Source organism: Berghia stephanieae, chromosome 2 (assembly GCF_034508935.2).
Source record: "Berghia stephanieae isolate SIO BIC M18660-M18661 chromosome 2, UCSD_Bste_1.3, whole genome shotgun sequence".
In the NCBI taxonomy this organism is placed as follows: domain Eukaryota; kingdom Metazoa; phylum Mollusca; class Gastropoda; order Nudibranchia; family Aeolidiidae; genus Berghia; species Berghia stephanieae.
The window spans coordinates 79,760,941-79,833,029 of record NC_088361.1 but is presented as its reverse complement, the minus strand read 5'-3'; the positions used below and the strand labels follow the sequence as shown (position 1 = coordinate 79,833,029).

At 35.2% G+C, this 72,089-nt stretch overlaps 3 protein-coding genes across 4 annotated transcripts in view; 2 read left to right on the top strand and 1 right to left on the bottom strand.

Moving 5' to 3' along the window:
* The first annotated feature begins 12,608 nt into the window (after positions 1-12,608).
* Positions 12,609-13,085, top strand: LOC144964020 (uncharacterized). The gene has a single exon (XM_078897966.1). The coding sequence runs from the start codon at positions 12,609-12,611 to the stop codon at positions 13,083-13,085; it is 477 nt and encodes a 158-aa protein (XP_078754092.1).
* Positions 13,086-35,569: 22,484 nt separating this feature from the next.
* On the top strand, positions 35,570-43,171 carry LOC144964019 (uncharacterized). The gene is made up of 4 exons (XM_078897964.1): positions 35,570-35,647; positions 40,713-40,786; positions 41,844-41,897; positions 42,979-43,171. Exons 1-4 carry the CDS (start codon positions 35,633-35,635, stop codon positions 43,169-43,171), a joined length of 336 nt encoding a protein of 111 aa, XP_078754090.1. The 5' UTR covers positions 35,570-35,632.
* Positions 43,172-66,015: 22,844 nt separating this feature from the next.
* The window catches only part of LOC144965608 (organic cation transporter protein-like), a 22,154-nt gene continuing 16,080 nt past the window's right edge, over positions 66,016-72,089 (bottom strand). The window contains exons 9-10 of one of the 2 annotated variants that reach the window (XM_078901151.1): positions 69,361-69,433; positions 66,016-68,269 (exon numbers count right to left, since the gene is read on the bottom strand). In XM_078901151.1, the coding sequence (XP_078757277.1) occupies positions 67,985-68,269; positions 69,361-69,433 (358 nt within the window). In that variant the 3' untranslated portion in view covers positions 66,016-67,984. The remainder of the gene's footprint in view (positions 68,270-69,360; positions 69,434-72,089) is intronic. The other variant, XM_078901150.1, reaches the window with a different exon arrangement.

Genomic DNA, 72,089 nt, shown 5'->3' with positions numbered 1-72,089 from the left:
ATGTTAAACTTTTTTTCTCCTTTCTTTCACACTTTTCCATACCAGCCAAATTTACCCCAAACTGTTTGAGGAAAAGGTTCACCAATATGATTTTGATATCCATTCACCTCATTTTGTATGTTTATAATGATGATTGCCTAATTATAACATAGAGATATCACCTTTATCAAATTTCTAAACATTTTTTTTTTAGTGTTGTATAAATTTTATGACCACTCGTCCCCCCCTCCTCCCCCATCCTCCTCCTCCCCATCCGCCTCCTCCTCCTCCTCCTCCTCCTCCCTCTCTTCTTCTTCTTCTTCATCTTCTTCTTCTTCTTCTTCTCCTCTTCTTCTTCTTCATCTTCTTGTTCATTTTTATTCTTCTTTTACATTTTCCCCTCCTCTTCCCATCCTTATCCTCCTCCCCCTCCCTCATCTTATTCTTTTTCTTCTTATTTTTCTTCCTTGTCTTATTCTTTTTGTTCTTGTTGTTGTTGTTGTTGTTCTTCTTCTTCTTCTTCTTCTTTGTTTTTCTTCTTCTTCTTCTTCTTCTTCTTCTTCTTCTTCTTCTTCTTCTTCTTCTTTTACATTCTTCCCCATCTCTTCCTCTTCCCATCCTTCTCCACCTCCCCCTCCCTCATCTTATTCTTTTCTTGTTGTTGTTGTTGTTCTTCTCTTCTTCTTCTTCTTTTCTTCTTCTTCTTCTTCTCTTCTTCTCTTCTTCTTCTTCTTCTTCTTCTTCCTTCTTCTTTCTTTCTTCTTCTTTTCTTCTTCTTCTTCTTCTTCATCTTCTTTCTTCTTCTTTTTTCTTCTTCTTTTCTTCCTCTCTTCTTTTTCCCCCCCCCCCCCCCCCCCCCCCCCCCCCCCCCCCCCCCCCCCCCCCCCCCCCCCCCCCCCCCCCCCCCCCCCCCCCCCCCCCCCCCCCCCCCCCCCCCCCCCCCCCCCCCCCCCCCCCCCCCCCCCCCCCCCCCCCCCCCCCCCCCCCCCCCCCCCCCCCCCCCCCCCCCCCCCCCCCCCCCCCCCCCCCCCCCCCCCCCTTTTTTTTTTTTTTTTTTTTTTTTTTTTTTTTTTTTTTTTTTTTTTTTTTTTTTTTTTTTTTTTTTTTTTTTTTTTTTTTTTTTTTTTTTTTTTTTTTTTTTTTTTTTTTTTTTTTTTTTTTTTTTTTTTTTTTTTTTTTTTTTTTTTTTTTTTTTTTTTTTTTTTTTTTTTTTTTTTTTTTTTTTTTTTTTTTTTTTTTTTTTTTTTTTTTTTTTTTTTTTTTTTTTTTTTTTTTTTTTTTTTTTTTTTTTTTTTTTTTTTTTTTTTTTTTTTTTTTTTTTTTTTTTTTTTTTTTTTTTTTTTTTTTTTTTTTTTTTTTTTTTTTTTTTTTTTTTTTTTTTTTTTTTTTTTTTTTTTTTTTTTTTTTTTTTTTTTTTTTTTTTTTTCTTCTTCTTCTTCTTCTCTCTTCTCCTCTTCTTCTTTCTCTCTCTCTTCTTTTTTTTCTTCTCTTTACTCTTCTTTCTTCTCTCTTCTTCTCTTCTCTTTTTCTTTTCTTCTTCTTCTTTTTTTCTTTTTTTTTTTCTTTTGTTCTCTTCTCTTCTTCTTCTTTTCTTCTTTCCTTCTTTTCTTCTCTCTTTCTTCTTCTCTTCTCTTCTTCTTCTTCTTCTTCTCTTTCTTTTCTTCTTCTCTCTTTCTCTTCTTCTTCTTTTCTTCTCCTCTTCTTCCTCCTCTTCTTCACCTTCTTCTTCTTCTCTTTTCTCTCCTCTCTTCCTCTCTCCTTCTTCTTCCTCTTCTTCTTCTTCTTCTCTTCTTTTCTTCTTCTTCTCTTCTTCTTCTTCTTCTTTTTTTTCTTTTTTCTCTTTCTTTTTCTTTTTTTTTTTTTCTTTCTTTCTTTCTCTTCTCTTCTTCTCTTCCTTCTCATCTTTTCTTTTTCTTCTTCTTTTTCTTTTTTTTTTTTCTTTTCTTTTTTTCTTCTTCTTTCTTTCTCTTCCCCTTTCCTTTCTTCTTCTTTTCTTTTCTTCTTCTCTTTTTTCTTTCTTCTTCTTCTTCTCTTCTTTCTTCTTCTTTCTTCTTTTTTCTTTTTTTTTTTTTTCTTCTTTCTTCTTCTTCTTCTTTTTCTTCTTCTTCTTCTTCTTTTCTTCTTCTTCTTTTCTTTCTTTCTTCTTCTTCTCTTCTTCTTCTTCTTTTCTCTCTTCTTCTTCTTCTTTCTCTTTTTCTTCTTTCTTCCTCTTCTTCTTCCTTCTTCTTCTTTCTTCTTCTTCTTCTTCTTCTTCTCTTCTTCCTTCCTTTTCTTCTTCTTCTTTTCTTCTTCTCTTCTTCTTTTTCTTTCTTTTCTTTTTCTTTTTTCTCTCTCTTCTTCTTCTCTTCTCTCCTCTCCTTTCATTACTCTCTTTTTTCTTTTCTTCTTTTTTTCTTCTTTTTCTTCTTCTTCTTTCTTTTTCTTCTTTCTTCTTCTTTCTTCTTCTTCTTTCTCTTCTTCTTCTTTTCCTCTTCTTTCTTCTTCTTCTCTTCTTCTTCTTCTCTTCTTCTTTTCTTTCTTCTTTTTTCTTTTTTTTTTCTTTTTTACATTCTTCCCCATTTTCTCTTCCCACTTCTCCCCTCCCCCTCCTCTTCTTTCTTCTTTCTTCTTTTCTTTTTTTCTTTCTTCTTTTTTTTCTTCTTCTTCTTCTTCTCTTCTTCTTCTTCTTCTTCTCTTCTTCTTCTTCTTCTTCTTCTCTTTTTTCCTTCTTCTTTCTTTCTTCTTCTTCTCTTCTTCTCTCTTTTCTTCTTCTTTCTTCTTTTTTTTCTTCTTCTTCTTTTTCTCTTCTCTCTTCTTCTTCCTCTCTCTTTCTTCTTTTTCTTTCTTCTTCTTCGTCTTCTTTCTTCTCCTTTCTTCTTTCTTCTTCTCTCTCTCTTTTTCCTTTTCTTCTTCTTTCTCCTCCCTCTTCTTCTTCTTTCTTCTTCTTCTTTCTTCTTTTTTTCTTCTTCTTTCTTCTTTCCCTCTCTTCTCTTCTTCCTCCCCCTTCATCTTTTCTTTTCTTCTTCTTTTTCTTGTTTTGTTTTTGTTTTTGTTCTTCTTCTCTTCTTCTTCTTCTTCTTCTTCTTCTTCTTCTCTTCTTCTTTTCCTTCTCTTCTTCTTTTCTTCTTCTTCTTCTTCTTCTTCTTCTTCTTTTCTCTTCTTCTTTCTTCTCTTCTTCTTCTTCTTCTTCTTCTTCTTCTCTCTTCTCTTCTTCTTCTCTTCTTCTTTTTCTTTTTTTTTTTTCTTCTTTCTCTCTTTTTCTTCTCTTCTTCTTCTTCTTCTCTTCTCTTCTTCTTCTCTTCTTCTTCTTCTTCTCTTTTCTTCTTTCTTTCTCTTCTTCTCTTCTTCTTCTTCTTTTCTTCTCTTTTCTTTCTTCTTCTTTTTCTTCTTTTCTTCTCTTCTTCTTTCTTCTTCTTCTTTTTTTTTTTCTTTCTTTCTTCTTTTTTTTTTTTTCTTTTTCTTTCTTTTTTTTTTCTTTTCTTTCTTTTTTTCTTTCTTTTCTTTCTTTTCTTCCTTCTTTCTTCTTTCCTTCTTCTTTTTTTTCTTCTTTCTTCTTTTTCTTCTTTCTCTTTTCTCTTCTTCTTTTTTCTTCTTTTTCTTTTTTCTTTTTTTTTTTCTTTTTTTTTCTTTTCTCTTTTTTTTCTTTTCTTTTCTTTTTTTCTCTTTTTTTTTTTTCTTCTCTTCTTTCTTTTTCTTTCTCTCTTCTTTTCTTCTTCTTTTTTTTTCTTCTTCTTTTTCTTTCTTTTTTTCTTCTTTTTCTTTTTTTTCTTTTTTCTTTTTTTTCTTCTTCTCTTTTCTCTTCTTTTTTTTTTCTTCTTTCTTTCTTTTTTCCTTTTTCTTCTCTTTCTTTTTCTTCCTTCTTCTTCTCTTTTTCTTTCTTCTTCTTTTTCTTTCTTTTTCTTTCTTTCTTCTTTTTTTTCTTCTTTCTTTTTCTCTTCTTCTTTTTTTCTTCTTTCTTTTCTCTTTTCTTTTCTTTTTCTTTTCTTCTTTCTTCTCTTTCTTTCTCTTTTCTTCTTCTTTTCTCTCTTTCTTCCTTTTCTTCTTCTTTTCTTTTCTTTTCTTTCTCTTTCTTTCTTTTCTTTCTTCTTCTTCTTCCTTTTCTTTCTTTTTCTTTTCTTTTTTTTTTCTTCTTTCTCTCTCTTTTTACTTCTTCTCTCTTCTTCTTTCTCTCTCTTCTTTTTTTTTTTTTTCTTTTTTCTTTCTTTTCTTTTCTTTTCTTTTCTTTTTTTTCTTTTTTTTTTTTCTTCTTTTCTTTTCCTTTCTTCTTTCTCTTCTTCTTTCTTCTTCTTCTTTTTTCTTCTTTTTTTCTTTCTTCTTTTCTTCTTTTTTTCTTTTTCTTTTTTTTCTCTTCTTTTTTCTTTTCTTCTTCTTTTCTCTTCTTTTTTCTTCTTTCTTCTTCTTTCTTCTTTTTTCTTTTCTTCTTCTTTTTCCTTCTTTCTTTTTTTTTCTTTCTTCTTTTCTCTTTCTTTTTCTTTTTTCTCTTTTTTTTCTTCTTCTTTTCTTTCTTTTTTCTTTTTTTCTTCTTTTTCTTTTTTTCTTTCTTTCTTCTTCTTTTTCTTTCTTTTTCTTCTTTTTTTTTTTTCTTCTTTCTTTTCTTCTTTCTTTTCTTCTTATTTTTATTCTCTTTTCTTCTTCCCATTCTTCCTCTTCCCACCTTCTCCCCCCCCCTCCCTTTTCTTTCTTTTCTTCTTCTTCTTTCTTTTTTTTGTTTTTTTCTTCTTCTTCTCTTCTTCTTCTTCTTTCTTCTTCTTCTTCTCTTCTTCTTTCTCTTCTCTTCTTCTTCTTCTTCTTCTTTTCTTCTTTTTCTTTTTCTTTTTCTTCTTCCTTCTTCTTCCCTTCTCCTTCCTCTCTTCTTTCTTTTCTTTTCTTCTTTCTTCTTTTTTTTTCTTCTTCTTTTCTTCTTCTTCTTCTTTCTTTCTTCTTCTTCTTCTTCTTCTTCTTCTTCTTCTTCTTCTTCTTCTTCTTCTTCTTCTTCTTCTTCTTCTTGTCTTCTTCTTCTTCTTCTTGTCTTCTTCTTTTTCTTCTTCTTCTTCTTCTTCTTCTTCTTCTTCTTCTTCTTCTTCTTCTTCTTCTTCTTCTTCTTCTTCTTCTTCTTCTTCTTCTTCTTCTTCTTCTTCTTCTTCTTCTTCTTCTTCTTCTTCTTCTTCTTCTTCTTCTTCTTCTTCTTCTTCCTTCTTCTTAATAGCAGTGTTTACGTAGTAGTAATATACATTGCCAGTTGGATTTGGATTTATTAATTGCCAAGACAGAAATATATAAGCCATGCAAAGTAGTGGCCAAAAAGTTTAGACATTAACATTTTGAATATTGCAAATATTGCTCTAGTCATATATTGTATTTTTGTACTGCAGTTAGATGTGTCATTATGTTAGGCATCTTTTTAAGAAATCACCACTATCAATATTTCCAACATTTCTTTTTCTGTCTTTTGTTAGATTTTTTGGCACCATCTAAATGGTTATTACACATAGAACTTATAGAATAACTGCCTCACTCTTACATAAAATTTTAATTCGTGATATGTAAATATGTGTTTATAGACATCTAATTGTGTTTGTGACAAATATGTTATCTCATTGATTTTTTTAGAGCTTAACTCCCGCAAACAAAAGAAAGATCTTTCTTTCGCCATAATTGTGTATCACTTGTGAATAAATCCAATTATCAGATTATTACATAAATCGGTTTAAATCAAATTCAACATCACTTCCTGAAGTAAAAGAACTCAATTTTAATTTATTCCCTACTTTGAAACGTGACTCGCCTTTGGAATCCAAATTAATTCCCGTTTCTGCAGGTTTTCCTGTATTTTGGTGAGAATAGTTTGCTTGTTATGTGTGGATCATATTACAATGTACTTTTTGCCAATTTGAATATGACTTAGCTACCCACTTATGGCTTGATAAACATAGGTATGGCTTTTTAAATAATAGCAAAATGAGGATTCTTATCCTGATCTTTATTGAATCTGTTGCAAGCGCCGTAAAACCATTATAATCAAAAAACAATTATTGAATCTGAAGCTCTAGCTAAATGCAGCTACTTGACTCTGAGTTGTCTGACTTTTCAACATTATATCTGTATTTATATTCTTTTTTTTTGTGGTCATGTTATGACACAAATCGGTGTCTTGTCAACTCAAAACATTAATAGATATAAAAATTTTGATGCCGTAAATAATAAATGAACAAAAAACAATTATTACCAAACATGTTGTATGAATTAAAAGTTGAATATTTTCTTGGCTGAAGTGGAGAAAGTATAAATACATTTTTATTCAACTAAAATTGAATACGTATTTCTCATCTAACCTCTGAAGACAAAATTAAAAAGAGAGGAAATCAAACTAAGTACTGGTTTCCAATATTTTGATATGTCAATCTTATTACAAATCACTCTCTATTGAGATTTTATGGATTCAAAGGGATCCTATATTTGATCTTAATACATTTCTCCATACCAGCGTTGACATTTTAAAAGTCATCTTGAGGAACCTTTGCCAACTTTTTAATTTGCCTTCGTTTATTGTTGCCATTTTTTCATACTATTGATGTACATGAGTATGGATGCTGTATTAAAATTGAGAACTCAACATTGTGTTCTTAGATTTGAATTTAAAGATTCACGTGTTCAATTTTTCATTCTTGAATTCTTTAGGATGGGGAAAGGGGGGGGGGGAGAATTGTGCTTCTCCAGCTGACTGTTGTGTTCCACATCCGTTCTCATCTTTCCTATTTCTTGATTTTTCCCCGGATGGGGTCTTCTGACCTCCCATGGTGGAAAGAGCGGTCACTCACTGTGTCTTTTATCTCTTATCTCTTTCCCTTTCCACGTTGCTCTCTCATGGTGAACAGGTCACTTGCTGTGTCTTCTATCCCCTATACATATTTTTTTATGAGTTGCTTTCTGTCTTTGCCTTTGTCTTGGAATGGGTTTACTTGGTTCTGTCTGTCCTGATCCTCTCCGGAATCCTTGGCTGAGAGGGAAATAGTCAAAAGTATGCAAGGATTTTCATTGTAAATCCTCTCTCTTTTATGGACTGATCGTTACATTTTTGTGTTGAAAATATCTTTTAAACATTTGAATGAGACTTTTAGGTACATTGATGGTATGCTTTTGGAATTTCTTGGATACTTTAATTTTTTCACTATCCCATTTCTTTCCTTTTTTTTTTTATTACTGGCGCTGATATAACCTAAATGTTTTGCAAGCGCCATGAAACCCTTTTTCTGGATTGAGATTGCTTGGTGTTTTTTCCCTGGTTATGTCCGAAATCTTTAGCTGGAAGGGAGACTGTCAAATGTATAGTACCCTTTTAAAGAGATATTTTATTCCATTGTTAATCATCTCACTGTTATTGTTGTGTGGTCCTATCATTATTAGTTTTGGATGGTTGGCTTGGTGGTCTTCGGATTGGAAGGCACAGGGCTCGATTCCTACTCTGAGCGGCGTATAGTTGAATCCTTTCTACTCACATTCTCTCACCGTACTCAGGTGTACAATGAGTACACGGCTCTTAACAACATAGTGGTTATTAATACATATGCGGCTATGTGGTCTTGTGATCTGACACTAGCCTTCGGATTGAACATAGAAGTGTGGAGCCCGGGATGGCCGAGGCCATTCGGGCACCGGGTTGGACTCCATTTGTCACATATCGGGACTTGCCGGTCAAGTGGCTCGCTAGAAATAGTATGAACTTGGCTAAGAAGCTCATAACATTGCCATCCGGAAGTATAACGGACCAACACACAAAACTGTGTGTATCCATGAACGTTTATAGTCAGATTAATACAGTTTAGTGAGCATTTCCCCTAAACGCGGATGGCAAAAAACAATAACAAAGACCTGAGTGACGTCATCTTCGAACTATCTATAGGCTCGACATCCGGGATGGTCTCGTGACGGTCAACCGGAATTTGCTCCTTTGCCCCCGATATGTCTCAAGCTCCCCCACCCACACAGTATTCAGATGTAAAATGATTGTTGTCTCTGTCCGATAAAATTGTAAAATAGCCTAACATGCGCCATGTCTCGTCCTGAATGTTGCTGTTGTCTAGGGACGCCATGTAAAGCGCTTTGATCACGATTAGTGGATATTACGCTACACAAAAGCTCAATTTTTATGTAGCGCTCAAGGTAACACAATGTTTTAAGTTTTAAAGCTTAGCATTCGATTAGAAACCTCTCAAGCATTATAATTTTTAATATATTTGTGTTCCTTTAAATATACTGATATTAGAATTAAAAATTTTAAGGCCAAAATAAAGATACGGTTTTTTGTCAGTAAGCGGATATAATATTCGTTGTGGGGGTCTGGCATTCCTTCAATCTGGTTTTTAGTCAGTTTGTTCGTTTCCTTTTGTTTGTGTTTAATTTAGTTTGGTGTTCGTTTTGCTTTGCTTTGCTTTGTTTTGTTGCATGATTTTTACTGATAACAGCTTGAGCCAGAAAAAAATATTTTATATGTTCTGCCATACAATATGGATTAGAGTCTGATACTGACTAAAAACAATCAGTTTTTTTTGCCACGAAGGAAAACAAAATCATGAATTGTATTCAATTAGTCAACGACGAATGAGATGATTTGTTTACCAGTGCACTACGAGACGACTAACTAGGCGGTGCACTAATCTATAGATAGTATGCGCTTGGCTCGGGAGTTCACAACATTGCCATCCGGAAGTATAACGGACCAACACACAAACTATGTGTAACTATGATCGTTTATAGTCAGGTGAATACAGTTCAGTGAGAATTACTCATAAACGCGGATGGCAACAAACAATAACAAAGACCTGAGTGACGTCATCATCGAACTATCTATAGATGACGTCAAGAACAAGTCCCAGTGACAGGCTATAGAAGTAACGCATTTGACGTAAGTTAGCTCTTTGTTATTTTGTTATAGCCAGCCATTTTTATGATCAGTTCTCAATCAATTCTGTCAATCAGACTTATCTAACGTTAAAGGTGATACAGTTGTATGTGTTAGTTCTTTATAGCCGACTGGCGGATGTTGTGAGTATTTTGGCTAAACGCAGATCATGAATAAGTTAAACGAAGGCTACGATAAGAACCTGAAGCGGATTCTTCCTGTCATTCTATTGGGTCTCTACTATTCAAAAATCATGAATTTCTATTATTTTGACAGAAGGGCCTGGGTGAATGTATGCTGACAGGTCTATATTTAATTTGACTTAACTCTCTCCTTACCAGCTGTCTTTCAGAGTTTTCCCTGAAACATCACACGACCCAATGCAATAATAGATTCTTCTTCACTCAAACAGAAAAAAACAACAAGTACATTCTATGCATAATATTGTAGAACTCAAAAAGCTCTACAACCCAGTGGCAACTTGTTATAGCTATGGCGAAAACCTGTCTTTAAATTCTGTGATAGGAAAAGAAATTAGAATGGTAAAATTGTTGATTTTTATCGTAACGAATGTGATGATTTTTAATGGTTGGTAAGGAGAGGGTTGAAAAGGGATCTGCATTAAGTCTACATAATCTATCATCGTTTAGATAATTCTTCTGTATTTGAATTGTGATTTCATTCTCTTTGGTATTTGTGAAATTACTTCTACATTCCTGAATGCCTATATACTATATTATATAAAATCATATTATGCAAGATGCATTGTTCCCATTATATTCATATTTACATATACAAGTCTCTGTGCATTCTGTCTTCTTCTTCAAGTACCAAGTCTGTTCCAGACATCGGTGATCATGGTACGCCATTCATCTCTCTGATCAGATAACCTCAAAAAACTAATATTACTCTTCTCTTGTCAACCAAATATTCAAATATGTTTTTCTTGGTCTACCTTTACTCGTTTTACCTTCTATCTTACCTGTGGGAGCAAGCTGTTCAATAAATTATGTCGATTTAGGTGCCCTAAAAAATTTCATTTGCATTTTTCTTATTGTACGAATTAGTAACCTCTTAGTTTCAGCTTGCTCTTATACATCTTCATTAGATTTCTTCTCTGTCCATGAGTTTCTTAACATCCGTTAGTAAAGTACATTTCATATTGAACCACAATGGACTTGGTGGATTACAAAAATCTCAACTATGCTAAAATGTATAAATAGGAATCCCCATTAGGGACCCATCGTCTTGAAACGGTACTTTGTCGGGCTAAACATAATGATTAATTAAAATTCAGTTTAAAGCTAAACTTTGTTATTGTTTTAAACCTCTCGTATCAGTATAATACAATTGTATTACAATACAGTTGTATAAATAGTATTTTAGATGACCGCCTGTTCCGCAAATATCGCGGGTTCTCCACTAGCACTACTAAAAATAGATTTCATTAGTAAAGGATAAGCTAACAATTACCATCAATCATCGAACTAAAGTGGCTAGATTAATTTTATCTAATATACCAAATATAGAAAAATACCAAATTATCCGAATACTTGCCAAAAGTGATAAACAAAAATAAATATAACAGCTTCAGAAAAGTACAAAATACCAACTACGGAAGGTTTCAGGCTCAAAACCTTCCTTCAGTCAAGAAAAAAAACAATAAAAATATAAATGCATTACTTTATAACTAGACAGACGGAAGAGAAATACTTGGCACATCCTTCCTTCAACTCTTTCCTTACCGGCCATTTTCCGGATTTTCCCCAAAACTTCACACCCAACTTATACAAAAATTGATTTATTTCACTCAAACACAAAATCTGTTAGTTCTTGCTATACATCATTTTTACTAAACGCGCTCTTCAACACAGTGTTAATATATAATAGCAAACATTTTTGTTCAAATATTATGATGTACAAAAGAAATTAGAATGACAAAAACGTTGACTGCATCGTAAAGAATGTGACGATTTTTCTATGGGTGGTATGAAGGGGGTTAAGTAATAGGATCTTGGAATTATTGTTGTGTTTAAGAATGGTGATCGTTGTGACACCTTAATTTATAGATATATAAGGTCATAGTTATATATATATATATATATATATATATATATATATATATATATATATATATTCATTAACGTGATATGTGTGACTATAATATATTATCGGATGCGAGAAAAGAATACCTGGTAAAGTTAAGAAGCATGTAACTGCCAGGCCACAATTGATGCAAGACTGATATCTCACAACAATCAAACCAGTTTATTGAACTTTATGTACACAAGCTTTCATGAACATATATTTTAAAATCTGAATTTGACGATTATTTTAATAGACGCACCTCAAGCTTTCCATATCGAAGATTTTGACGTAGGTAAATCTCAAATTTTTATTTGATCCGTCGATCCATCATTTTTTTATGACTGTGCCTAGCCTTTTTCCCCCATGGTCAAATTAATTGATTATTGTCTTGAATTGTGATTTTATCCCATTCATATTTAATTGACTCTTTTAATTCTGCTTCTATGTAAACTGTTGTGCGGCTATGTGGTCTTGTGGTATGACACTCGCTTTCGGATCGGAAGGTCCTGGGTTCGAGCTTCGCTCGGCGCATAGTTGAGTCACTGGAAAAGACTATTTACTCACATTCTCTCACTCACCGTACTCAGGTGTAAAACGAGTACCTGGCCGTCAACAGCGATGTCTCTGTGGGAAAGAATGTAATATCGCCTAACAGGCGTCATGTCTCGTTCTACATGTTACGTCTTGCTGTTGGTTAGGGACCATTTGTAAAGCGCTTTGAGCACATTTATAGGATATTGCGTCATATAAAACGGCTCTAGTTAAAGCTCTAGTTATAAACCATATTGGACACCAATGACCAAATGCCGTTATCCATTGGGTTCAAGTCACGGCTCATGGAGCCCATTTATCTTAAGACATAAAATGTCGAATGTTATATTTGACCGTACTGAAAATTATGTCGCATTGTTAAAATAAATAGAAACGTATTCCACACTTTGTCCCGATCGACCATTTGCTTTTCAACACTAGTAACTAAATAGCAAAGTGAAATTGAATGTAAGCTTCAATTTAATATACCAAAACATATAAAATGGACGTACCTAACGCCACTACCACATTATCTCATTCGTCTGTAGTGTTTTAATCATCCTGTTTTGTTGCTAAAGGGGAAAACCGAAACGTCCATTTTATCTGTTTTCGTATATTCAATTGAAGCTTACATTCCATTTCACATTGTTATTCATTTCTTCGAGCTTCTAGCAGTAACATTTACATTAGACTAGTAACTGCACTACTAGAACAAGACAAAGTTTGGAAACTTTCGATATCATGATTTTTATACGACTTTGGTATAACCGGCATGGTTTTCCAACCAATAGAGCATTTAAAAAAATAATAAACTTGGCAATAATATTTTACATTAAGATTTAGTTCTTATTGCTTGTAAAGTTTCGTATATTTCTGATTTCTACTTCGTATTAAAATAGCGTCATACTTGTAGTGTAATACTGCATAGAAACACTACAATAGATTTAGTGTGGGCACTTCCGTTTTGTTACTTGCACGTTACTTGATGATTAAAGAACCTTACCTTGTCTATTCAATCAGCCTTGTCTAATCCTTTTATATCATTTATATATTCTATCATCAAAACACTACATGGTGTCAGAAGTGGGATAAACATTCAAAAAAGAAAGTTGGTATGCTTATTTACGAATATTTTTCAAAATTTTATTGAATAATGGCGTCAAAAATACCAATCCCGATACCACTAGAAACAGGTTCTAACCTCTCCCTAAACTGGAAAAGATTTCAAAGAGCCTGGAAAAACTATGAAATAGCTACAAAATTAAAGGAGAAAAGCAACGATGTGAGATTGGCCACATTATTAGCTATTATAGGGAGTGAAGCCCATGAAATTTATGATGGAATGTTTCCAACAGAAAACGAAGATCGGTCAGTGGAAGAGGTGATTTCTGCATTTCATACATTTTGTATAGGAAAAACAAATGAGACTTACGAGCGATTTATGTTCAATATGAGAGTACAAAAGGAACATGAAACTATTGACACTTACTATGCAGAACTTCGAAAACTTGCAAAAACATGCAACTATGAATCATTAGAGGATAACCTAATCAGGGATAGAATTGTTATTGGAATAAAAAGTGAAGAATTCAGAAGAAAGCTACTAGAACATTCTGATTTAACACTGTAACAAGCAATCGATACAGTTCGTTCTATGGAAATTGCAATGAAACAAATGAAAATCTGCGCTAGTAGTGGTAATGAAATGGCAGTGGACAGAGTGAGGTATGATAAGGGGTCGTATGATAAACAAAGTCATCAAAAGAAAAATCAATTATGTTCAAGGTGTGGGAGAAGCCATGAACAATATGAATGCCCAGCCCAACATGAAACTTGCTACAAATGTAGTAAAATTGGGCATTTTGGTAAAATGTGCAAAACTAAAAGTAAGTTTAAACAAAACAACAATTATTCAAACAAATGGGTGCGCCATTTCCAACAAGAGCAAGAAGACTGAGAAAGAATCTCCAAATTTCTTGGGCGCTGTCCATACAGAAGATCTGGTGGATGATCCTTGGAGAGCCGAAGTTCAACTAGATGACACTGTCGTTAATTTCAAACTAGACACTGGGGCAGATGTTACTGTTTTACCAAAAAGCTTAGTGCCTAGAAAAATTGAAGTTTACAAAACGAATAAAAGACTATTTGGCCCAGGGAAAGAAGAAGTTGTCGTTCATGGGAAGTTTGAAACAAAAATGAAAAGAGGGAATTTTCCCACAATACAAGACGTGTATATGATTGAAAATTTGGCTGAGCCACTACTAGGTAGGCCAGCAATCGAACAACTAAAACTCATTAACAGAGTAAATAACATTGATTGTACATCAGATTTTGGAACAGAAATTAAAAGATAATACCCAGAGCTGTTCAATGGTTTAGGTAAAATAAAAGATAGACAATACAAAATACAATTAGGTGATAACATCACACCATTTTCTGTCTCAACGCCAAGGAGAATACCGTTGTCATACTATAATGCGGTACAGCAAGAACTGAAACGACTGGAAGACATGGACATAGTCAGACCAATTTCAAAACCAACTGATTGGTGCGCTCCGGTGGTAGTGTTACCTAAGAAAAACTCCGATAAGATTAGACTCTGTGTTGATTTGACAAAATTAAATCAAGCGGTGAAGAGAGAAAATTTTCCTATGCCGTGTACTGGTCAACTTCTTAGTCAATTCTCTAGACAACAAATATGGTCAAAACTCGACTGCAAAGCGGGATTTCACGAGCTATCCATGGAAGAGGAATCACAAGCGCTGACTACGTTTATTACTCCTTTCGGTAGATATTGCTACAAACGATTGTGCTTTGGAATTAGCTCAGGCCCAGAAATTTTTCAGCGGGAAATGTGTCAACTTTTGAAAGACATTCCGGGAGTTGTGTTGTGCAATTGACGACATACTTATTGGTGGGGCTACACCCCAAGAGCATGATAGTAGACTCCACAAAGTGCTAAAAAGACTTAAAGAAGCCGGAATTACACTGAACGAAAAATGCAAATTTAAACAAAATGAAATAAAATTTCTGGGGCATGTCATATCAAATAATGGCGTTGAAATAGATCCTGACAAAAAGAAAGCCATAAAAGAATTCCCACCACCGAAAAATATCACAGAATTGCGAAGATTTTTAGGAATGGTTAACCCATGTCGGTAAGTTCCTGGAAGGTGTTGCAGAGAAAACAGAACCACTAAGAGAATTGCTAAAAAACAAGAAAGAATGGGTATGGGACCATAATCAAAACGAAGCATTTCAAAATTTGAAAGATAACCTCATTGAGTCACCCGTGCTAGCACACTATAACTCAAATAACGATACTAAAATAACCACAGATGCATCAAAATATGGACTTGGTGCTGTTTTGTATCAGAGAGAACATGATGATGATTGGAAACCAGTGTTCTATGCATCAGGAGATGCCCTATCGAGAGCTCCAATCAAGTTAAAGGGTGAAAACGAAGACATCAAAAATGACTTCTAAATGAAGAAGAATTGGACCTCTTTGTGAATTTTGTTATTAATAATTTACCTGCATCAAAGAGTAGACAAGAGGAAATCAGGGATGCTCAGGACAATGACATGATTTTGAAAAAGGTAAAAGAATATTGCGTTATTGGATGGCCTTCAGCCAATAATCAAAACAGTGATTTTTAAAAATATTTTTCAGTTAGAAGCCAATTACCTGTATGCAAGGACATTCTTTTATATCAACGCAGAATGGTAATCCCCCAGAAAATGCGAAAAGAAATCATGTGTAAACTCCATGAAAGCCATCTTGGAATAGTAAAATGTTGGTCATTGGCAAAGGAGAGGAATTTCCATAGACATTGAGAATGTAGTAAGAAAATGTGCTATATGTGAAAAATATAAGATTGTGCCACCAGAACCGTTGAAACCAACCGAAACACCATTATACCCTTGGCAGAAAATTGCGACCGATCTCTTTGAGTGGAAAGGCTTGACATATTTACTCCTCGTTGATTATTATTCAAGGTGGATTGAAATTGCACATCTAAAATCAACAACTTCAAATACAGTAATAGAACATATGAAATCTACCTTCGCAAAATATGGAATATCGGAGACAGTCATATCAGACAATGGACCACAATTTGCTTCTAGTGAATTTAAAACGTTTGGAACAATGTATGGATTCCAACACACAACAAGCAGCCCGAAACACAGCCAAGCAAACGGAGAAGCAAAAAGAGCTGTCCGAACTTGTAAGAACTTACTAAGGAAAGCTGAAGATCCTTACGTTGCTCTTTTGAACTATAGAGCTACCCCCCTCGAACAGGGATTGAGTCCTGCAGAATTACTAATGGGAAGGAAACTGAGAACAAAAATACCAGCAATGAGAAACAACTACAAATCTACAGGTCGTCGAAACTTCATAATCAACGATAAGCGCATCAAAGAACGACAAAAACAAAATTATGACCGAATACACCGAGCCCGTCCTCTCGACGTGATTCAACAAAGCCATCCAGTGTGGATATACCCTCAACTTCAACGTGGTGTTACGACCAATGGACCAGACCATCGCTCATATATGGTTAAAACATCCCATGGATAGCAACTTCGAAATCGTCGGGACTTGCGTCACAGAGCAGATCAATCAGAGGGAACACAAATTCCTCCTAAATCAAATGCCTTACTCCCTACACAAACGACTATGCACACTGTCGACAGGCAACCAACTAACACCAACCCCTCAAACGAGGAATGTAGAGCAGATAATCTAGAAACCAGAGCCGATAATCCCGAAACCATCGCTCTACCATCGCCAGGTTCTCCCCCTGCATATGTCACAAAACATGGGAGAAACATTGTTCGCCCTGCTCGTTTTCGTGAGTGTTAAGTTTAAAACATGGCCAATAGGATTGACTAGCAATCCGATCCGGATAGCGGATGATACGGAAATGTCTGATTTGCAGATTATACTAGTTAGGAGGAAATTCATAACGTCTGAAGTTACACAAGCGAAGTGAGCTGATAATCATTGACATTGAAATTGCACTCGAATCAACCTGATGATTTACAGAAATTAAAAACGTTTTCATTTAGACTATTAGACATACTATTTACAGTGGAAACAAAATTGTGTTGTGGTTAGGTAGGACATTATTTTATATTAATTTTAGTTTAATGACGGTTTGTCTGTTAAAGTTAAAACAAGAAGAAAGGGAGATGTAGTGTAATACTATATAGAAACACTACAATAGATTTAGTTTGGGCACTTCCGTTTTGTTACTTTCACGTTACTCGATGATTAAAGAACCTTATCTCGTCTATACAATCGGCCTTGTCTAATCCTTTTATATCATTTATATATTCTATCATCGAAACACTACAATAATATTTTCCAGTTTATTTTTTTTTTGCACTATATATTTTATATATATATATATATATATATTATATATATATATATAATATATATATATATATATATATATATATATTGGTGTGGGTGTGTGTGTGTGTGTGTGTGTATAGTTAGATGCTCATTTAGACCTCGGTACGATGAGAGAATGTGAATCTAGAGTCTTTTCCAAGGACTCAAAGATACGCCAGTCAGAGTTAGAATCGAACCCTGGTCCATCCAATCCGGATGCGAGTGTCATAACCCATGACTACAACATAGCCCCACTAAGAAAAATACGCACCAGTTATTCCCGCCAGATCACTCGTGCTAACACACAAAACTATGCGCAATCTTAAACGTTTATATTCCAATTGAGAGAATGTCATGAGAAATTTTCACCTAACAGGGGCAGCGTAGCTTTGCTTCGTACCCGAAAGGTACCGAGTTCGATCACCCACCGCTGTGTGGCCTTGAGAAAGTCACCTTGCCCAAGCTCACTTTGAGGTGCTGCACTGCGGCTGACGCCTGGTTTATTCCAATCTTCCCTTGGAATAGACGCTAAAGAAAAATTTCCCCATGGGGATGAATAAAGAGAATTATATTATACGTTACCCTGTTTTTCCACATTGTCTTTGCTCATTAGTTTAGTTTGCTTCTGCATGACAATTCCCTGTTGTTGAACAGTTTCTTTCAAATCAGACGTTTCCTTCATCAGATTGGCCAAGATGGTTGATGTGTCTTCATCTGTCAATATATAATTTTTAAAAACCAACAAGCTGAGAATTTGTATACTGCTACTTCCACTAGACGTGCTCAAACGACTTTACAAGTAGTTCCCAGCCAACAGCAATACTCAAAATGTAGGACGACACGTGACGCTTGAAAGGTAATAATATTACAATTGAAGAGTGGTTTTCCAAAACTCTCTTATAGTAGGGGGAATTAGGCTAAAACCGTGCAAATTCGGGTTGAAAGCATGAAAATTTGCATACAGGTTGCTACGACCCATAGAAAAACCATCTGATATAAAACCACTCTGGCAATCAATCATAACGTATCGGTTTAAGGCCTTAGATTTTACCTATTACAGCTATATTAAACAAGGGAAATAACTGCGTAAAAATAATTATTTTCTTCATATTCATTGTATTAGGGAAAATTAGGCTAAAACCGTGCACATTGGGGTTAAAATCCTGAAAATTGGCATATAGGTAGCTATAACCCGTATAAATAACACCTGATATAGAACCACTCTGGCAATTTATCATAACAGTGCGGTTTTAGCACTTTTATTGTTTCCTAGTCCTATATGGCATTGCTTATCCAAGGAAATAACCATGACAAAACAATGTGCGTTCTAAAACTTTAAATACACCGGTAACCATTTACGGTAGCTAACTGATGGTTATTTCGTGTTGTAATTAGTAGATAGAAGCGGAAGAGGGGGGAGAGGGAGTGAGCAGGAGAGACGGAGAGAGAGAGAGAGAGAGAGAGAGAGAGAGAGAGAGAGAGAGAGAGAGAGAGAGAGAGAGAGAGAGAGAATTTTACTCATTACTGTACTAACCTAACTAGTAGATAAAATAGGGAGAGGGGGAGAGGGGGAGAGGAGAGGAGAGGAAGAGAGAGAGAGAATTTACTGAATTTTACTTTTGATTACTGTACTGACCTAACATCCCCCCCCCCATCCACACACACACACACACACACACACACACACACACCGCATCTACACAAGTCCGTGCAAGGCAAACCGGACCTTAAACACTTGCATCGGATGCCGATACATTCTCTCTTACATGAACATTTGATGAGTTTTTGGGACACTTTTGACAATTATAAAATAAGCTCCACAGTGGTTCATGTCGATCGTCATATATTTTGCAGGGTTCTCTTCTATAAAAGATATAATGTTAGCAAAAGCTCGACTTCTTTCAAGAACTGTGACAACATGATTATCATCAGTAGTGACATCTTTTCAAGCTTGTTTTTTTAAGTATCGTGAATGACAAATATTATGGCATAGGGCGGTAGTGTGCCTCCTGAGCGACTAAATCTCCTCCGGCAATAAATTACAACATATCAGAATCTTTTATAGATAACGCTATTTCACGAAAATTTCTTCCGTATCTTTTGTCATTACAGAATGGAGTACTCCCGATTCCATGTTTTTACAAAAAGCACGTTTGTTTATTATAGCCAATCTGTAATTTGAACGTTGTCTCATTATTCTCGTGGGTTGCGAAATATATTCATTCGGTGACTCCTCCAAGTTAAATGACGAAGATTGGAATTCTTGTAGGGCAATTCTTTTAGATTTCTTTAATTCTAATCGCCTCATTTTGTTAGCATTAAATTTTACACAACAATACTTATGCCACTTCGCATCATTTTGTTTTAAGCTTTCGATAATCTTATTTCTTTCTGATGAATTTTAAAAAATAGATACATCCAACTTGTTTTCATCACAAACCAAAAAATTTAATTGTGTTAAATCTTCAAAAAGAGTTTCATAGCCTTGCCCTTTGCCATACCTCCTCGACTTAGAGGGACATTATAAACGGTCTGTGTTATCTTGTTGGCATATCAAATACTCGTCCCAGTCTCTGGGGGCAGTTCTTTTTGCTATTGTATGTGTATCTGAAATCATGCAAACGCATTCCTTTATTAGGCATATGCAATATTCTTTCATAACTCTCTCTCTCTCTCTCTCTCTCTCTCTCTCTCTCTCTCTCTCTCTCTCTCTCTCTCTCTCTCTCTCTCTCTCTCTCTCTCTCTCTCTCTCTCTCTCTCTCTCTCTTTCGTTCTTTCTGTTAAAGACCCATCGTCAGCAGGAAAAATGTGTGCAGTGCCTTACATAAGGACACAGCAGTACAAATAGAACATTCTCCCATTGTCCTTTTACGCAAAGTAAATAACGTGCCACAATACAGCATCATAGTGGTTGGTGATGATGATAATGGTGATAATTATAGCAATGTAAGTGGTATGGGCACTCTTTACTGTCATCAAGTTTGACCGAAATAGGTTTTAACTCACGTAAAATGATTATAGCAGTATTTTTGGAAAGAAAAGAAAACAGGAGGAGGAGAGAATGAGCACTGTCCTTTGTCAACACCGGTTATTAGCATTTATTGAGCTGTGTTCTGCTAGTCTGTTTTGTCTACCCCTCTGTCCGTCTTCCCGTCTTCCCGTCCGTTTTAGAGCAATTGATTATACTTATTAAATCAGATGCAGAAAAATCTCATATTATAGAATATTGCTCGCTAGCCGTCCTTTAAAACAAGTGAAATTGAATAATATTTACGATTAAATATTTTGTATGGTTTGTGAATCGAAAGTAAAGGGAAAGGAAAACATCCGCTTCGACGCTAAAAATAGTCACCAATGGGAATCCAAAGGATGACGTAAAACAACCTTTGGTCGGCTTGCCTCGAATGTTTACACAATAAAAATGAAAGAAATTTTTGTCGTCCATTTCAAAATTTTCTAATCTAAAAAACCTTGTATCTCAACTAATACTGATCTCTCAGCGTGGTTCTATATCATAAATTAGAGTGTTTTTCATAGTCTACAACATATGTAATTTTCATGCTTTCATCCCGGTTTGCACAATTCAAGGGTTTTGTGGACATAATTCCACTACTATTACTCCGTTTTTCCCATTTTGAGATGTTGAGGATTATTTACCCTAAAATTTCCCATTCGGTCTATTATCTTGTCATATTTAAACTTCAAACATTTTTATGCCAATATGATTCAATAGTCTGATGTCATGTCCGCCTAGCAACGAGCAGCTTGGTTCTAAACAAAGAAAATCGGTACATTTTATTCTTCATGCTGGCTAGAACTTTTTCACATGTCATGTGATCAAAATGAATAAATGTCAAAACATGATCAGATTTAAAATGTTTTTCTCCTCTGGATACACTTTTATGCTTGTCGGAGGAGTATTTCATAAGGGCTTCCGCCATTGTTCCGATAGTTTAGAACCAGTTACTAAGTTACTATGCGCCATTACGAGGGAAGTGTCGTCACGACTGTTGAATCCTATTGAAGAGTGGTTTTCCAAAACTCCCTAAGTCCGTGTTTCCCATTTTGAAATATTGAGGATTATTTCCCCTAAAACTTCTCATTCGGTCTATCATATTTAAACTTCAAATTCACACAAATCATAGGGACATTGTTTGTGCCAATTGATGCTTAAAATAAAGTTTACATGTCAATTTATCTCACGGATGGAAAATCTCAAAAAGTAGTTTTGGACAACCAGCCTTTAATTTGATTCAACAGAAACAACACTGTTAACGACCAGGAACTCATTTTACACCTGAATACGGTAGGAGAATGTGAGTATTATCATAAATGATTCTTCTTAATAGTTAGTTATTTGTTTTAGTTTTAGATTTTTTTTTTTTTTGGATGGAGCTCCTGACCTCCCATAGTGGGCAGGGACGCACTTACTGTCTTCTATCCCCTTATATCTGTTTTTCAACATACTTTCTGTCTTTACCTTGGAAAGAGATTACTTGGTTTTCCATGGGAGATGATATTTTGTCTTGTAAATCATCTCTGTTATGCACTGTATTATTTTTTTTTTTTTTTGTATATAATGATTTGTAAAGATTTGAGTGTGTTTGTCTTAGTGGGGATCTGTGCTTGTGTCATTTAGGTGATCTCAAGCTAAGCATGCTCTTGGAATCTAAACCTATCTGAACCACTTCCCTTTGACTTACTTTTTCTTTGGTGCTTTAATTGTGTTTCTAAAACTGTTTTACTATCCCATCGTCTTCCTTTTTACCGGTGCTGATATGACCTAAAGGTATTGCAAGCGCCATGAAACCCTTAAAAACAAAACAAAAAAACCACATAGCTTTCATTTGTCGAATGTCTCTTTCATTCTATTTGTAACATATGTATTGATGCGGGAAAGGTCACTTTGTGCCCCAGACTACCCCTGACTACCCCGGACTGCCCCGGACTACCCGGATTGCCCCACGGACTGCCCAGGACTATCCCGGCTCCAAAAATGTTGCTCATTGTTCTGTTTTTCATTGTTCTGGCTAGGGTGATGGCACCCGTAACTTTAATTTTCCTGCTATCAACCACGTTGATTGACCATTACTTTTAATATTGACACAAAAGTATATTGTAGACATCGGCTATTCGCTCAGTCTATCCGTAGCAGACTAAACTCTAGCTTTATTTCACGTTAAAAATTTGCTCATTGATCTGTTTTTCAACTTGATTTCCCATTGTCAGTATATGAAAACAAAATGAAGAACACACGGACAGCGAGGGTGATGATCAGGAAATCAAGTGAAAAACAGAGCAATGAGCAAGATTTTTGGAGCAGTCCGGGGTAGTCCAGGACAGTACGGGGCAGTCCGGGGCAAATTGGGGGGGGGGGGGGGGCAGTCCGGGGTAGTCCGAGGCAGTCCATGGTAGTCCGGGGCAGTCCGGGGCACAAAGTGACCTTTCCGTATTGATGCTCACAACATTTCGCCTGCCGGATAAAACGTACCAATACACAAAACGATGTGTTACCTTAAACTTAAATTGTCTGTTTGATGCAATTTAGTGAGAACAACTCATACACATGCCTGGCTCAAAACAATAACAAAGAGCTGAGCATGAGTGAGGGGAATTTCTTTCTATCTCTCGATAGAACGAAGATGACGTCACTCAGGTCATTGTTATTGGGTTTTTTTTTTGCCATCCGCGTTTATGAGTAATTCTCACAAAACTGTATTCATCAGACTATTTACGTTCAAAGTTACGCATCGTTTTGTGTGTTGGTTCCTTATACTTTCGGATGACAATGGTGTGAGCTTCTAACCAAGCGCATACCATCTATTGTTAGATCCTGGGACTTCAATTCTCTATTGTCTTTTTGTTTTTCTCTACTCACTTCGTTTCTGGTTCTTATCATGAAAAGTGCGTCATCCACTCACTTTTCAGAATGATTTGACGATCTATTTAAAAAATGTGTTTTATTTGTGCTTTTACATAGCGCAATATCCATAACGTGCCAGAGCGCTTACAATGGATCCCTGGCCAACAGCAACACTTAACTTGAAGGACGGAATGACGCCTGTAGGCGATATTACATTTTTTTTCGAACAGAGACAAAAATTTAACGGCAAATGTACTAATTTTACACATGAGTTACGGCGAGAGAAGTAGTAAAGGGTCTTTTCTAAGGACTCAACTATGCGCCGAGCGAGGCTCGAACCAGGACATTCCGATCCGAAAGCGAGTGTCATACAACAAGACCATAATAAAGCCATTCAGCGACTGCCTCCTGCATTCATGTTTCCCCTCGAGAACCGTAACCTTCGTAAACTGTTCAAAGTCTGACGCTGAACTAAATTACGTCAAAACACAGGGCGACAACAACAAAAACAACAACAAACAACAACAACAAAGCGAATCGTGAGTGTCCTATCCAATGGCACAGCCAATGGAATCATTTGTTTCCTTGAGTACAGCAATTGAGAAATAACTAGAGATTACACTGACCTATAATGAAGTCACTATAGATAGTATGCGCTTGGCTAAGAAGCTCATAACATTGCCATCCGGAAATATAATGGACCAACACACAAAACTGTGTGTATCATTAACGTTTATAGTCGGGTTAATACAGTTCAGTGAGCATTACTCATAAACACGGATGGCAAAAACAATAACAAAGACCGGAGTGACGTCATCTTCGAACTATCTATAGAAGTCCTATTACCAGGCTATTGATGTTATGCGATTAGGTGAAATACTCAAATCTGTCGGCCGGATTTTAATTTTTACATTTTAATGTAGCTCAACACTTTGTTATTATTTTTAGCCAACCATTTTTATGAGTAATTTTACAAATTCTATCAATCGGACATAAATGTTCAATGTTACAAATAGTTTGTTTGTTGGTTCGCTATAACGGACTGCGCAATGTTTGTGAGGATTTTTGGTTAAACTCACAGCATCAATGGAAATAGAATAACAGTGCCTGCTTCGCTTACTTTTCCACACATGGTGAAATTTATTCAAGAAGGGAACTCGAACCCTGGACCTTCTGATCGGAAAGCTAGTGCCTTATCACAAAACCACATAGCCGCAGATATAGATTAGCCACCCAACTTGCACTATAGTACTTTTTGCTCTCATGAATTAAGAGCTCCGAATGATTTTCACATCACGCATAATGACTAATTTGATTAGGGGCTCCATGTTCTAATAGTAATCATTGAGTGACTATACCTAGCTTTTGATCTAAAAACTAAAAAGGTTGCTGGAAATGTATGTCATTTTAGCGCTTTAAGGGGCGGTTTGGGTCTTTTCTAAAACAAAAGTTTAATTACCTATATTGGGCGGTTTTAATCATTCTGTATCGTCAATATAGCTTAAAAAACAACATTTATGGTGAACATTTTTAATTATCTGTGTTGATACCCATTTTGCGACCAAATTTGGGGGTCTGACATCAAAAAATATAACAATCTTGTGGCAAACGTTCCACAAAAACTAATGAAGGGATGACCTCCATATTCTTCCCTCTTGTCAACATTGTACCATAGTGTGTCACAACAGAGAGATTTAACGGCTTTAGCTTATGGACTTTTTATTAGAACATTACAAAGTTGAGAATCAAAATGTTATGACAAAATTGACCTTAAAAATTCAGAATTAGGATTATTATTCAAAATTCACATATCTTATCAAAAAAATCTCTCTGATGTGACATAAAACGTTATCTCTGTGATAACTTTGGAAACTTTCAGACAAATTCATTGAATAGATTCTGAGAAACGTTTGACACAGTTTCCCATACCCTTAGAAAAATGACATATTGAGAAAATAGCAAAATGCCTTCCCGTTTTTCACACTTTTCTTACTACCTGTACCATTTTCGACTTTGTTTTTCGTGCCTTTATAGTCTACTTTAAGAATTTTGACTTCAATTATATTATTTCTAAGATAATAAAATATCATTTTCCACAAAAATCTCAAAATCAATTTTTCGCAAGGATTTTCCTAATAATTAGACCCAAACCGCCCCTTAATGTGTATTCAATAAAACAATTTCTAAGCTCTTCGCATAATTGCTTCATAGGAGAAATCTAAGATTGGAACAGAGCTGGAATACTCAGTGGGTAAATGGAAATTTATCAAATTAATCTGTTTGGACTGTATTTTGCATATGACCTATCTTAAGCAAAGCATGCAAAAGTGTCAATGTATGTTTAATGTTATATAGACTAAGGTAAATATTATGGACTAATGTATACAAAAAGAGTGAAAAGACAAACGGTTTTATAAACAAAATAATTGAAGAAATCTTAAATAATCCTTTTTAAAACTCACCAATGGATATGGATGGGGGATCAGTAGCAAATTCAACAACTTAACAATTGGAAGTAGAATTCATCACCTAGGGATTGAACGACTCCATCCACTGCTTAAAGTTGAATGAAGTCTCGATCAGTCAACCACACCTTTATAAGTGTTTGGTCTTACATAAAATGCATATAAAGTATGTATAAATTAACACCTTATAGTATTTTACCCTATCAATCCTCCCTTACCCCCACCTCTCACTAATACCCTCGTCATCATTACGTAGAACTTTTAAATTTCTTTAACGATCTACATTATCATCTCACCCAGCCATTTCTTGTGGTTTTCTTGGATTCACTAAAGCGTTTAATGACCACTTACACCCATTAACTTGTTCTTTTTCACCTTGAAATTTCCCCCGTCTTGTAACCTTCATCATTTGCAAGAATTCAACATAAATTTTGTAATTTATGCAGAATTCTTAATAAGGAAAAACTTGCAAATCTTCAACAAGAATAAGAATCAACTTTTGATTTTGTGACTCAAGTGAAATATTATATCCACAACCAACATTGTATAGTCCATGGTAAGATAGAACCGAATGGGCACGGGGGGGGGGGGGGGGAAGCCATTCCATTATAGATAGTATGCGCTTGGCTAAGAAACTCACAAGATTGCCATTCGGAAGTATAACGGACCAACACACAAAACTATGTGTAACCTTAGACGTTTATAGTCTGGTTAATACCGTTTAGTGAGAATTACTAATAATCGTGGATGGTAAAAATCAATAACAAAGACCCGAGGGACGTCAACTTTGATCTATCTATAGACAGGATTTTGTCATTGATGTTGTTGAGGTCTATAATTGACGTTAAGCGGAGGTCGGTGTTTGGGAAATCTTTTGAGACCGTTGTTGAGTGACCAGATGACTGGGCGTCCATTGGGTTCAGGTCCCTAATTGGTGAAGTAAAATAACATAGATTTATTTGCTATCTTGTATTTCAGAATCTCGTTTCAGAATGTGTCCATACAGAATTCACCTGGTTTTAAATATTGAAGAGAGATCAGTGTTTTGTTACATTCTCGGCACAGTGTTTTTTGTTTTTTTTGTTGTTGTTGTTGTTGTTTTTTTTTTTTTTGTTTTTTTTTTTGGGGGGGGGGGGGGGTTTGTAGGTATTTTATTCCCCGTACAGTTCTAAGATGGAAGGTGTTGTAGTAGTAGTCACGATTATGAAGATTATGATAATGATGATGATGATGCTGATGATGACGACGACGACGACGACGATGATGATGATGATGATGATGATGATGATGATGATGATGATGATGATGATGATGATGATGATGATGGTATTGATTTTTACTTATTATAAAAGTTATGGGGGAAATAATGATTGTAATTCCAGCAATAGTGACAATGGCGATAGATATTGTAACAATGATAATAATATGAATGATGCTGATATAATAATATTTCAAACATACATATATTATATGCATACACCACGCACACGTGTGTCACAAACAATTACACACACAAACACATAATATATATGTATATATATATATATATATATATATATATATATATATATATATATATATAATGTATTATATATATGTATATATATGTATATATATATATATATATATATATGTGTGTGTGTGTGTGTGTGTGTTTGTGTGTGTGTGTGTGTATTATCTTTTTATTTAAAAGTTGTTGGAGGTAAACATTGTTCAATACAGCCCATTTTAAATTTCTACTAGTGAGCTCTGAATTTCTTACAAATCTAACAATCCTATAAATATTTTTTACGAATGATATACGAACAAGTTGCAGACTTTTTTTTCAGTGAAAAGAACAAAATGGTCCCTATTTCATTGGAAGTGTAAAAGCACTCTTCCTGGGGACTGGATACACACCTTGTGTAATTTATCTTCTGCTGTCTGAGGTATATCTTATTTTATAGTCTAAATATATGCTGGTAGCAAATAAAGATCATGCTCGTCCTCCCTCTGTTACATCCGATAACCCTAAAAATCTGCCAATAATCCTGATTCTGAATTAGTTATGCCACCTTTATGTAACCTATTCATTATTTCGTTATTTATACTCGGTAGGACTGGTTACATACACATTCCCAAGGATTTAGGAACCAAAAGATTATAGGGTTTGATGTCACGATTTTTCTTCCCCATTAAGAGTAATTCTATCACCTGTCGACTCAAATGGTTATTAAATTGTAAACTATCTGCTAGGGCCATACATAGGCTATAGCTTAAGGATTAATACTTTGACCTTGGCCTTGGAAATCGCCATTTGGCAACCCCGTTGTCAGATTCATTTCCGCGCACGTCCACGTTTTATTACCGGACCGGTTTTCTCGATGATGCTCAAAAGATTCGCCTCGATCTATGTAAATATTTTGGTACACAGTGGGTGTTTGATGGTCTCCTTGGTGTGAACAATTTATTCAGTGGTTACATTTACAAGGATCTCTATTTGTACAAATTGGTATGTTTTTTTTTTTTAAAATGACAAGTGGGCAGCTTCTAAACAGTCCCAGTCGTCGTCCTAACCGTTATCGTCATCTTATCGTCTTCAACCGCAATCTCTCAAAAACTGCTCTGAGACGGTGGGTCACAATTTTTTATCTGTTCATTAACCTAATACAACTCAGATAAAAGGTAAACCTTTTGGTACAAAGGGGATGCTTCATGGTCTCTTTGATGTGAACAACTGAGTGGTTGCTTATACAAGAAAACCTATTAGTACAAATTAATACGCTGTTTAAAAAAAAGGTGAACTGAGCTTTCCGTGAGCAAATACCATAAATCATGACGAGGCCAATCAAAGCCAGCATTTCAATTTACACGTTACCTCCTTATTTCATCTCAGTCTCTCTCTCTCTCTCTCTCTCTCTCTCTCTCTCTCTCTCTCTATATATATATATATATATATATATATATATATATATATATAATATATATATATATATATATATATATATATATATATATCGGCCTTTTTCGAAAAAACTGCCAAATTCCTGTCCTGTGACGATAATTGGATCTTTGAAATATTTGATGCATATATTGTTAGCAAATACTTGCTTACACAGTCTCACTACACATTACTAACTTGTATGAAAATCGAGAGAGATTCAGGATAGATATGACGTTTTGTATTGACTGGGGTAGAGGAAAATACCCTGTCCTTTTTTTTTGCATGATGGCTTTAAGTCGATTTTTTAACAAAATGGAGTGTCTTGTTGTATACACCTATGAATTCACCTGATGCAAATTGCCATCTTCTAACATCCTCATAAAAGTTTGTAACAATCAGACTTTTTAAAGTTTTATTATATATTAATAAAGTCTGTCCCCAAGGGGGCTACTCATTCCTGTAACAGCAGTGAAAATTAACCAATTAAAATCCTCTTAACAATAGAAGTGCAACTAACAATGTTTTCTCGCCGTAGCTGCCCCTTTTCCATCACGGCCGAAACTACAAACACATGTTTTTTTCATTCAGTGTGATTTCCAGTTCAACACCGCTTCAAGAATGGTGAGTAATGTTCAACATCGAACCATGACCCTCATTCCTGTTACCGGGGCTTGTTATTTAAATTAGAACTTGTATTAAAAATCAAAAGTATCAGTTTATAGCTTTTTAAGGCTCTAAATAATAGTCATACTTTAATGTTGGAGTAAATCATATTTTAGGGATAGTATGAATCGAAGCGAGATAAACTCATCCCTGTTACACTCATTCCTGTTACACCTTGTTTTGTAACAGGAATGAGGGATGTAACAGGAATGAGGAAAACATAACAGGAATGAGTAACAGGAATGAGGAATGTGAACTTTCATAAAATGAAACACATGTTTTATTGTCACTAAGTCCTTTGGAGCATAATGGCCCATAGAATCGGAGCTTATCCCTTTTGCTGTAGCATGAAACAGACATTTAACTTATGAATACGAGGTTGGTCTATAGCAAATTACATTCCCCAGCAGCACTGGTACCATGATATACACCTGGGTGAAGCAAAGTGAAGCAGCCGGAATGAATTTCCTTGATTAAGGAAACCACTCTATGGTTGTGGAGGTTTTCGAACCTGTTATCTCCCAGTCCGGAGTCCCTTTCGGTAACCACTCGGCCAAGGCGCCTCCACATGGTTTATCGATTCATAGAATATTCCTTTGTTTCATAAGGATGTGTTTGGTAAAGTGTTTTGTAAACCACTGAAGTGTTACAGGCCTATGTCCATTGAAGTGGTAACATTCATTGTTACAACGTTACCATTAAAAACAATTTTTATTGTTTACATATTAATTTCTTCCATTGCTGAAAGACTATTTTTAGTGCAAAGTTACCTTGCCAATACCAAATGCCTAATGTCCAAACATAGTTTTTTGCCTGTTAGGCTCAGATACATTTTAGATGATTACTATGATTTAACGGCCCGGTATCGCTTGTACAAATGTGACATTGTATCACATAATAGTCTTCTTTGTTCCTTGACTTTATTCATGTTACACCTTGTTTTGTAATAGGAATGAGGGTGGCGAAATGTAACTTGATATTATTGTTCATTTTCAAGGGTCATAGCTTTGTTGTAACGATTGTTTTATTTTGTTTTCTTATCACAAAGGCCAAAAAAGCCATGATGTCAGCCGAGAGCAATGACTTTACCGTCAAAGACGAGATGGAGTTCCTATTCGACGTGCTGTTAATCTTAAAAAAGAACAAGACAAATACCAGAGCGACAAATCGAATGGAAAGAAAAAGTCCATAAAAGATAAGACACCAAGAGAACAACGCAAACAGAGAAAGAATTGGATAAAAAATTATCACACACACACTACAAACCGGGAACAGCAAAATCTTGACCTGAGTTACACTCCATCCTCACACTCAAAATCTCCACTCTGGTATGTCTCTCGTCAAAGATATCAAGCTACTAAAACAGCCAATGAAACCTAAATGTTGAAAAACCAAAGTCTTGAAGAAGTGAAAAGGCTGTCCTCTCTTTCTCAATCGAAAAAGAAATCCGAAAAAGTACAAAAAGCGCTTGGACAGGTCATTAAAAATAAAAAAAACTTTCGTTGACACCCCGATCAAAAACTAGAAAAACTTTTGAAAGATAGCAGAAAAAACAAGAAAGTGAAAAGAACATTACAAAATCATTTTGCACTCCTATAAGACATCAAACATTTGAGGAACAGAAGGCACATGTACACATCCGTGAAACATCTGGCAGCTGGTATGACTCTCAAAAAATATAAACTCTTGGAAAAATTCGGAAACGACGTCAAATGCCTCCAAAATTTCCAGATCTTGTCAAGCAAATAATAAGAGATTTTTTCCTGAAAGGTGACACTTCTAAATTAGCTCCAGGAAAGAGAAATACAAAAACAAGAAATAAAGTCAAGAAACAAAGAAGACTAATATGTGATACAATGTCACATTTGTTCAAGCGATACATCTCTTGCAACCCATACGTGTCATTTTCTTCATTCTACCGACTTAAGCCATTTTGGGTTGTTACTCCAAGAAAAAGGGACAGAGAAACATGTGCATGTAAAAAATGTGAAAACATTAACATGCTTGCTTCAGCGTTTTGGAGAAAAGGAGTCAAGAATGTTTAATAATGTTGTTGGTCACATCAATTAAATTTCATTCATTTCTACAAAGTGATTTGAAGCAACAGGTTTTCAAAGGTAATGATGGAGACATGCCCGAAGTTGCACCGGTTGACTTAAACAGTGATTCAAGGGATGAACATGACCAAGATGACATAAACATTAAGGTGATGCCGACTGAAATCGATTACAATGGTTTTATCAAAGATTGAATGAATGGAAATCATTTGATGAAGTGGTTGATGAATGTGAAAATCAAGCATTACGTGTTTGTGAAATAGTTGGGGCCAGCAGAAGTGTAATCAAAACTCGCATTGGTATTGACAACAGGTGTACACATTTAATTTCAAATGATATATCTAGATCTCTGTGTGATGGGAAACAGTTATTTCACAGTCAAGCTGAGGGCCGATGGGGATTGCCTGCCTGCCTGTGGTGCAGTATATGCATTTGGCAAAGACACACAAACAGACGAAATACGAGTAAGATTGATACAAGAGCTGGCTTTACACAAGGACCATTATTTGTCAGATTCAAACCTTGCTTCACTCAATGACAACATCCAGACAGTTGTTAAATTTTTGTCACAAACTTGGACCTTTATATTCCCGATGTTAACATAAGTGATAAAGATACCCTGGAAGAGTTGTTCAAACTGGACGTTATGTCATTAAGTAAACCAAAATCATACATGGATATGTGGCAGCTTCTTGCTCTTTCCAGTGTTTTAAAAATGCCTCTTTTGTCTGTTTATCCAAACATTCCGAACTGCCACGAAAGAGTATCCTGAATTTAACAAACAATGTTGGTGCTCTTTTGTGGGTCTCTACCAACATAAGCTCCAAATCATTGTATTGGCGCCCTAACCATTTTGTTCTTCTTTTGAGTTTCAATCACTAAGCGTATTGAATTTATAATCCTTTCGAATAAATATGTTGTAATTACTCATTCCTGTAACAGAAAACTCATTCCTGTTACGTCCACTCATTCCTGTTACACAAACTCATTCCTGTTAAGAATGACTTTTTCGTGTTTTTCATGCTAAATATAAATACTTGAAAGGAAACATTATTTGTGGTGGTTTAACACTTATATACCTAGACTATGGTGAACAATTTTTATTTTTGTCATTTTCCTATAAATTTTTGGAGATGATGATTGCTCAAATAATATCCTTTGTTTTCAAAAACTGATTTCTGAATGCCTTTTGTAAAACAATAACTGTCATTTTGTTGTCAAAATTAGTATCAATGCTCTGTGTTTATTGTATTTCAATGTTTTATTTCAATAATTGTCCAAAAATGTGTTAACTTATGTAATGTGACATATTTTTTAAAGCGTAACAGGAATGAGTCACATGTGGATCGTGATTCACAAATACGTGAATAAGTGACCACTGGAAACTCATTAAGCCCTGTTATTACAATTTTATGTCGCAAACATATCACACAAAGCATACACAAAATAATGAGTATGTTGGAAATACTTGACTTTTCAAAAATTGGAGGACTCGAATTTGGCGTTATTTTGAAAACGGCCGATATATATATATATATATCTTCCAGGCATAAGCTACATTGTTTTGGTGATGGTGTGTCTGGAAGATAAATATACTTTTATCAAACACCCCCATGAAGCCACACTCAACACGAAAAATGAGATGTACAATAGTTGTCCACATCGCCGGAAGCACTTATTAATCAACTACAAACCTACGGAACCACATCAACAAGCAACAACACACAACAAACCAAACTCATGTAACACACAGAAATGACGATGGCTGAAAAGGCCTGAAACATCGATGTAGACTGACTCCAACGGTGTGGTAAATATTAAAATAATATATATATACACACACACACACACACACACACACACACACACAAAACACTCCAGCATGGTTTCCCCGAACACTGTTTGCTCGAACACACGGTTTCCTCGATCTCATTCGAATGTCCAGAATTTTCCCCCTTTTATTCTTTGTTATTATTCCAATTGTTCCTAGAACTAATTTGTTTTACTTTTACCTCGAACACGGTTTTCTCGAACTTCAACCGATGGAAGAAAAATTAATTAATTCATGAATTACTTAAATGTTTTTTATGCGCCCGGTGATTTCGACCACTGATGACTTACTGTGACAATGACATTTACTTATGTATGTATCACTGCATGTGTGTATATGCAGTATATTATACACAAGCCACTCACAGCCACTCACATACTCCATCGCCCTTCCGCATAAAAGGCACCTCTCTGCTATTTCTTACCACTTCGCCATTAATTCCAATTCCAATGCCACGCGCCATGATCATGGTTGGCTACCACGGTAAATGAATGTTGTGATACAGTAACTCCCCCCCCCCCTTCAACACACACAAATACACACACACACACACACACACACACACACACACACACCAATCCATTGTAAAATCCATTGTAACATATCGAGAAATTAAAAATTAATAAAATTCTCTTTATTCATCCTTAAGCAGAAATTTGTCTTAGGGTCTATTCCAAGGGAAGACTGGAATCACCCAGATGTCAGCCGCAGCACAGCGCCACAAATTGAACTACGGAGAGGTGGCTTGCTGAAGGCCACATAACGCGGTGGATATTGGAACTATGTATCGGGTACGAAGCAAAGACTGGGTTATTGTTAGAAAAAAAAAGAGTTGTTTTAATTGGAAAACAGAAAAGTTTTCATGAGACTGTGTGTTTAATCAATATGAGTCCTGCGTTTTGATTACTTCACAACCAGTCATAGTGTTAGTAGATTAAGGGGTTATCACATCTCACACGAAACTTTTTAAACAATGTGTCATATATAGAAATAATTTCTCCGTGTTAATTACCGTACCTTAAAGCCATATCCACATTGTCATACAATTACCGGTAGCATTAGGTTCAGTTAGTTGATCACCGCTTTGGATGAGTAAAGTTATCCGATTTTAGTTTGTAGTACACAGTTAAGTCACCCCTGTAAATAAATTGCAACGCTATTTTATGTCCTCGTCGCAAAACATACACATGATATTACTACTCTGATCATGTAACATTTACGTCATATGGACACTTAATCGGTTTTCAACTTGCTCTGTCGTGTCTGTACTTTTTGATGTCATTTTTATTTTTTTTTTTTTTTTTTTTTGTGACCTCGAAATCATTGATCACGCCAGCACGTAGGTATTGAAGATCGTTATTGTGGTCAATAACCATTAATTTTGTCTCTGCACTTTCCGTATTTTTTACATATAAATGACACCGCTTCAGCCTGATAATGTAACCGCGTCTTTAGAGAATTAAGGCCATCTGTATCCCCGGCTCCATGAGTTGTTTACATTTTCATAAAAACAAATCACAACTACACACCTGACTCCCCGCGAAATTTTATATTCAGTTTGCGGCGATTCTCGGCTTGGTGAGGTTGGGAAACCGTAATATCATTTTCTTACAAATTTATAGGCCTATATTTTGTATTTTTACTAATCAACACCCCTTTTTGACGGTACCGTCGAGTTTTTATATGTATTGTATTATAATTATTTGTATTTGTATTATTCCCATGACTAATCACCAGTTTCTAGATCATTTCAGATTTCACAGAAGTTGGAAGACGACAGAGGACAGGACCGGATTCATTTTGTAAGATTTCATCTAGAATGGTAAGTTTTCAGGATTTTTTTCAGTTTCGTTCGTCATTTTCTTGGACTCCTTCATTATCCCACCACCAGTGTCTAATCACTATTAATTGTTTGAGTTTCAGATGGACCATCCAGGAAGACAACGAAATTTCAAGGGAGTCGACATCATCTCCAGGTAAGAAATTTAATCTTTTTTATCGTGATTAAAAAAAATAATCATGTTTGAATTTTACAAACTGAAATAGTAGATACCGATATGCCACCTTAGATTGCCTTCAGCATTAATCAACATGAGGTATTTATGAAAGTGAACAGATTCAGGGAGTTTAACTGTTGAGGTAAAAAACAAAAAAGTTATTGCTAATCATATTAGGTGGTGAGACTGCATTTCTTTCAAAACATAATTTCTTCGATAATCTATTTGTATACAAATTCAAAATATTAACAAGAATTACGTTTTTCAAAAATTCACTACAGCACGGTATCAAGAGACTGGATTGGATCGTGTATTCTTCAAAGGAATGGATTCGTAACGGAGACTTCATCACGAGGTAAGAATTATATTTCTCTCCTCTCCTCATTCTCTCTCTCTCTCTCTCTCTCTCTCTCTCTCTCTCTCTCTCTCTCTCTCTCTCTCTCTCCTCTTCTCTTCTTTTCTCTCCTCTTCTCTTCTTTTCTCTCTTCTCTTCTTCTCTCCTCTCCTCATTCTCTCTCTCTCTCTCTCTCTCTCTCTCTCTCTCTCCCTCTTTCTCTCTCTCCCTCTTTCTCTCTCTCTCTCCCTCTTTCTCTCTCTCTCTCTCTCTCTCTCCCTCTCTCTCTCTCTCTCTCCCTCTCTCTCTCTCTCTCTCTCTCTCTCTCACCCTCTTTCTCTCTCTCTCTCTCTCTCTCTCTCTCTCTCTCTCTCTCTCTCTCTCTCTCTCTTTCTTTCTTTCTTTCTTTCTTTGTCTTGGCTCAGTTCATCGGGGAAAGAGTTGTGGGGTAAGGACATGATATTTTGATAATTATTATTGCTTAACAATTAATTTGACAATAAATGGTAAAGATTTATATAATACGAGTACGACGACATTTTAACAGCTGTAGACTGTAAACTAGTGCTGAACAAAAATTAGATGATGAAAGAAACCACAAGGCACCAAGTGATCAAAGATATGAAATTACTCGAAACTTATGGCACATATCAATGTAATATGTTAATTTTCTGTCTGATGATCATATAGTAACTTTGTCTATAATATTTTTGAGGACTTTACTTTTAATATATAGTAATATTATTCGTTTGCGTTGTGTTGTAGATGTCAAATACAGTCGAGATACCTAGTGCTCTAGATATAGAATTCTAAGTCTAATTTCTTACACTACAGATACTAGACGTCTACGCTTACAGTTAAAGCTTTATTCGTTGTAGTAAATTCATTCCGAATCCAAACCAAATAACATGGATGGATTTCAATTTCAAGGTCCGTAATATCGAACCAAATTGGTCACCCCAAATTATCTATCTGTACACGCCCATGCCCATACACACAATTCCATTATCCATACGCTTCACAGTGTGTCACATAACTATAACGCTGTCACATAAAGCCTTTTCGTGTGTTTACATAGCGCTCTTTTTAACAGTGCATTGAATAATTTTTTTATAGTAAAAAAATCTTGCACTAGACTAGACATGAAAATCGACATTCATACCAATCTGAACTGAATTCATCTGAATGAGTATATTATAGTCCACATTTATTAGACTATTAACAGATATATTATTTCTTGGTTTTTTCAAAAGTAAATTGAATTTGAAAGCATTGAATTCAATAGCTTTTAACAGCCTCATAAGCCAAATATTTTAAACTTTGTCAACTGTGTAGTGTAATATGAATGAATATTGGAGGTCAAAATAATTGAGTTATGCCCCTTTGTATTTTAAGAAGTGAGATTCTTTGCATGTGATTTTTACAATGAAGCACCTCAAAATACAAGGAAAGCTTTCTTGTGCTTATAGAAATAGTAAAATAAAATAACGATAAATATTCAATTGTAAGCTTCAATTTATTAGACGAAGACAGATACTGTCTAATAAATTGAAGCTTACAATTCAATACTTACCATTATTTTTTCTTCAAGCTTCAATCAGCTCCATTTTAATTATAGAAATAGTGTATCTGCACAATATATCAAACTTTGAAAAAAATCCCAGCCGACAATTTGACTGTTTTGAGCCTTGAAGTTGGCGAAAATCTACGATTTTGTTGAGCATCATATTATGCAGACCTGCCATACATCCTGGATTTTCTGGGATTATTCCGGATTTAAGCCAACATCCCAGAATCCCAGAATTGAGCTGATAATCCCGGATTGTCAATGCCGATGTTTAAAAAAAAAAATTGTTTAAAATTTATTAATTTATTTGTTTATTTTTTATATTTTTTTGGCGAATTTTTTTATTTACGAAAACACGTGCGATTAAAGGGTATTCGATTACGGAAAGACGTTAAGGTATCGTGATTGACTTTTTACTTTTTAACTGTCCTCTTTGAGTACTAAATTTCTTAAAATTTTGGATCCACTGCTCAGACTGCATCAATTCAACTTATTTATAAATAGTAAGAGATAGGTTGAGCAGCGGGGCGTAATAATAATATAACACACTCGGGGGATGCACACCATTAGCTCCAAGACCCTCACTCGCTTAGTTCAGGTGCTCTAGTTAATAAACTTCTCGTTTCAATATTCTTTCTCTCTCTCTCTCTCTCTCAGGCCTGTAAATCTTCCGTCTATTGTCGGATTTCCGACAGTACGATTTTGCTCTTAAGTGCTAATATTTTTTAAAAAAATAATAATAAAGATAAAATTCGTAACGTCAAAGAACAGAACCAATAAAAAAGAGAATAAAAGAGTTTTATTTCGTTCCTCGAAAAAAATAGATTTTATTCCGTTTCAAATGTCGACTTAAAAAAAAAAACAAAACAAAAAAACTTTTCATTTGTCTTATCAAAGACCAAACAAAATTTGCCGTTTATCAGTTAGCTATAATATTATCATGCCACCTACACGCTCCGCTAGACATGTATGTATTCACTGCCTGGCTATTGTGCCACAGCCAGCGAGAGTGGGTCGCGAAGTTCGTGCGAGTCGTCTTCACACACACACACCTAGTCAGTAAATAACGCACGTACAGAAGTGTGTCGAACCGGACGGAAGGTTTCTCTCTATTTTGCTACTGACACACATGCATATCTCTGGTTCTTATTTCGCCGTCTCTATATTTCTTTGGTTCCGTCCGGATGTGAGACGGAAAAAACATAATGCGAAATAATAATTTTTTTTTCGAAATAATATTCTTCTTCGAAAGCTCTCACACCACCGTACCAGCTCCTTCTTCTTCGTTGTCGTCGTCTTCGTCATCTTCTTCTTCTTCTTCTTCTTCTTCTTCTTCTTCTTCTTCTTCTTCTTCTTCTTCTTCTTCTTCTTCTTCTTCTTCTTCTTCTTCTTCTTCTTCTTCTTCTTCTTCTTCTTCTTCTTCTTCGTCTTCTTCTTCTTCTTCTTCTTCTTCTTCTTCTTCTTCTTCTTTCTTCTTCTTCTTCTTCTTCTTCTTCTTCTTCTTCTTCTTCTTCTTCTTCCTCTTCTTCTTCTTGTTCTTCTTTTTCTTCTTCTTCTATACTATAAGAATTAATCCAAATAAACGAAAGAATCAGCGTAAATATTTAACCAAAACAGGAGTGAAGATACCCAGCTTCCTGTGTTAAGCACGCGATACACATCTTTCAAAAGGGTAGGAATTGTTCTCTTCCTTTCAACTTTTTACAACTAACTCAGACCTGGGCCCTCAAATAATTGGGATTTTTTTTGGTACCATAAAATAAGGACCTCGTTATAAATAAGTAGGGGAAAGTGACTAGTTAATTGACGTGTCATATCTGTCTTGTGTCCATATTTTTGTCCTGTTGTGTCTATTTTCACGTGTTCAAAAAGTTCTGACAATTCTTCACCAACCATTTACAGGCCTGCTCTCTCTCTCTCTCTCTCTCTCTCTCTCTCTCTCTCTCTCTCTCTCTCTCTCTCTCTCTCTCTCTCTCTCTCTCTCTCTCTCTCTCTCTCTCTCATTCTTTCTCTATGCCGTTCTTTATCTATCCCTCTCTGTCTTTCATTCTCTATCTCTTTCATTCATTCTCTCTTTTTTTTTTCCTTTATCTTTTTCTCTATCTCTTTCCCTCTTTCTTTCTCTATCTCTCTCTTCCTCTCACTCTTTTTTTCTTTTCTTTCTCTCTCTCTCTCTCTCTCTCTCTCTCTCTCTCTCTCTCTCTCTCTCTCTCTCTCTCTCTCTCTCTCTCTCTCTTTCTTTCATTCTTTCTATATCTCTGTTTCTCTCTCTCTTCTCTCTTTCTTTTTCCTTTCTCTTTTTCTCTATCTCTTTCTTTCTTTCTTTCTCCCCCCCCCCCCCTCTCTCTCTCTCTTTTGCTACAAACTTTCTTTGTTTCTCTATCTCTCTTCTCTTTCTTTCTTTTTTTTTTCCTCTCTCTTTCTTTCTACATTCTTTCTTTCTTTATCTCCCTGTCCTCCACTCTCTCTTTCTTCCTTTCTTTTCTACCCCCTCCCCCCTTCTCTCTCTTCTTATTCCTGTCTTTCTCTCGCTCTCTCTCTCTCTCTCTCTCTCTCTCTCTCTCTCTCCTCCTCTTTCCTTCTATATCTCTCTCTGCTTCCTCCCTCCCCTCTCTCTCTCTCTCTTTTGTTTTTTGTTTTTTTTTTGGGTTTTTTTTTTTTGCTTTGGCCTCCTAGTCAAGTAAACAAAAAAACACTGGGAGACAAAATATATTATTCCAGAAAACAATTACAGCTACATGTATTATGTATTGAGATTCACATCATCAATGACCAAAAGTGAAACACTAAAGTCAAGAAAAAAAAAATACTCCTGAGCTATAATGTTCAATACGAATAAAATGCACACTTATCAATGGTTTTTGTGTCCAACAACATTTATGATTATGGTGGCTGTTCATTTCTTTTGTGAGGTTTATTAGACACTGAAGAGAATGATCTTATTTAATTTCATCCTCTTTGATGTCTGCAGTAAATATTTTCCTTTGATGGAACAGTTTGGCCGCTTTCAGCAGTCGCATCTTGATATAGACAGTGGCGATGGTCTTGATCAATGTTGTTATGTGATCAGCCTCAATGCCCATTTCATTGTCAAAGAAGGGGTATTTCAGTGATGGGAAAAGGCGTGTGTGCCTTGACTGTTGTCATCGTTTGCATGTGCAGTAAGTCCATGTTTGATGGTAGACCGTCCACTGCTGTTGGACTGGGCACGATTGTCCGGAATATCTTTTCACCTGTCTGTATATTTTCTTGGACACATGTCTTGGTATTTTGAGGTCGCAGCTATTTTTTTTCTGCAAAAATTCCTTTGTGGCGATGCACAGTAACTACCAAAGAGAACGCTGGAACATTGACAATTTTTATTTCTCTAAATCGTAAAATTAATTATGTTAATGGATTGCATGAAGGAGATAAATAAACCATGGGATAAGCGAAAGCAAAAACTAAAGAAATACAGTAAGCTACAGTGACGAACAAGGGGACATTTTTCCTTATATCCCTGATTGGGTTGAAAAATCCCTGATTGGCATAATCCCATGTTGGTAGGTCTGCATTATGCTATGAATTATTGTTTGGAAAATTAGAGTACCAGACCCATATTTTTGCTATTTTATGTTGGACCAAATGTTATGTATTGAGATTCACATCATCAATGACCAAAAATGAACCACTAAAGTCAAGAAAAAATAAATATACTCTGAGCTATTTTCAAGATCAGATATTTCCAAAAGTTGAAGGAAATTTCCATTTTCTTTCAACTAATTGTAATCTATGCTAAAAGTTGTACAGGAATACCAAATTTGAGAGATTTAACTTGATTAATTAAAAAAATATAGCCTCTCCATTGTTTGGAAACCACAAACAAAGAGTTTTACAAAATGAAATCATAGATTCCAATGTTCCACCTTAGATTGCCATCAGCATTAACCAACATTAGGTATTTACAGAAGTGACAATTTTTCTCCTGATATTTCATTTTCAAGAGTTTGATTTTTTTTTAAAAATTGGCAAGGTCAAAAAATTATTAGTTACTATTATCATTAGGTGCAAGACTGCATATCTTTCAAAACATAATTTCTTTGCTCATTTATCTGTTTACAATTTCAAAACATAAACAAGAAATACATCTTTTTTTATTTTTAATTCACTAAAGGACGGCATGAAGATACAGGATTGCATCGTGTATTCTTCAAAAGATTGTATTCGTAATGGAGATCCAATCTTAAGGTAGGTATTCCATTTAGTTCTCTCTCTCTTTCTCTCTCTATTTCTCTCTCTCTCTCTCTATTTCTCTCTCTCTCTCTCTCTCTCTCTCTCTCTCTCTCTCTCTCTCTCTCTCTCTCTCTCTCTCCCCTTTCTCTCTTTCTCTCTCTCTCAAACCTTCTGTATCTCTCTGTCTCTCTCTATTTCTTTTTCTGTCTGTCTCTCTGTTGGCTTAGTTAACTGGTGAAGGCGTTGTATGGAAAGGACGTTTTGATAATTCGATAATTATTCTTGCTAAACATCAACTAATTAAATAGATAAGGAATGATAAATGTAAAAGATTTAAATATGAGGACACAAACAGATGTAAACTGTAAAATATTGGTGATCAATAATTAAATAGTGAAAAAAACAAAAGTCCCGTGATATGAAACTCATTGAATCCATTGTTTGGAAACCACTGACAAGAGTGCTTCAACTTCAAGTTCAACGAAAATGCATAGACTAAAATATATTTCAATTGCTCAAGGTATTGAATATCAATCAAAACTCAAAGGTTACAGCAATAATGATTACTAATTTTGAGTTTAATACAAGTTGTGTGCAGGGCTTCTGACTGACAAGTTTCTAAAGATAGAGCGCAGCCAGTATTCGAGTTCGGGACCTTTGGGGTACAAAACAAAAACTGTACCACTGAGCGACACTGACAAACTGAAACAGTGATAAAGTATTTTCTCGTCATTTAGCTAACAACTACAAAGTAAAATTGCTTATAGTTATAGTAGTAGAATTCTTTTTTAACTAATGTTAGATAATGAAATAATCAGGAGTTTGGTTTGATGTTGATAAAAGTATAAACTGCACGATTAATAGCCTTGTGCTATGTCTTCATTTAGAAGTTAGCTTTTGAGGTTCAACTGGGGAACAGAACTTGTCACATTGTTTTAGTAGTTAACCAGTTGAGCTATAGGGATGAATGTAAAGATGATCTGAACGTTTGTCGTGAGACTGCATTTCTTTCAAAACACTACTTATCGATCACAACTTAAACAAGAATAACGTTTTTTATTATTTTCTCAAGGATGGACAGGATTGGATTGTGTATTCTTCATATGACTGGAGCCTTCTCCTCGAGGTAGGAATTTCTGTTGGTCTTCTTCTCTCTCTCCTCCCTCTCTCTCTCTCTCTCTCTCTCTCTCTCTCTCTCTCTCTCTCTCTCTCTCTCTCTCTCTCTCTCTCTCTCTCTCTCTCTCCTCTCTCTCACTCTCTTCCCTCCTCACCCTCTTCCTCTCTCTCTCTCCCTCACTCTCTTCCTCCCTCACCCTCTTCCTCTCTCTCTCTCTCTCTCTCTATCTCTTTCTCTCTCCCTCACTCTCTTCCTCCCTCACCCTCTTCCCTTCTCTCTCTCCCTCACCCTCTTCCCCTCTCTCTCTCCCTCACTCTCTCTCTCCCTCACCCTCTTCATCTCTCTCTCTCTCCCTCTTTCTCTCTCTCTCTCTCTCTCTCTCTCTCTCCCTCTCCCTCTCTTTCTCTCCCTCTCTCTCTCTCTCCCTCTCTCTCTGTGTGTTCCTCTTAGTGGGGACCTGTGCTTGTGTCAGTATGAGACATTTAGGTATTTAGGTGATCTCAAACTAAGTACATTAATAGTGTGCTCTACATCTACATCTGTTCCCTATTTGAACTAATACCCTCTGTCTTCCTTTTTCTTGGGCACTTTGATTGTAATTCTAGAAATTTTTACTATCCCACTTTCTTCCTTTTTACTGGCGCTGATATTATCTAAATGTGTGGCAAGCGCCGTAAAACCCTTAAAAACGAACATACTACAACTACTACAAGCACCACCACCATTACTACTACTACTACTACTACTACTACTGCTAGTTGTTAAATAGGCCTCTCACAAAATAGTATGTATATGATACTAAGACTAGGCCTCTCACAAAAGATTATGTATATTATACTAAGAACAGGCCTTTTATAAAATGTTATGTATATACTAAGACTTGGCCTCTCACAAAATAGTATGTATAACCTTAAGACAAGTTCTCTCGCAAAATAGTTTGTATATACTAAGACTACAAACGACTTAGTTGAAGCTTGAAAATCTTGAAAGATAGAAAGCACCAGGATTAGACAAGAATCAACAAAAGTTGAACTAGATGTGAAGAACTGATTTTTTCCTGCATTTTATAATCTGTTACTTTTTGTTACAGATATTTGACGTCATCAAGCTCCAGGAATCGAGATTGGCCATATGTGGGCGGTAGGGGCGTGGCCAGCAGGGATGGTGAGGTCATGGAGGATGATTGTGGTATTCAGCGGAGTAATGGGATGGGTTATATTGGAGGGCCCCGGGATTGTAATGCAGTGATCAAGGTGTTGGAGGAGTTGTTGGTGGCGAGGTGATGATGGGATGTAGATGGTGGAGCAACAATAGTGACATTGTTGGTGAAGGTGGCATTGTTGGGTGACGGGATGATGGAAATCATGATGGGAGGGTTGTGGTGGTGAAGGGATGATGATGGAAGTGATGATGATGGCAATGGTTGTGAAGGGAGGTAATGGTGGAGGAAGTGATGATGGTGGTATTGGTGGGGTTGTAGTGATTGTGATGTAGAGATTGTGTTCGTCGAGGAAGGTGTGTGGTGGGTGGAAGTTGTGGGGAGGATGAGGATGCTGGAGGTAGATTCAGTGATAAAGTGAAGGTGGTGGTGTGGTTCTGGACTTGGGTTCGAGTTGATTCCAACTGGTTAGGGCCGGGTGAGTTACATTCGTGTTCTTTGTGACAAGATGATTGTGGTTGGCATTCGCATGGATTTGAAATACAGATAAGTGTGCTTCTACCGGTGGGGGTGTATTTGTTTGTGTTTCATGTCCATACCCAAGTGCAGTAGGCGGACTGGAGGCCTACAGGAAGCCCGAATGTGTTTGGGCAGAATGTTGATTTACAATTGTCTTGAAGACGGGATAGGGATGTGATTTGTTTGACTCTTTCTGGATGGGTCACCTTGACCCTGGGTTTGGAACTGTGCCATTTACTGGATCTTTATTGTTGAACCTGCTTCTATCATTTTCGCCAAGCCATGGCTTTCACTATTACCACTAACCTCACATCATGGTCTCTTCTATCACAACCCCTATGACTCTACCATTACTTCCCATCATCCCTTCCAAAGCTATCACCTCCCAACACAACCATTGCCATCAGAATCGCCTCCCATCATCATCATCTTCACCACCATAGCCCTGCCGGAGTGATTTCCATCATCACGTCACCTGCCTTGCCATTTTCACCATCATTGTCACTGCTGCTGTTTCCATCTTCTACATCCCTGCCATCACTTTTATATCAACAATACTTTCTTCATCTTGAGCTCTGCTGGTGCAATCTCTGCCGATCTGACCCTGAAAATTACTCTTAGAACACCATGATCATTTAAAGTGGCTTTATCGTCCCTGCCACCTTGCAAGGCAAGCAAGTCAAGCAAGGCAAGCAAGTCAAGCCATCAATGGTGACTCTTATCACCATTGCCTCTTTCACCAGCAATGGTGACTCTTATCACCATTGCCTTTTTCACCATCAATGGTGACTCTCATCACCATTGCCTCTTTCACTATCAATGGTGACTCTTATCACCATTGCCTCTTTCACCATCAATGGTGACTCTTATCACCATTGCCTCTTTCACCATCAATGGTGACTCTTATCACCATTGCCTCTTTCACCATCAATGGTGACTCTTATCACCATTGCCTCTTTCACCATCAATGGTGACTCTTATCACCATTCTCTTTCACCATCAATGGTGACTCTTATCACCATTTCTCCTTTCATCGCATCCTTTCCAATTTTTGTCAAGCCTATATTATACACTCAAGCACTTAAAGAATTTCATTCACCGATAATAAGATTTAAATGGCCAATCTATAACTTCAGATATGGTAACTTTCAGTTGTTTTTGTCGTATTTTTTCAAGTTGCAATGTTGTCATTTTTCTTTAATCTTAATTTTTTGTTCACAATATTTCATCAACTCACAACATGTCATATGGGAATATCTATTACAATTACCTTGTAGTTGGATTGAAAGATAATTTTCTCAAGAAAAGTCATCAAAATTAAAAGAAATTTTTTTCCTGACTCAGAATTTTCAATGGCCATTTTAATGTTAATGACTCGCGTACTGTATAAAATAGCTTTCATTTTGTATAAAGTTTTGATAAATGTACTTTCATTGCATCCACCATTCACTTTACCTTATTTTAATCTCTTATTCATGTATCATTCATTGCCTATAAGTTTTATTGTCTAATATTTTAAAGTCATATCAATGTCTGGTTTTATTGGAATGTAATTTCAAACTCATGTAATACTTGCTACTTAAAGAAGTGATTTGTTTCTAGAAACCTCTCTGTTTAAAAATTACACAGATCGCTTGACATATCATTCTATAGATATACTCTAATACCCTTTTAATTTCGCGATGCCTATACACTTTTGATTTATTAGCAATGATACAAAAGTAATAATAATTTTTCTTAAAATAAATGTAGGAGTGATGCACTTATTACAAAATATTAATAATACGTTAAGTTTTTATAAAACGTGGTTTTAATTTATTTCATATTCATCGTTATTCAAATTATAAATTTCTTAGTCAGCCTTAGTAATTTGATAAGTTGATATTTTGGTATTTAGTTAAAACGCACATGTTGAGAAAATATGTTACATTTTGTTTTTAAAAAAGATGTTCAAAAATGCATTTGTTATCATTATATACAGAAACTGAAATTCAGGTATTTCGTATTTTTTTGTTGGCATTACCTTACATTAATAGAAAATTCACTTTTTTGAAAATGTTTATTCTATTTCTTTTATAAATTTAGTGTCAATTTAATGTTTTATGTTTGAATATGTTTTACAATTAACTTGTGGTTGGATAGGCTTTGTCATACATATAGTGAAATCGTCTCATCAACGTTGCGCTTTAATAATAATGCATCTACCATTCATTTCTCCTATCATTATACAGTTTGGTATCTTATTCACACAAAATTACATCACAATATCATCATGTTCTTGTACAGGTTTTATTATCTCGTGCTTTATAATCATATCATATATGTTGAGTTTTAATGGAATGTAATTTTGAATTTTGTTTTATACTTTATGGTAATTGTGCAAATATGACATAAGCGATTCACAAAAGGAATAGATACTTCATTTATTTAATATTGAAATATTTTTGTATAATGTTAATACTTAATGCTTAGAGAAGAAATTATTGTTAATATAAAAATTATATTCTTTTATCTGAGAAAGAAATAACAAGCTCAACAATTTTACACAAATCCGTTATTTACATTATCATCATTGTAAAAATATATTCTCATATATAGATTTGATCTTCTAATATTTTTTTTTATCCATCAATTTTCAAACAATAAATTTCTCAGCCAGCCATTATTACTAAATAAACATCAGAGAGAGAGAGAGAGAGAGAGAGAGAGAGAGAGAGAGAGAGAGAGAGAGAGAGTATATTCACACTTTTCACGCCAAAACAATATTAGCTATATGACAAGTGGGGTCTAGAATTTAGTTTGAATAAGTTAAGAATTAAAAACAAAAAGATCCATTGTTTTCGAATATATGATGTCATGGCCAAGTAGTCATTATATAAATAAGCAAGTATTTAGTTGTACTTATTTGAAATCAACGCTTAGTTTACCTTCCTTTTTTCTTCAAATAATGAACATCTCAGTCGCCCAATCATTAATTGGTAAAATAGAGTATTTTAGAAGTAACATATATTGCCAGTTGGACTGTGCGTTTATTTGCTCCTTGCCAAGGAAGAAATATATAATTTCTGTAGGGAAATGGGCCAAAAGTATTCTTATCTTTTTTAGTTGTTTAAATATATAATACGATGTTGAATTAAGCAAAGTCATACATGGAATTTAAACATAACAAAATGAAATTCATTGTAATTGGATATGGCATTTTATTTGGCATCTTTTAAAGAAATCACCAACATGTTCTAATGATTTGTAATAACCATTAAATGTTTATTGCTCGCATAAATTATAAGATGCTACCACTTTATAACATAGATTTTTAAATCGTGATATTTAATGACATTGTATATAGTTTTGATGAGTGTTTATAATAATGTATTTATGACATACATATGTAATCTCATTGTATATAGAAAATCCACAAGTACTTGTGGGGCTGTATTTTATATTGTCTTTTTACAATTGATCCAATTTTATTTCCATTCTGTCTGGTGACCTGCCACTCAAAACTTTCATAATTATCAATTATATCGGCTCAGACCACTCAGAGAAAATGTTTAATTTTTGAATCACATTCTTGTCTTGTTAAATTTCATATTGTCACACGATTTAGTGTGACTAATTCTAAAGTTAAGATATTTTTATGGCTGAAGTGGTGAGAGTGAAAACGCGTGTTGTAAAAATAATTAATGCAGTTGTGAAATGATAAACGCTTCTGCTAAAAGGAATACAGTTTTGTCCTTTCCAACGTTTTGAAATTATGATGTATTATAGAAGAAACCTCTTTGTTGGATTTTGTGCTTGTGTCTGGATGAGACTTATAGGTGATCTCAAACTAAATACATTGGTGGTATGCTCTTGGAATCTACATCTGATCCCTATTTGTTCCCAGTTCCCCTTTGTCTTACTTTCTCTTGGCTGCTTTAATTGTAATTCTAGAACTTTTTACTATTCCATTTTCTTCCTTATTACTGCCGCTGATATAACCTAAATGTGTTGCAAGCGCCGTAAAAACCTTAAAAACAAAAAACAACATAGAAGAAACCATATTTTTTGTGGTTTGATTAATTGGAGATCATCATCATATCGTGTCGCGCCAGTGGTGGATCCATTGGATGGCTTCAGGGGTGCGGCCTCTCAGGTCCATATCACTGATATGTGGTCCAAGTTCACACTCGTGAAGGATGTGGTTCATGTTTTGAGCCGTGTGTCCACATTGACATCGGCAGTCTGAAGAAAGTCCCCAATTTTGTAAGGTTGTTTTGGTCTTCCCCACTTTAGACCTTGCCCGGTTCAGTGTCAACCAATCTTTCCTGGGGAGATTTACTCCGCTTGGCAGTTCTTCTTTGGGTTCCTGAATGGCATCATTTGGGCAGCAGTCCCATTCTTTCCATGAATGCACTCTGTATATGGCTGCATGGTCTGGGTGGATGCCTTCAGTTGTCAGGAAGCTTGTTGTAAAATAATTAATGCAGTGGTGAAATGATAAACCCTTCTGCTAAAAGGAATACAGTTTTGTCCTTTCCAACGTTTTGAAATTATGATGTATTATAGAAGAAACCATATTTTTTGTGGTTTGATTAATTGGAGATGACACATTTTCATGTGACTGAATCCAAAGTTAGATATTAAGTGAAAAGAGTGAAAGTTCATATCCTGAAATTACAAATGCAGTAGTAACTTAATGTGCACTTCTGCTAAAGATAAAATGAATTTGTCATTTTCAAAATGTTAAACTTTTTTTCTCCTTTCTTTCACACTTTTCCATACCAGCCAAATTTACCCTAAAGTGTTTTGAGGAAAAGGTTCACCAATATGATTTTGATATCCATTCACCTCATTTTGTATGTTATAATGATGATTGCCTAATTTATAACATAGAGATATCACCTTTATCAAATTTCTAAACATTTTTTTTTTTAGTGTTGTATGTATAAATTTTATGACCACTCTTCCCCCTCCTCCTCCCCATCCCCCTCCTCCTCCCTCCCTTCTTCTTCTTCTTCTTCTTCTTCTTCTTCCTTCTTCTTCTTTTTCTTCTTCTTTATTTTCTTCTTCTTCTTCTTCTTCTTCTTCTTCTTCTTCTTCTTCTTCTTCTTCTTCTTCTTCTTCTTCTTCTTTTCTTCTTCTTCTTCTTTATTTTTATTCTTCTTTTACATTATTCCCATCTCTTCCTGTCCCATCCTACTCCTCCCATCCTTCTTCTTCTTTTTCTTCTTTTTCTTCTTCTTCTTCTTCTTCTTCTTTTCTTTTCTTTTCTTCTTTTCTTCTTATCTTCTTTTCTTCTTCCCATCCTTCTCACTTCCCCCTCTCTCATCTTTCTTCTTCTTCTTTTTCTTTTTTCTTCTTCTTCTTCTTCTTCTTCTTCTTCTTCTTCTTCTTCTTCTCTTTCTTCTTCTTCTTCTTCTTCTTCTTCTTCTTCTTCTTCTTCTTCTTCTTCTTCTTCTTCTTCTTCTTCTTCTTCTTCTTCTTTTCTTCCTTCTTCTCTTCTTCTTCTTCTCTCCTCTTCTTTCTTCTTCTTCTTTCTTCTTCTTCTTCTTCTTCTTCTTCTTCTTCTTCTTCTTCTTCTCTTCTTCTTCTTCTTCTTCTTTCTTCTCTCTTCTTTTCTTCTTCTCTCTTCTTCTTCTTCCTCTTCTTCTTCTTCCTCCTCTTCTTCTTCTTCTTCTTCTTCTTCTTCTTCTTCTTCTTCTTCTTCTTCTTCTTCTTCTTCTTCTTCTTCTTCTTCCTCTTCCCATTATTCTTCTTGTTGTTGTTGTTGTTCTTCTTCTTCTTCTTCTTCTTCTTCTTCTTCTTCTTCTTCTTCTTCTTCTTCTTCTTCTTCTTCTTCTTCTTCTTCTTCTTCTTCTTCTTCTTCTTCTTCTTCTTCTTCTTCCTCTTCCCATTATTCTTGTTGTTGTTGTTGTTCTTCTTCTTCTTCTTCTTCTTCTTCTTCTTCTTCTTCTTCTTCTTCTTCTTCTTCTTCTTCTTCTTCTTCTTTCTTCTTTTCTTCTTCTTCTTCTTCTTCTTCTTCTTCTTCTTCTTCTTCTTCTTCTTTTTTTTTTTTTCTTCTTTTTCTTCTGCTTCTCCTTCTCCTTCTTCTTCTTCTCTTCTTCTTCTTTCTTCTTCTTCTTTTCTTCTTCTTCTTCTTCTTCTTCTCTTCTTCTTCTTTCTTCTTCTTTCTTCTTCTTCTTCTTCTTCTTCTTCTTTTTAATAGCAGTGTTTACGTAGTAGTAATATACATTGCCAGTTGGATTTGGATTTATTAATTGCCAAGACAGATATATAAGCCATGCAAAGTAGAGGCCAAAAAGTTTAGACATTAACATTTTGAATATTGCAAATATTGCTCTAGTCATATATTGTATTTTTGAAAATTAAAATTATACTGCAGTTAGATGTGTCATTATGTTAGGCATCTTTTTAAGAAATCACCACTATCAATATTTCGAACATTTCTTTTTCTGTCTTTTGTTATATTTTTTGGCACCATCTAAATGGTTATTACACATAGAACTTATAGAATAACTGCCTCACTCTACATAAAATTTTAATTCGTGATATGTAAATATGTGTTTATAGACGTCTAATTGTGTTTGTGACAAATATGTTATCTCATTGATTTTTTTAGAGCTTAACTCCCGCAAACAAAAGAAAGATCTTTCTTTCGCCATAATTTTGTATCACTTGTGAATAAATCCAATTATCAGATTATTACATAAATCAGTTTAAATCAAATTCAACATCACTATCAGATTATTACATAAATCAGTTGAAATCAAATTCAACATCACTTCCTGAAGTAAAAGAACTCAATTTTAATTTATTCCCTAATTTGAAACGTGAATCGCCTTCGGAATCCAAATTAATTCCCGTTTCTGCAGGTTTTCCTGTATTTTGGTGAGAATAGTTTGCTTGCTATGTGTGGATCATATTACAATGTACTTTTTGCCAATTTGAATATGACTTAGCTACCCATTTATGGCTTGATAAACATAGGTATGGCTTTTTAAATAATGGCAAAATGAGGATTCTTATCCGGATCTTTATTGAATCTGTTGCAAGCGCCATGAAACCCTTAAAATAAAATAAAAAAAACAATTATTGAATCTGAAGCTCTAGCTAAATGCATCTACTTGACTCTGAGTTGTCGACTATGAATATGTTATGACTTTTCAACATTATATCTGTATTTATATTCTTTTCTTTTTGTTTGTCATGTTATGAAACAAATCGGTGACTTGTCAACTCATAACATTAATAGATATAAAAATTTTGATGCCGTAAATAATAAATGAACAAAAAACAATTATTACCAAACATGTTGTATGAATTAAAAGTGGAATATTTTCTTGGCTGAAGTGGAGAAAGTATAAATACATTATTCAACTAAAATTGAATACGTGTTTCTCACCTAACCTCTGAAGACAAAATTAAAAAGAGAGGAAATCAAACTAAGTACTGGTTTCCAATATTTTGATATGTCAATCTTATATAATGTATCTTTTTGAGTGTGTTCCCCTTTGTGGTATCCTGTACTTGTGTCGTGATGAGGCTTTTAGATCACCTCAAATTACACAGATTGTCTACTCTTGGCATCTTCATCTGTTCTTTATTTGAACTATTCTCCCTGGTGTTACTTTTTCTCGTGTGATTTCAAATGTACATAGAATTTGATATCCCATTTATTTCTTTCGTTCATATTTTCCCCCTGGTCTTGGCGGGATCCTTATCTATACAGTACCTCTTTTGAGATATGTTTTTTTTTTCTTGTAACTCTCTGTAAATCTCTCTCTGAACAAGTGTGTATGAAAGAAAAATACACATCTCGACCGGGTATCTTGATTCGTAAAACTCTGTAACTTTTCTGCTGTATTGCAAGTACTGTATTCCAAATCTAATTGTCCTTTTCTATACAGTATTTTCGTCCTTGCCATAGACGCTGACATGAGTGTTTAAGTCTGACAAACAAAACAAATTTCATTTCGCTTTGTGACCTTGTTCTGGAATGAGACCATTTGGGTAGGCAAAAGATCTCGACTTGGTTGGAGAACTGGGTATGAACACGTTATTTTTAGTTCTTGGTAAATTTTATGTTGCTTTTTGAGATTAAGCCTATTCAAAGGCTGTTGATTTTTCTCAAAAAAGCCTTTCTTGTCCTGTCTGATTTGATTTTTTTACTAGAATCTTGTAAGCAGTTTTTGTTGATAGCTTTGCAATAATATTAGATGACGTAATCTGTGTATTCTCTTATCACTCAGAACCATTTTTTTGTAAGATATGTTTACTCAATTTTAAATTTCTATAACTGTAATGACTGATTCCCTTGTATTTTTGAAGAGAATAGATTTGTTTTAATGATATTTGCTTACTTTTCTGTTTTAACATGAAAAAAAGACATGTGTTAGAATTCCTGTTGTGGTCACATAATTTTGTGTACAGGTCCCAATCCATAATAATGCAGAGACATTTCAGGAGGGAAATTGTGAAACCACACTGTACTGTTAAAATATTTAAATAAATTAAGAAATGAATTTAATGAATACTTGCATTGTAAATATTATTATACAGATGCATTCATTATGAAAGATATTGGTCTGACAATGTTGTACTGTTATCCATATTTGCAATCCAACCAAAATTTTACTATTGATGTACATTAGTATGAATGCTGTATTAAAATTGAGAACTCAACATTGTGTTCTTAGATTTGAATTTAATGATTCACGTGTTCAATTTTTCATTCTTGAATTCTTTAAGATGGGGAATGGGGGGGGGGGGGGGGGGAGAATTGTGCTTCTCCAGCTGACTGGTGTGTTCCACGTCCGTTCTCATCTTTCCTGTTTCTTTATTTTTACCCGGATGGGGTCTTCTGACCTCCCATGGTGGAAAGAGAGGTCACTCACTGTGTCTTTTATCTCTTATCTCTTTCCCTTTCCATGTTGCTCTCTCATGGTGAACAGGAGGTCACTTCCTGTGTCTTCTATCCCCCTATACATATATGTTTTATGAGTTGCTTTCTGTCTTTGCCTTTGTCTTGGAATGGGTTCACTTGGTTCTGTCCTGATCCTATCCGGAATCCTTGGCTGAGAGGGAAACAGTCAAAAGTATTCAAGGATTTTCATTGTAAATCACCTCTCTTTTATGGACTGATCGTTAAATTTTTGTGTTGAAAGTATCTTTTAAACATTTGAATGAGACTTTTAGGTACATTGATGGTATGCTTTTGGAATTTCTTGGATACTTTAATTTTTTAACTATCCCATTTCTTTCCTTTTTTTTATTACTGGCGCTGATATAACCTAAATGTTTTGCAAGCGCCATGAAACCCTTTTTCTGGATTGAGATTGCTTGGTATTTTTTCCCTGGTTATGTCCGGAATCTTTAGCTGGGAGGGAGACTGTCAAATGTATAGTACCATTTTAAAGAGATTTCAAGTATAAATTATGATTATTTAACCTCTACATTGTATCGAGCGTTAGCTCTCATCAGGAAGTCCTGATATCAAAAAGTTGAGCACTTTTATTTCATGGTTTTTGTTGGGCTTAGTATTTTGGGGTTCTGGCGACGTGTTCCTGTTTGCAGGTCTGATCACCCAAATTGTTTTGGGCTCATTGTTGTAATAGAAAGACTCTCAAACCAGCGCAACCCCCTCCCCCTATTATAAAATATGTTAAAGCGGGCCTATCATTGCGTTCGGTTATCAGACCTGCCAATATGTGCACTAAGGGTCCAAGTTAGTTAATTGGTGGTTAGACGACTCCCACGAGATTTTTTACTCTCTTTAAAGGAGTTTCCCGGCGAGTGCAGTGTTATATTAGCACTATTACAAACAAAAAACAGCCGTGTGAAACAGAAGTCTCATTCCAAAACACAAGGAGACAGAGCCGCATACGATAGCAAGGCTGTGGACCGATGAAGGGGATGGTCAACATGCACCCGTCCTAAAAGGAATTCTCCCAGCTCAGACAAGAGATACATTATTGAGATCCATTTTGGCACCCATCTTAAAAATTGTCGGGAAAGCATAATTGGTGTGTGTGTGTGTGATCGATTCACTAACTGAGTTATCGGGACCCTCATACCCGCCAGGATCAGGATAATAATCAAGCAATCTCAATCCAGAGCAAGACAGAGAGCAACATGGAAAGGGGGAAAAAAGAGAATAATGACCGCTCCGTGCACCAAGGGAGGTCAATGACCCCAATCCAAAAATGAACCGCATAGGAGAGATAGCAAGACTTTGGACCAATTAAGAATCCAATCCACCATAAAGGATGAGCAAAATAAAGAAGGAAAACATAACTATATAAAGGGGGATTGAATACACAGCACGAATGCCGGATTGACTTTAGACACAAGCACTCCCTTGTTTTATGGGCTTAGGTCATTTCAACTCCAGTAAAAAAGGAAGTAAATGGGATAGTAAAAAAAGTTCTAGAATTACAATTAAAGCAGCCAAGAGAAAGTAAGACAAAGGGGAACTGGGAACAAATAGGGATCAGATGTAGAATCCACCATACCACCAATGTACTTAGTTTGAGATCACCAAAAAGTCTCAAGGGAAAAAATATCATCTCCCAAAAAGACAGGAAGCAAGTTGGAAAACAGTATAGAGGTATAGAAGACAGTGAAACACCCACTTGCTTCATCTCCGCTAAAGGCCCAAAATAGAGTAAAAGTCAAGCTAGAAATGGTCCCATTCTAGTTTTTTTTTAAAAAGCTCAAAGCGCGTTACCTGCCCACATCAATATGGAAAAATAAAAAAAGATATAAGGAGGGACAGAAGGCGTAGTAACTCTTCTCGCCGGCGCACAAGAATATGCAAGACGCCTCATCCAATATATTAACAAAACACAAAATATTGATTGTAATAGAGATTCTTTATTGTCAAACATATAAATAAACCAATTTAATGTCACCGAATATAAATGTCAAAGTTTTATCAACATTTCATAGAACAAAATCAAGCAAAAAAACAACAAAAGATTTAAAAAACAAAAAAGAGAAAACCACACACACACACAAGAATGGAAAAATTGAAAGAAAAAATGGAAAAATATAATTCTCATTAGAACCCACAACCCAAATCAAATAAAATCACACACACACACACAAATAATATGCCTTATTTTACACTCAGGCATTTTTTCATGCACTGAGAAATCTTTTCCTATTACTTTAACAGCAGGAATATCAGTTTTTACTTCCGCAGCAAGAACTGCGATGCGACTCAGGTATCAATAATGCCCGAATGGCATCGATGTAACTAAACGGTAAGACATAACGAGAAAAGATCTGGAAAAGTGTGTATGGATAAGCATGAAAGAAAAAAACCAGTCTCCCTCGACTGGTTAAGACTGATTTTTTGGGACGTTTTTTTTTTCCTTGTATTTTTCTTTCTTGCTTTGTTTGGCATTGTTTCATACACACTTTCAGATCTTACACCAGTGTCTGCTCCCTAATTTGTCTCTTTGAACATTTTCAAAAATAACAAGATAAAGTTTATTTTCGTTTGTTGTTAGGGGTTTGTTTTTGTTTTGTTTTTAAGGGTTTTACGTCGCTTGCAACACATTAAGGTCATATCAGCGCCAGTGAAAAGGAAGAAAATGGGATAGTATAAAGTTCTAGAATTACAATAAAACACCCAAGAAAAAGGGGAATTGGTTCAAATAGGAAACAGATGTAGATTCAAAGAGCACACTATCAAAGTACTTAGTTTGAGATCACCTAAAAGTCTCATCCAGACACAAGCACCACTAAAAGGAATACACTCAAATGTTTACAAATCATATGTTAAAAATGAAAAGAATAACAATACATAACAGAGATGATTTACAAGGAAAAAAATATCTCCCAAAACTATAACTATACATTCGATTGTTTCCCTCCCAGCCAAAGACTCCGGCCAAGGTCAGGACAAAACCAAGCAATCTCACCCCAAGACAAAGACAGAAAGCAATTGGAAAACAGATAAAGGGGGATAGAAGACACAACAAGTACCTCCCTGCCCACTATGGGAGGTAGGAACCCCACCCAGTGTTAGGGGTTTTATGGTACTGGAAACACTATAAATTTAAAAGTCATTTCAGAGCCAGTAGAAAGGAAGACGAAAGGGGAAAGTTGCAGATCTGAAGTTAAAAAGTACCAAAGAAAAGTAAGATAAAGGGGACTAGTTCAAATAGGGAACAGAGAATCCGGCAATGTTCACCATTGCCCATCCAGACACAAGCAAAGGATCCTGCTATGAAGGAAACACTCATCTCATATGCTAACAAAATACATATAACTACTGAAAACTAAAACTATGTTAGTAACACAGTGTTAGGGGTTTTATGGTACTGGAAACACTATAAATTTAAAGTCATTTCAGAGCCAGTAGAAAGGAAGACGAAAGGGGAAAGTTGCAGATCTGAAGTTAAAAAGTACCAAAGAAAAGTAAGATAAAGGGGACTAGTTCAAATCGGGAACAGAGAATCCGGCAATGTTCACCATTGCCCATCCAGACACAAGCAAAGGATCCTGCTATGAAGGAAACACTCATCTCATATGCTAACAAAATACATATAAATACTGAAAACTAAAACTATGTTAGTAACACAGAGTTGAGCCCCCCCCCCCCCCCCCCGGCCTCCCTTCCCCTTCCCCAGAAATTAAAAAAATATTAAAAAATAGATTTTTAAAAACTCAACAAAATACAACAACAAAAAATATCATTCTGCTTCCCTCTCAGCAAATGATCCCAGCCAGGACAAGGAAACAACCTAGCAATCTCAGTCCAGAACAAAGACATGAAAAGGGAAAACCAATATAGGGGGATAGAAGGCACAGAAAAAGTTACATTTCCGCCTACCCAGAACGAGATAGTGTGGATCACTTGTAGTAAAGAGCAACAATCCAACCCGAAATCCTTTCACCCCAGGCAAAAGGACTGAAGCTGAAATTAAACTAGAATTTTAACACAACAAATGAGACAAATGGGAGTAAAACACAAGCATCCAATGTTGCCTTGTTTTGTTTTGTTGGGTTTTACGGCGCTTGTGACACATTAAGGTAATTTCAGCGCCAGTAAATAGAAGAAAATGGAATGGTCAAAATATTATAGATTTACAATTAAAGCACTAATAGAAACAGTAAGACAAAGGGGAATTGGTTCAAATAGGGAACAGATGTAGATTCCATCAATGTTCACAGAACGCATAATACAACTAACAATACATAACATTACAAGCAAAAAAATATCATCTCCCAAAACTATATCTATAGATTTGACTGCTTCCCTCCCAGGTAAAAATGTAGATTTTCTACCTTTTTTACAGGCTATGTTTTTGTTTTTGAAGGTTTTACGGCGCTTGCAACACATTAAGGTCATATCAGCGCCAGTAAAAAGGAAGAAATGGGATAGTAAAAAGTTATAGAATTCAATTAAAGCACCCAAGAAAAGGTAAGACAAAGGGGAAATTGTTCAAATAGGAAACAGATGTAGATTCCAAGAGCACCCCATCAAAGTACTTAGGTTGAGATCACCTAAAAGTCTCATCCAGACACAAGCACAGGTCCCCACTAAGAGGAATACACTCAAATGTTAACAAATCAAATATAACGTAAATAAAACATAATACAGTACATAACATAGAGATGATTTACAAGGTAAAAATATCATCTCCCAAAGCAATAACTATACTATATTTAATGTCACCGAATATAAATGTCAAAGTTTTATCAACATTTCATAGAACAAAATCAAGCAAAAAAACAACAAAAGATTTAAAAAACAAAAAAGAGAAAACCACACACACACACAAGAATGGAAAAATTGAAAGAAAAAATGGAAAAATATAATTCTCATTAGAACCCACAACCCAAATCAAATAAAATCACACACACACACACAAATAATATGCCTTATTTTACACTCAGGCATTTTTTCATGCACTGAGAAATCTTTTCATGCTTTACTAAAACCAAAACCATATTTTTCCTATTACTTTAACAGCAGGAATATCAGTTTTTACTTCCGCAGCAAGAACTGCGATGCGACTCAGGTATCAATAATGCCCGAATGGCATCGATGTAACTAAACGGTAAGACATAACGAGAAAAGATCTGGAAAAGTGTGTATGGATAAGCATGAAAGAAAAAAAACCAGTCTCCCTCGACTGGTTAAGACTGATTTTTTGGGACGTTTTTTTTTCCTTGTATTTTTCTTTCTTGCTTTGTTTGGCATTGTTTCATACACACTTTCAGATCTTACACCAGTGTCTGCTCCCTAATTTGTCTCTTTGAACATTTTCAAAAATAACAAGATAAAGTTTATTTTCGTTTGTTGTTAGGGGTTTGTTTTTGTTTTGTTTTTAAGGGTTTTACGTCGCTTGCAACACATTAAGGTCATATCAGCGCCAGTGAAAAGGAAGAAAATGGGATAGTATAAAGTTCTAGAATTACAATAAAACACCCAAGAAAAAGGGGAATTGGTTCAAATAGGAAACAGATGTAGATTCAAAGAGCACACTATCAAAGTACTTAGTTTGAGATCACCTAAAAGTCTCATCCAGACACAAGCACCACTAAAAGGAATACACTCAAATGTTTACAAATCATATGTTAAAAATGAAAAGAATAACAATACATAACAGAGATGATTTACAAGGAAAAATATATCTCCCAAAACTATAACTATACATTCGATTGTTTCCCTCCCAGCCAAAGACTCCGGCCAAGGTCAGGACAAAACCAAGCAATCTCACCCCAAGACAAAGACAGAAAGCAATTGGAAAACAGATAAAGGGGGATAGAAGACACAACAAGTACCTCCCTGCCCACTATGGGAGGTAGGAACCCCACCCAGTGTTAGGGGTTTTATGGTACTGGAAACACTATAAATTTAAAGTCATTTCAGAGCCAGTAGAAAGGAAGACGAAAGGGGAAAGTTGCAGATCTGAAGTTAAAAAGTACCAAAGAAAAGTAAGATAAAGGGGACTAGTTCAAATAGGGAACAGAGAATCCGGCAATGTTCACCATTGCCCATCCAGACACAAGCAAAGGATCCTGCTATGAAGGAAACACTCATCTCATATGCTAACAAAATACATATAACTACTGAAAACTAAAACTATGTTAGTAACACAGTGTTAGGGGTTTTATGGTACTGGAAACACTATAAATTTAAAGTCATTTCAGAGCCAGTAGAAAGGAAGACGAAAGGGGAAAGTTGCAGATCTGAAGTTAAAAAGTACCAAAGAAAAGTAAGATAAAGGGGACTAGTTCAAATCGGGAACAGAGAATCCGGCAATGTTCACCATTGCCCATCCAGACACAAGCAAAGGATCCTGCTATGAAGGAAACACTCATCTCATATGCTAACAAAATACATATAAATACTGAAAACTAAAACTATGTTAGTAACACAGAGTTGAGCCCCCACCCCCCCCCCCCCCCCCCCCGGCCTCCCTTCCCCTTCCCCAGAAATTTAAAAAAATATTAAAAAATAGATTTTTAAAAACTCAACAAAATACAACAACAAAAAATATCATTCTGCTTCCCTCTCAGCAAATGATCCCAGCCAGGACAAGGAAACAACCGAGCAATCTCAGTCCAGAACAAAGACATGAAAAGGGAAAACCAATATAGGGGGATAGAAGGCACAGAAAAAGTTACATTTCCGCCTACCCAGAACGAGATAGTGTGGATCACTTGTAGTAAAGAGCAACAATCCAACCCGAAATCCTTTCACCCCAGGCAAAAGGACTGAAGCTGAAATTAAACTAGAATTTTAACACAACAAATGAGACAAATGGGAGTAAAACACAAGCATCCAATGTTGCCTTGTTTTGTTTTGTTGGGTTTTACGGCGCTTGTGACACATTAAGGTAATTTCAGCGCCAGTAAATAGAAGAAAATGGAATGGTCAAAATATTATAGATTTACAATTAAAGCACTAATAGAAACAGTAAGACAAAGGGGAATTGGTTCAAATAGGGAACAGATGTAGATTCCATCAATGTTCACAGAACGCATAATACAACTAACAATACATAACATTACAAGCAAAAAAATATCATCTCCCAAAACTATATCTATAGATTTGACTGCTTCCCTCCCAGGTAAAAATGTAGATTTTCTACCTTTTTTACAGGCTATGTTTTTGTTTTTGAAGGTTTTACGGCGCTTGCAACACATTAAGGTCATATCAGCGCCAGTAAAAAGGAAGAAATGGGATAGTAAAAAGTTATAGAATTCAATTAAAGCACCCAAGAAAAGGTAAGACAAAGGGGAATTTGTTCAAATAGGAAACAGATGTAGATTCCAAGAGCACCCCATCAAAGTACTTAGGTTGAGATCACCTAAAAGTCTCATCCAGACACAAGCACAGGTCCCCACTAAGAGGAATACACTCAAATGTTAACAAATCAAATATAACGTAAATAAAACATAATACAGTACATAACATAGAGATGATTTACAAGGTAAAAATATCATCTCCCAAAGCAATAACTATACATTCGACTGTTTCCCTCTCAACCAAGAACTCCGACGAAGAATAGGATAAAACCAAGCAATCTCACTCCAAGACAAAGACAGAAAGCAAGTTGGAAAACAGATATAAGTAAGGGGATAGAAGACACAGTATGTACCTCCCTGCCCGCTATGGGAGGTCAGGATTTTTACAGGCTATGAAATTATCTTAAAGATTCTAAATTTACTATTGAAAACACACAAGAAAAAGTAAGACAAAGGGGACTGGTTCAAATAGAAATCAGATGTAGATCCTAGCAGAAGCTATCAATGTACTTAGTTTGAGATCACCTATTAGTCCCATCCATACACACATATAGGATCTCCCACAAAGAGGAATACACTCAAATATAAATTATTACAAATAGAAAAAAATCCATAAAAGTGCATAGCACAGCAGAACTCTGGTCTGGCCAGGATAAAACCGAGTAATCCCATTCCGACAAAGACTGAAAGCAACAAGAAAAAGGAGATCAGATATCCTGGGAAAGAAGACAGCAAAAGTGATCTCCACGCCCACCATGCCAAGTCATGACACCCCATCCAGCTACATTAATCTCTTGTTATGTTGGAATGAACTAGAAGAAGAGATAAGAAAGAAATGTTTTGTGAAGAAATAAAAACTCACTCACTCTGTGACTGTACTCTTGTTTCTTTTCTTTTCTTTGCAAAGTCAAATATTTAAAGTTTAGCTTAAAATTCAGTTTTAACCATCAGACCATAAACCCATTTATCACATATACCCCCCCCCCCCCCCCCCCCCCCCCCAAATAATAAAAATAACAATAAATAAATAATCAATGCATAGTATAAATATAATACTTTGGAAATGCAGCGAAGATGATCAACTATTGAAAGAACAAAATCATTAAAAGAGTAAGAACAATCACCGATGAACAAACACGTTAAACAAAGTGCTCTAGACATTTTCTTTCAAAATTGCTAGAGACATTCAACAAATACGAGATATGTTTTTGTTTGTTTTTAAGAGTTTTACATTTCAGCGCCAGTAAAAAAGGAAGAAATGGGATATGTTTTGTTTTTTGTTTGTTTTTAAGGGTTTTATGGCGCTTGCAACACTTTAGCGCCAGTAAAAAGGAAGAAAATGGGATAGTAAAAAGTTCCAGAATTACAATTAAAAGGTAAGACAAAAGGGAATTTGTTCAAATAGGAAACAGATGTAGCTTCCAAGAGCACACTATCAAAGTACTTAGTTTGAGATGACCTAAAAGTCTCACCCAGACACAAGCACAGCTCCCCACTAAGAGGGATACACTCAAATGTGCATAACACAGAGATGATTTATAAGGCAAAGAATATCATCTCCCAAAACTTTAACTATACATTTGACTTTTTCCCTCCCAGCTACTAGGGAATCAGGCCAGGGCCCGAACAAAACCAAGTAATCTCATTCCAAGATAAAGACAGACAGCAAGTTAGAAAACAGATATAGGGGGATATTGTTTTTTTGTTGTTTTTTTTTTTTTTGAGGGTTTTACGGCGCTTGCAACACATTAAGGTCATATCAGCGCCAGTAAAAAGGAAGAAATGGGATAGTAAAAAGTTATAGAATTCAATTAAAGCACTCAAGAAAAGGTAAGACAAAGGGAGCACACCATCAAAGTACTTAGTTTGAGATCACCTAAAAGTCTCATCCAGACACAAGCACAGGTCCCCACTAAGAGGAACACACTCAAATGTTAACAAATCAAATATAACATGTAAATAAAACATAATACAGTACATAACAGAGAGATGATTTACAAGGAAAAAAATATCATCTCCCAAGGCAATAACTATACATTCGACTGTTTCCCTCTCAGCCAATGACTCCGACCAAGGTCAGGACAAAACCAAGCAATCTCACTCCAAGACAAAGACAGAAGGCTATTGGAAAACAGATAAGAGGGGATAGGAGACACAGCAAGTACTTCCCTGCCCACTATGGGAAATATAGGGGGATAAAAGACACAGTAAATGCCTCCCTGCCCACTATGGGAGGTCAGGAACCCCATCCAGTGGGATAATAAAAAAGTTCTATAAATACAATTAAAGCATCCAAGAAAAAGTAAGACAAAGTGGAACAGGATCAAATATAGAACATGTGTACACCTAAAAGTCTCACCCAGCACAAGATCCAACTAAAAAGAATGCACTCAAATATTTACAAAACATATGTTAAAGTTAAAAAACAAAAAAAAAAAACAGTACATAACAGAGAGATGATTTGCAAGGAAAAAAAATATCATCTCCTAAAACTTTAACCATACATTCAACTGTTCCCCTCCCAATCAAGGACTCCGGCCAGGGTCAGGAGAAGACCAAGTAATCTCATTCCAAGACAAAGATAGAAAGCAATTGGAAAACAGAAACAGGGGGATAGAAGACAGCGGAATACCTCCCTGCAATGACAATGACAGCATAAATGACCTCCCTATTCCCCAGCCAATCATTGGACGACGAAATAATTAAATTAAAGCCCAAATATGAGCATCAATGTATACTGGCATAAAAACATAAAAGCAAAGACTTGATCATAAACACATATACCTCATAATATAAATAAGATACCTAATAATAAAATCACCTTGTCCTTGAAAAAGTATTGTAAATTGTCAATGATGTTCAAAAATAAACACATCAAATTAAAAACAATACCAAAAAAAAAATGCATTTATATAGGGCAATATCCACTCAAGGTGCTCAAAACGCTTTACAAAGGGTCCCTGACCAATCAGCAACATGTAACATGTAAAACGAGACATGACGTCTGTTATGCTATAAAACATTTTATTTTTTTCAACAGAGACAACACTGTTAACAGCCATGTACTCATTTTACACCCAAGTCCGGTGAGAGAATGTGAGTAAAGAGCTTTTTCCAAGGATTCAACTGTGCACCAAGCGAGGCTCAAACCCAAGACCTTCTGATCCAAAAGCGAGTGTCATACCATTAGAAAATACAAGTATTTAGATACATCATGTAAACACATACTTCCAAAGTCCCTCCCCTTTTTCTTTAATGCACATATTCTCTAAATATATATATTTTAATTCAATGCCTATGTTCTCTTGTAAACCAATGTGTAGAAAGGAGATATCTAAATTATGTGTATATATAGAGATGTTTGTTTGTTTTTAAGGGTTTTACGGCGCTTGCAACACATTTAGGTTATATCAGCGCCAGTAAAAAGGAAGAAAATAGGACAGTAAAAATTTCTAGAATTACAATTAAAGCACCCAAGAAAAAGTAAGACATAGGGGAACTGGGAACAAATGGGGATCAGATGTAGATTCCAAGAGCACGCCACCAATTTACTTAGTTTGAGATCGCCTATAAGTCTCATCTGGACACAAGCACAAAATCCAACAAAGAGGAATACACTCAAATGCTTATATTATAAATTCAAAATAACAAATATAATAATACATACCAGAGAGATGTTTTACAAGGAAAAAAATATCATCTCCCAAAACAATAGCTATGCATTTGACTGTTTTCCTCCCAGCTAGGACTCCGGCCAGGGCCAGGACAAAACCAAGTAATCTCATTCCAAGACAAAGACATAAGCATGTTGGAAACAGATATAAGGGGATAGAAGACACAGCATGTACCCCCCTGCCCACTATGGGAGGTCAGGAACCCCACCCAGATATATATATATATATATAGAGAGAATATAATTTGAAGGCACCTTGGTTAAATGAAGGTCAAATGGATTAAATCGTGTTCGTTGCCATAAACTTGTCATGTTGCAGAAACAATATTTCATTCAAAATGCTGTTTTCATTCTAGAACTGCATGGCATGGGTATTCTAAATCAAGAGGCCTTTTTATATTTTTTGTTTTTTGTTTTTAAGGGTTTTACGGCGTTTGCAACACATTTAGGTTATATCAGCGCCAGTAAAAAGGAAGAAAATGGGATAGTAAAAAGTTCTAGAATTACAATTGAAGCATCCAAGAGAAAGTAAGACAAAGGGGAACTGGGAACAAATAGGGATCAGATGTAGATTCCAAGAGCATATCACCAATGTACTTAGTTTGAGATCACCTATAAGTCTCATCCGGACACAAGAACAAAATCCAACAAAGAGGAACACACTCAAATATAACAAATATACTAATACATAACAGAGAGATGATTTACAAGGAAAAAAAATATCATCTCCCAAAACAATAACTATGCATTTGACTGTTTTCCTCCCAGCCAGGACTCTGACCAGGGCCAGGAAAAAAACTAAGTAATCTCATTCCAAGACAAAGACAGAAAGCATGTTGGAAAACAGATATAAGGGGATAGAAGACACAGTGTGTACCTCCCTGCCCGCTATGGGACGTCAGGATCCCCACCCAGAGGCCTTTTTATCACTCAACTCACTGTCACTGTTTTTTTTCTCTCTATTTTTATGAGTTTTATACGTTTGCAACACATGATTAAAAAGGATGATAAGATTATCAGAAAAAAAGTCTGAAAAGTAGATTCTAGTTGCAATATATCTCTCACAGACAACCTGAAGGCCCTATTCATGCATTGGCACAGAATATCCACCAAAAAAAAATGCATACACGATAGTACAATATATGAATAGATTAAAATTATCATATTAATATACATAACACAGATGAAAAAAAAAAAGAAGTCAATCTTCAAAATATAATTTAATGCACATACATTTGACTGTAACATGGAATGGGAAAAAATAATTAGAGGGATAGAAGAAATAGCAAGAATGATCTTTCCAGTCGATGATAGAAAGTCAAGTCCTGCAAATAGGGAAAAAAAGTGTGATGTCAAAAAATCGGTTCCTATCTTGTCGGGAGTGTAAAACTGCTCTTCCGGAAGACTGAATATATACCTTGTGTAAATGATCTTCTGGTTTCAGCATAATGGCAACTTAATTTCTAGTTTAAATATATGCTGGCCATCAATAAAGATCATCCAGCCTCGCTCCTTTACGTCCCATAAATTTTAGAGTCTGCATATACATCCTGCTACTAAAATAGTTATGCCACCTTATGATTCAATATGTAAACCATTCATTATTTATCCTCCGAAAGACTGGTTACATACACACTTCCAAGGATTTAGGAACCAGAAAAGTAGAAGGCGTGAGGTCACAACTTTTCTTCACTTTAAACTCATCATCTGAAGTTTTTTGATTGTCAAATAACTATATATCATATTTTATCATGTGAAATAGTTTTAAATGTAAACTTGGCATTCTCTGTCACAATAATAATCATCTATAAAATCCTAAGACGATTAATATTTGTGAAGCAAGATGAAAATAACATTTTAAAAAGAAAATCCCTTGTTCTTTGATTGACAATTGACTATAATAGAAACCATACTTTATCATGTGTGCCTAAATTTGGCAAATAAAATGTTCTTTAAAAGATCAGAATAACAAACATTTAATACCCTGTAATAGACGAAGAAATTTACCAAGAATAAAATTGACCACTTTTATTTTTAATGGTCAATTTAAATTTTGACTTTTTAGTTTGATACACTAGATATAATAAATACATCAATCGTCTGTTAAAACAAAATTGATAAACCAATGACAGGAAACATGATGAGCAATCTATGTTTTTTTAGATCGATGACCTGAATTAACAATAATAACATTTATAATATTACATTTAAAAGAAATGGAGAGAAAAAAAAAAGAAAAAAAAAGTGAGTAGATGTGACTCATGTGTTGTTCCCTTATATATGAGTCACATCTACTCACTTTTTTTACTTTTTTCTCTCCATTTTACTGGCTCATTTAGGCACCTCTAGCTTTGGTTTTACTATTTAAAAGAGAGTTGTATGAGGCAATGCCAATAATAATATAACAATACTTTTACTCTCTTTGTGCAAATACCCTGAAAACATGTAAGTAACAGCACATAAACGTTTGTGTAATCTGAATGGGTTATGGACTATTTGATAGAATTAGGTGAGACTTGATCATCTTTTGGCTGTCAAAACACGACAAAAAATAGTTAAGTGACGTCGATCGGACACCATTTATATGAATGTCCTATTTAATGAGCAATAACATAACATAAGACAATACTTTGTTATATAGATCAACCACAAGAATTCTAAATTTAAAGACTAGCGAATTAAACAATGAGGATCATGTGTGAAAGGTTCATCATAACTTTATCAAATTTACATTAATAATTATTTTTTTAAAACAAAAAAAAAACAGTAAAAACAAAACAATACAGCTCAACATAATTAAAGCAACAATAATGTTTGGACAATTGCTTAAAAAGCTATTCAGTTTATTTAACAGACCTATTAAACAGGATGTACTTCAAGACAGAACAGTGCCTTTCCAAAGGATACCAAACAAAAAGTACGGTCCGTCATACTCGTACAAATTAGGACGAGTTTAAAGGCATCTCATTTAGCATATCTCTCAATTACTTTAGGTGCTTAATCACAGTTTGAGATTGAAAATGTGAAACTATGATGACACTGCATATGATCATTAATTATATGAATAATAATATGATAATTAAAATGGAGCTTGGAAAATAAAGGTCTTCAAAGCCACTTTTCTTTTGTCATGAATACATTAGCATAAAGAACTGTATATTTAGACAAAGTGGGCAAGAATTTCTACATCCAAATGGCAATTCAAATTGTATTATGGCTGAAATATAAACAAACTACATGAAAACAATAATAGTGCAAGTAATCAATACTCTGCACATGGTCCACACAATGACATTTAAAAAAATAGAATTAAAGAATGTTTATTTGGAAAAAGAGGTTTTCCAGTCCTTTGTTTACAGTAAAAGAAAATACCATTCATGCTTGAAATTAGACTGCTCTAGGTAGCATGGTAATCATAGATCAAACATGCAATGAAAAGCTTGTTTTTGTATTTAGGGGCTATACAGTGCTTGTGACTCCTTTTAGGTACCCGTAAAAAAAAAAAGAAAAGATAAAACAGTAGGATTTAGATCAAGCTAACCAGCAGCAAAAGAAAGCAAATGAAAACAAAAAAAAACCCTACAAAAAACAACCCAAAGTCAAAGGGGGTGTTGAACAAAAAACAGAATAAATTCAAGATCAACATATGGCATTTGTTCTAAGGGTTTTACAGTGCTTGTGACAATCTAAGATCGTTTCAGCACCAGTGAAAATGAAAAAAATAGATTCTAGAAATACAATTAAAAGAAAGACAAAAGGGAACAGGTTCAAATAGGAAACAGAAGTTGATTCTAAGAACAAACTATCAGTGTACTCGGCTTAAGAACATCTAAAAGTCCCATCAACACAAGCACAGGATCTAATCACCGCAAAGGTTTTATTCTCTATTGTGCTCTGGCACTTCTCTACTCACTCCATTTCTTGTTATTATCAATATAACTGCCTGTTCCACTCACTTTTCTGAATTAATATTCCTGCCATGAGGGGAATTCAGTCTTCCACTTTGAAATGATTTCAGCCACTTTAAAAAGTCACAAAAGACAATAAACGATCTAAGCAATACCACAACCAAGTAAATATCAATCAACTAATTACAGTAAGGAGAGGGAGAATCCCTCATGAATCTTATGTAACATTACAAATTACCACCTGTTGTCATGGTCTTTCAAGCAGTATAAACATCACATGGGATTCACTCAAAAATCAAATCAGGTGATTCTATGATATTGATAGAGTATGCAAAGCATTTTGCAAAATGTGTTGAAATGTTTTGAATTAAATCTGGTAATATTGTATAAAAGATAGGTTTCAGATAGAACAAAGACAAAAAGCGTACAAGTGAATAAAATGAGAATGTTTCATTTGTAACCATCTGGTCTTTCATTTCAAACATCAAACTCCTCAGTAAAAGGGGAGTTTGCAAATACTGGAATAAAAAGTAAATTCCTGAGATAAAATTTCTTACTAAAAATGAAATTTGATATAACAACATTTTTAACACTGTTCCAGCTGACCAACAGATGGTTTAAAGCGTTCTCCTTGATTTGGTGGCAACACTTTGTGATCATTTTCTTCTAAATCTCCAGCCTCAAGTTGTTTTTGACCAGAATTTTGTAATAGAATCTCACACTGAATACTAGGTGTGGTGTTCTTATCTTCTGACAATAATCGGTCTTGTAATGGAGAGCCAGCAGTTTCCTCGAGTAGCAAAATGAGCAGGCTACACACAATGGAACATATCCCAAACACAGTAAATGGAATGGGCTTTGAAACTTCACCCTGAGAAAATAAAAAGAAGTGTAAATCTCAGGACTGTCCAGAAATCACAGTTATATATCCTTGCTTTCCTTAAATTCTTTTTAAAAATCTATAACCTAACAACTTTCTTTTATATTTTAATAAATTATTTATTTTCATCTCTATGAAGGCAGCAGCTTCTAATGGTGCTCACACTACTATGTTATCACGATCTATCCAATCAGCAAATTCTTTACCGCACTCGGAAGCTTCATCACAACACACCGTTCAACTAGATGCTCTGCGGTTTCGGGCTTGTTGCCACAAAGGGTACATGTTGGACAGGTGGAAAGTCCCCACTAATGAAGCGATTTTGCAGTTAGGCAAGTTCTAACCCAAGCCGATTCACTACCATCCAGTGCTTCCTCTTATTGGTGGAGAAGCCTGGCAACCTCTCCCCCATTTCGAGGAGTTTATGTTCCCCGCCCCCTCGAGAGATTGAATTCGTCCAAACCGACTTCCATCTCGTATCTGCATTTCTGTCCGTAGTCAGAAAATCTGCATACAAGGGTTGCCGGGACTTATTTCTATGCTCTATGAAGGCAGTTTTGCTTTGCGCGATAAATCCACTCTGTATAAGAATAGCACCTTGTTTGCTTTGTTGAGGTGATTTGCTCAAGGGCTCAGAGAGTGGTGGGTGGATGTCAAACCACCACAAAGTTACCAAGCAAAGATTATGCCACACTGCTCCCTTAATGACAAGTTATTAATAAAAATATATGCAAATGGATATATCACACCCAATTATTTGTACAAATCTTAATTAAAAGCTCTTTGTTTCTTCTTCATTGAATGATAATAGCAATTGAAACTGATATACAGAGTATATGAGTGGATGTGAAGAAGTGCAAGTTTATTGGTTATAGATTTTTTGAATAATAAGAATATGGCAAAAGTCATAATCATTCTTTTGAATACCAAACTTATTAAATAAAATAAAATAAATAAAATCTATGACCTACTTCATTTAGTTTGAACTAAAAGAAGTATGACAAAAAGATAAAAAACATGAACTCTTTAAAGAGTTTTAAAACTCTTGAAACTTGTAAGCATGATAAATTTTTTAAACTTACCAGTAAAACAAGCTGAGGTGCTAGAATTCCTCCTATTCGGGCAGCCATGGAGCAAAATCCAATGCCCATATTTCTGTAAAATGCAATGGAGAGAAGACCTTAGTAAAAAGTGATGAAGTATCATAATTACAAATATAATATAAATTATTTACAATTATTAACAAAAAAGTAAGTGGTAAGAAAAAGAGCGCTTTACAAATGAGCTTAAATTTTCATGGGTAACATCTTAACACCCATTACTTTATTTATTTTTTTTTTTTGTTTGTTTGTTTTTAAGGGTTATACGGCACTTGCAACACATTAAGGTCATATCAGCGCCAGTAAAAAGGAAGAAAATGGGATAGTAAAAAGTTCTAGAATTACAATAAAGCATCCAAGAAAAGAGAAGACAAAGGGGAATTTGTTCAAATAAGAAACAGGTGTAGATTCCAAAAGCACTCTATCAAAGTACTTAGTTTGAGATCACTAAAATTCTCATCCAGACACAAGCACAGGTCCCCGCTAAGAGGAACACACTCAAATGTTTTACAAATCATATATAATATAAAGAAAGCATAATACAGTGCATAACAGAGAGATGATTTACAATGAAAAAAATATCATCTCCCAAAACTAACTATACATTCGACTGCTTCCCTCTCAGCCAGGGCATCTGGCCAGGACCAGGACAAAACCAAGTAATCTAATTCCAAGACAAAGACAGAAAGCATGTTGGAAAACAGATATAAGGGGATAGAAGACACAGTATGTACCCCCCTGCCCACTATGGGAGGTCAGGAACCCCAACCAGATTTTTTTTTTTTTAATGGCAAACTTTGCTTTAAAGGCTTATAGAACTGTAATTTTAAATGGTTTTTTTTCTTTTCTTCTCTTTTATCAGAAAGGGTTGATAGTATATTTTAATATTTGTACATGATAGTATAAATGAATGTACGCTAACTCAAGTCTTGCTGAGCATGCATTTAAGTAAAATGTCTGCATTATTTGTATTTGAACTATACATATTTTGCTAAACTATAGCGATTACCACCTAATAACCCACTTCATAAGAGATAATTGTTTTTGTTTGTTTTTAAGGGTTTTACTGCGCTTGCAACACATTAAAGTCATATCAGCGCGAGTAAAAATGAAGAAAATGGGATAGTAAAAACTTATAGAATTACAATTAAAGCATTCAAGAATAAGGCAGATAAAGGGGAATTGGTTCAAATAGGGAACAGATGTGGATTCCAAGAGCACACTATCAGTGTACTTAGTTTGAGATCACCTAAAAGTCTCATCCAGACACAAGCACAGGTCCCCACTAAGAGGAATACACTCAAATGTTTACAAATCATATATAATTCACAAACAAAACATAATACAGTGCATAACAGAGAGATGATTTACAGGGGGAAAAAAATATTTTTTGTTTGTTGCTTTAGGTCTCTTCCAACACAATTGAGGTTATATGAGAGACCGCTGAAACAAAGAAACAAGCAATCTAACAAAAATAGTACAAATGTAAATCAAAATCATAAACTAAAGATATCATAAGCTAAATTATAAATAACCAAGAACAAACAGGCAGAAGATTCACAGAAAAAAAATATCCCCTGTCAAAAATACAATCACAAACCAAAGAAGCAGGATAGGCTAGTAAAGAGAAGAAGAAACGACATCACTATCGGATCGTACACCCATGCGAACATCATAGGTATATGATTCAAGGGTGATGCTCCCATCAAAAAAATATCATCTCCCAAAACTAACTATACATTTGAGTGTTTCCCTCCCAGCCAGGGTATCCGACCAGGGCCAGGACAAAACCAAGAAATCTCATTCCAAGACAAAGACAGAAAGCATGTTGGAAAACAGACATAGGGGAATAGAAGACACAGTATGTACCTCCCTGACCACTATGGGAAGTCAGGAACCCCACCAAGCATAAGAGAAAATATTACCGAGTTATTGGCAAAGGTCATAATTGTAAGAAGGTCGGAGAGGAGGAGTGTGAAAAAATGTAAATGGCATGAACATTTTTAGTAGTAGTTGTCCAGTCAATGTCAAACTTTTTTCAATTTCAGTGTTTTACATTATTTATTTCAGATCCCTCCAATTATTTCATTATATTGCTCTTTATAACTATTAGCCGTGTTTTGGATTTGATGGTCTTTCTTGTAAGAAAAACTAATTTAAATCATTCTCCTCTTATGTGATTTGATTAAATTAGTTATCTGACAATAGATGTAATTCATAATAGAAAATAACCTGATACAGGAAGTGGATTATCACACAAAGTGGGCTCAATATTATTTTATATAGCCTAGAATTTGATTTTTTTTGTTTGTTTGTTGCTTTAGGTCTCTTCCAACACAATTGAGGTTATATGAGAGATCGCTGAAACAAAAATACAAGCAATCTAACAAAAATAGTACAAATGTAAATCAAAATCATAACCTAAAGATATCATAAGCTAAGTTATAAATAACCAAGAACAAACAGGCAGAAGATTTACAGAAAAAAAAAAATCCCCTGTCAAAAATACAATCACAAACCAAAGAAGCAGGATAGGCTAGTAAAGAGAAGAAGAAACGACTTTGCTATGAAACGATTCAATAATCAAGATATGGTGAGCTTGTTATATGTTTGTGAGAAATCTTGAGCCTAAGTTGCTTTTTCCAACTATAGCCCGTTGAACTTTTATAAGAGATTGTATCAATGGCAGGATTGGCAAAAGGTCGAATAAT

What these genes read in the sequence shown, in the direction of transcription:
- LOC144964019 (XM_078897964.1), top strand. An exon ending in AATGGAGATCCAATCTTAAG is followed by an intron (nt 40,787 to 41,843) that starts GTAGGTATTCCA and finishes TATTTTCTCAAG; the next exon opens with GATGGACAGGATTGGATTGT. An exon ending in ACTGGAGCCTTCTCCTCGAG is followed by an intron (nt 41,898 to 42,978) that starts GTAGGAATTTCT and finishes TTTTTGTTACAG; the next exon opens with ATATTTGACGTCATCAAGCT.
- LOC144964020 (XM_078897966.1), top strand. Translation starts at nt 12,609, where the DNA reads ATGGCGTCAAAAATACCAATCCCGATACCACTAGAAACAGGTTCTAAC.